This window comes from Pinus tabuliformis, chromosome 6 (genome assembly GCF_031772625.1).
Source record: "Pinus tabuliformis cultivar Carrire ecotype Pingquan chromosome 6, CPIR1, whole genome shotgun sequence".
Taxonomy (NCBI): domain Eukaryota; kingdom Viridiplantae; phylum Streptophyta; class Pinopsida; order Pinales; family Pinaceae; genus Pinus; species Pinus tabuliformis.
Genome location: NC_142292.1, coordinates 1,239,461,673 through 1,239,533,761, shown reverse-complemented (window position 1 = coordinate 1,239,533,761; position 72,089 = coordinate 1,239,461,673). Strand labels below are relative to the sequence as shown.

The window sequence follows — 72,089 nt, the reverse complement described above, 5'->3', positions numbered from 1 at the left end:
ATTAGCCCTGCATATGAATCGTATGAATCTGAGACCACACGTGGCCATATAAAGACCAAATTTTTAACCCAAGAATTTAAATTTTGACCAAATTAATCAAGAATTTGCATACACCTGAGAGTCTTCCAAGAAACAAATTAGAAAATTTAAAAAAAAAAATGTAGCATTTCTTGACAAGAATATGTTACAAGTCGCACACAAAAACATGTGAAAACATATTGATTTATATTTCATTTGATTATTTAAACTCAACCCTAATATTTTGCACAAATTAATTGGTTCTTAGGTTGATTCATTTTTTTGTGTAAGCTTCATGTAGGTATATTGTTGTACAATTATGTTGAATTAATGAAAATTCAGTGGGGAATTTATTCTCTAATACTCTTAATGAAAAATTGTAGTGTATGAATTCATTTCTAGGTTAGCTTCATCAGTTTCTATGCCATAAATTAGTCAATACCTATGTTAAGTTAGACTCATGATAGCATGTACTACCAAGAACTTGAATACTCATTTTTTTCTTATCAGTCTTTTTTTTATTATCTTATAAAATAAAGATTTATTCATACCAAGTTTGGACTCTCTAAATACAATGACCTAGAAATTTGGTTGAGGACATTTTTTCCACCAAAAGTTTGTCTTGAGTGCAATTTGTCTACCTCATGGTGCTTGGGCATCACTACAACTCTACATACAATTCCATGGGATAAGTTTTTGTCAATAGCATTGGTATCTTGTTGAATACCTCTATCTAGTATTTTGGTTCAGGACCAATATTCACAAGGAGATGGTATGGAATCTAATCCCCTCATAGTATATGCATCCTACAATTCTACATGCAACCCCATGGGTTGGATTTCTACCAATGGTGTGGGTAACTCGTCAAATTCCCTAGTCTAGCATTTTAATAAATGAATCATCCAAATGTAGTCATGCATGTTGTAACCCCACATAAAACATTTTACATTGAATCTTTATTAATGACATGGATACCTTACCAAATATTTTGATGTTTTAATTAAAGACCCATATCCACATGTAGATGGTTAATTTCAGCATACTTATCAAAATGTTGATAACAAATTTTATAAAATATGACATATACAAATTGATATTTCTCTCATTGAGAATATGGTTATCACTAGATATGTGTACAAGCACAAGACAACCAACATAAAGACAATAGATTACCTAAGAGTGTTTTGAATTCCAATCAAGGCCACCTATTGCTTACAATGGGTTGGCATAAATATTCCAAGTTTAAATAAACTACTTGGAAATGGTCACTCTACAAAATATTGATACCATTAGAAATATTATCACATCTAAAAGAGAAATTGTGGTGTGATAAAGAATTAGAGGATAATACAAACTTAAGGTACCATTATAATCCTTATAGCTTAAAAATGATAAGAAACCAATAATTACAGTCCTCTTTGAGGAGGAACCTCCTTTTACAATGAACAATGTACAAGACAATATTTGATGATCCTAAGACTAGGCCTCCTTAGTTCAAATATAAGAGATAAATGGTATAATTATAATAAAATGGGACCATGAGGTCTTATAGCTTACATAACTATATAACAATATAAATGTAATCATTCAATATTGAGGGCTTAATAAGGGGTTATGGGGTTAACATGGGGCCTATATAGGGCTTAATATGTCCCTCCCCTTCAAAAAAGTGTTCTCCTAAACACTTGACTATCTATGGGTGTTTCTGCGTAAACAACTCATCTTCCCATGTTGCTTCTGCCACTAGTAGGTTCTTCTTTTTGATGTGGTGCTCAATAATTGCTTGATTTCTCAATTGCTCTGTCTTTTTTTCTATTAAAAAAAATGGTTCTAGTATTATTTTCCCGTCTTCATTAATCTCTAGTATAATAGTTTGGAATGGGATCTTGTCATCGATTATATTCTTAAGCAAGAAACATTGAAAACTCAATGTGCATGTGAAGATGGAGGCAACTACAATTTGCAAGCCATACTTCAAATCTTATGCAACACCTTATAGGGGCAATAATGCCTCGGGGCTAATTTATTGTCCTTTGTTGCTTGAGGGACATTTGTTTATTTTTGTATATGTTAATAGTCTCAATCCCCCACTTCAAATTCCCTTTCACTGCCATTTTGATTTGCTTGTTGTTTCATCCTATTTTGTGCCATAACAAAGTTGTCCTTCAATAGTTTGAGAACCTATTGTTGGTGTTGTATGTGGTCCTCTACTACTTGAGCCTTTATAGTCCCTTTCAAGGGTGATGTGATGGATGGAGGATGATATCCATAAAGTGCCATAAATGGTGACATTTTTTATGAAGTATGGAAGGATGTGTTGTACCACCATTCTGCCAAGGGAAACCATCTGACCCCTTGCATATGTTTATCAAATTCAAAGCAATGTACATATCCTTCTAAAAAATTATTCACAATCTCAGTTTTCCCATCTAATTGAGAATAGTAAGATGAGTTGTGAGCTAATTGAGTACCCAAACAAGAAAATAATCCAATCCAAAAAAAAACTTTGAAAATTGGATCTTTGTCACTTACAATAATCTTTGTTATTCCATGTAGCTTTTGGACTATTTCCATGAATTATTATGGCACAGTGCTTGCTTTAACAGGATGAGGAAGAGAGCAGAAGTGGGCGTATCTTTTCATTCAATCTACCACTACCATAATTACACTTTGTCCTTCAAATTTGGGAAAACCCATAATAAAATCCATTGAGACTAATTTCTAATGTTGTCTTAGTATGGATAATGGTTGAAAGAGCCCTTGGGTCTTAATAGTCTATCCTTTATTTTCTTGGCATACCACACATTCCGCCAAAATCTTTTGCATGTCTGCTTTAAGACCTTTGCAAAAATAGAAAAAAAGAAAAAATCTTGATCCTATGGTATGTCTTTAAGAATCCTAAATTTCCTCCTACGAGAGAAGTATGTAATTCCAAAAAGACCTTCTATTTGAGTTGAGAAATCTTAAAAAGGTATAAGCAATCTTAATATGATAACAAATTATTTTTCCACGTAAATTTTTCTAACCTCATGTAATCGTTCATTGATCTTGCATATCTTATCATGATGTTGCCATTCTATCCTTGCTTCTTCCACCTAGTCATATTGTGGAATGGAAATAGCACATAGTAAACCATTTGTGTCTTCCTCTTTCTCTGAGAGTACATTTGCCACAATATTTTATTTTCCCTTTTGTAAATAATTTCAAAGTCATAACCCAACATCTTTGTGACTCATTTTTGTTGCTCTTTAGTAGATAGTATTTTCTCCAAGAAGTACTTAATACTATCATGATATGTTTTTACTTTGAAGTATCTTCCCATTAAGTATGGAGACCATTTCTTAATGGTGTGTAGTATGGCCAACATTATTTTTCGTAAATGGGTATGAGTATGTTCTTTCCTTTAAGTTTGTTGCTTTCAAATGCAATGGGTCTTCCTTCTTACATCAAATTTACACCAATTCCATGGCATGGGGCATCACTCTCCACAATGACTATTTTTGTGAAGTTAGTGTCACCAAGACGAGAGTTGTACACATAGCCTCCTTAAGTACTTCAAAAAAATTAGTTGTTTCTTTAGTCCAAGAAAATGCTTCCTTCTTCAATAATTTTGTTAGAGTTCTTTCTATTTGACCATAATTCTTGAAAACTTGTGATAATATCTTGTCAATCCTAAGAATCTTTTGAATTTCTTGAAGGTATTTAGGATTGGTCATTCCCTCATTTCTTTGATTTCGTTAGGATCCATCTTGAAACCATCATGTGATACAATATGACCCAAATATTCCATTTCTTGAACCCCAAAGGAACACTTGGAATGATTTGAATATAGTTGTTGCTCTTCCAATAGTTTCAAGACACTGTCAATATGGTGTACATGACCTTCCCAAGATTTGTTGTAGATTAGTATATCATCAAAAAAATTAGCATAAATTTTCTAAGGGTGGGTTTGAAAATAGAATTCATCAAGCTTTAAAATGTTGAAGGTTCATTTTTAATTCCAAATGGCATAACCAAAAACTCATAATGACCTTCATATGTTCTAAAGGTTTTTTTAGAAATGGCGTCTTGCCTCATTTTGATTGATGATATCCAGAACGAAGATCCAACCTAGTAAAGAAAATTTATCTTGGATCCAATTACCAAACAATTCATCAATGATAGGAATAGGAAACTTACCTTTGATTATCATTTTGTTGAGTTGTATGTAGTCTAAACACATTCCACAAACCATCATTTTTTATAATCATCACCACTAGTGAAGATAAAGCACTCTTGCTAGGTTGAATGATGCCTTCCTTTAACATTTCTTGATGCATACGCTCAATCACACTCTTTTATGCATGTGGGTATTCATAATTATGGTACACTTATAGGTGTCAAATGAATAGCATGGTCATGCAATTGGACAAGTGAAATACCCTTAGGTATTTCTTGAAATACCTTAGCATGATTGTTGAGAACATATTGGAGATCCACTGGAGCAGAGGATATAGATGTTTGAACATCTAACGATAAAATTTGTACAACTACACCATCGTGTCTCCTTTTAGCAATTTTGCCATGCTATTAGATCTTATAACTTTATTGTGTTTCCCTTGGATACCTAAGCTCAATTTCCTTTCCTTCTAAAAAAAATTATGAAAATATCTTGGAAATTAATAGCCATTGTTCCCATTGATTGTAACCATTGGTCCCCTAATGCAACATCAACACCACCCATTTGGATTGCAATCATGGGACTAACCAATAAATACTCTCCCATATTTAGCTTAATATTATGGCACTTCCCTAAACAACTTATGGTTCCTCCATCTGCAATCATCACTTGCAATTTTGGTGTTGGGAATATAAAGAAATTAAGAAGTTTTGCCAATTTGTAACTGATGAAGTTATGGCTACTATTTGAATTAAACAATATTCTTGCCTTTTTTATTTTTGATATATCCTTCTATCCTATGGGTTTGTGGAGTACTACTGTTGCTCAATGCATGACAAGATATTGTTGGAGTACTCTCTTCTAGCTCTAGATCTTGTGAAGTTTCCACTTCTTAATCTTCTTCATCTTCACAATCTATGTAGAATAATTTCTTCCCACTGCATTTACTCTCTTTACTATACTTGTTGTCATAGTTGAAAAATGGCCCTTTTCTCTTCTTTCACCTATTTTTTGAGGAGCCAACTTTGACTATTTAGGAAAGAGAGCATGAATTTCTTTATAGCTATTAGTGAGCATTTTCAAGTGGTCATATTTTTACTTTCAACTTTCATTGTCGGACTGAAAGCATGCTCTATAAATTTAGGTTCAAAGAGGCACACCTCATGTTGGATATTTTTCTTTAAAGTTCCCATAATTAGGTCTAACAAGTTATCCTCTTAAATATTCTTCACTTTGAGACTCAACTTTTGGAATTGTTGAATGTGCTTTGTAACTGGACCTTTTGTCAAAGATTTATAAATTAACTAAAGAATGTGTTGTTCTTAATATCCTCACAATGTGCAATTGACTCCTTTGTAAAAATGGACCAAGATATAACAAAATATTTTTTCTTTCACAAAACCATTGATACCATACACGTTGCTCTTGTTCTAAAAACATGGATGCAATATTTACCCTTTGTAAGGATGTCACTTGGTGTAGATAAAAATATTGGTCCATCTAAAATATCCATGTTACAGGATCATTACCATCAAATTTCCTCGTATCAGTCTTCAAAATGTAGTAGTTTCTTTGTGCCAGATTGAAACCCTCATGGCGTGGATCTTGGATTGAAAAATCATGATTATAGTTTTGTGATTCAAAACTTGTGATCTCCAATTGCGATAGCATACTCCTCATATGAGATTGATTCTCAGCATGTTTCTCGTTGTGTTCATGATTTCTTGGATTTCCACATCCCTTTTAGGAAGTCTCTCGAAGAGAAGGTTTTCCATGATGGATTTTTATATTTCTTCCTTATTTTCATTCATCTTATTTTCTATTCCTTCTATCTTCTTTTGTATTCTTTATTTCCATTCATCTTTTTTCTATTCCTTCTATCTTCTTTTATATTATTTATTTCCATTCATCTTATTTTCCATTTCTCATTTAATTTTTTCTTGAGAACCTAGGAAATCCACCTTTTGCAATATACTACCAATAATTTCTTTAACTTTCTTCTATAATCGAGATAAACCTAAATTCTAAGGCTTCACTTTCTTCATGAGTCAAGGATGAGCCTTTAGTAGATTAAATTGATGTAGTAGCTTTCTTTGGAGGCATGTTGGAAAATAATAATACCACCCTCTTTATTACCATTTTCAGTCACAAAAAAAAAACTTCCAATTAACCATTATGTCACTAGTAAGTCACACACCTTAATTTGGAGAATATCAAAATGGTTGAAGCTTTATTGATATAGCTTTAAGATATGAGACCTTTTGGATTTGAAAAATTATTTTATAATACTTTGATATGTAATTTTTTCAATTCCAAAGGTGTGAACTCAATTCGATGTGCCCGCTGAAAGTTATGGTCCAAGATTCATGATCTCATCTTAGTTTTGTCCACGTTTCACAAATTGAAACCTCACAAAAAAATAGCGAAAATGGTGAACTAACCTATTTGAGACTGATTTCAAAAGCATACAGAAACCCTAACTTCCTTGGAGCATATCTCTGAAAATATAGTGAACCAAGATCTACAATTTGAACCCGATATTACCTAAGATGTATTCTCACAATTCTCCAAGTTTCACCATCTAAAACCTCTCCGAAAAATAGTTATATATAAAATGTCATATTGACATGTTTGAAGCAAAAAAACTCTAAGATCATGAGCTCTAATACAAAATTTTATGATCCTTGTGCCTTAAAAATGATAATAAACCAATATTACAGTCCTCGTTGAGGGAGAAACCTCCTTCTACAATCAATACAATGTACAAGACAATGTTTGATGATCATAATACTAGGTTTCCCTAGTATATATATAAGAGACAAATGGTACAATTATAATAAATGCAATCATGGGGGGTTCTAGCCTACATAACAATATAACAATAGAAAACTAATCACTCAATATCTAGGGCTTAATAAGGGGTTTTTGGAATAACATGGGGCTTATATAGGGCTTAAAAATACATGGAGAGGTCATTAACTCTAATATATAATATCAAAAGTATATTTCTATTATAACTCGTGTAATGAAGAGGCGCAACAAGTGTAGAGGGTATGCTCTATAATCCCAGAGAAACAACAGTAGCCACATTCACCTAAGGTATTGGCACAACTTCAAACAACCTAGCAAAATCTTATGCACTTTGAACCTAAACCAATTAGCCAAGGAAGCAAGTGTGGGTCATTAATTATGTTGAGAGACACTTTAAATACTATCAAAACTACAATTGGCGAATCCATCCAATTGAATTCTAAGTTATCTTTGGTCTTAGCCAAGACAAGAGAAGAAGCTAAAATTGTGTACAAAGTACACCTACCATGTGGAAAACAGGGAATTCAACCAAGAAATGACTTACTAGGCCAAAAGGCCCTCCTCCTTAACCTTAGGTCAATACATACAAAATGGAGAGACATCCATCTATATTAGTCCATAATCTTTGAATTATAAGCCACTCAACATTTATTAATCACATAGCTCAATGTTAAATATTACTCAATACTCGATTGGGAATTAGAGCTCAAATGAAAAATCTCATCCCTTCCCACATCTACTTCTCTATTGATTCTCCATACTGAATGCTTGTGTGGCAATACATTGACACTATGGGTTTATGCAATTAGATACAATGTGAATTAGTAGTTGTGGTTGTTTCTATCTATGATTAGGTTTTCAGGGCTCAAGCAAGAAGTGTGGAAATTTGAATATGTTACGCTGGGGGGTAATTGCAAAGATTACTTGGAAAGAGGGTGCCTTAGGGCATAGTGCAGGCTAGCTTTGGTTTATTTGCACTTGAATTATTGGGATCCAATTTATCCCTCTATTTTTCATCCGTCTTTTAGTTTTCCCAAGGTACTAATAGTTGACAATAATACCATCGACTAGGTACTTCCACAGGTCTAACTGTCTAGACGTGTCGAAGACATCCAAAGGACCTTTACCCCTAGAAAATTACTTTAATTAAAGGAATTATTAGAGGAATTGATTTTTATAAGGAAAAATGAGTTAATCTAATGAAATGCAAAATCTTTTGCATTAATGAATTAGATAGAGTTCAACTATTGAGCTCAAGTGAAGTTGAGATCTAATCTCAACCGTTAACCACTTCGAAGATTAGGGTTGTGGATTAGTCAATAACTCAAACTTATAAAAGGCTAGGTTAAGGGAAAAACACGCATTAGTGAGCACAATACATAGTGAGACAACAAGATCTTAATGATTAGGTGGAGAAGAATATTCATGCAAGTGTGTAGCTTTTAGAGAAATATAATAAGGGGTTAGAAACGAGGTAGAAGGATTCAACCGTAAGCAAGATCAAATGACATGTTTTGAGATTTTTATCAATTGGAAAAAAATCCATGATTTGTCGTTTGTAATTTTCCTCGGTGGGAATTTATTTTCCTAGTTGGAAAAGCCCACGTATGTTGTAAAACTAATGTTTAATGGATAGCAAATTTGAAGGGTATAATCTCTATATGCATGTATATGAGATGGATTGTTTTTCTTTCCTTGTTTATATTATATTTACTTTAAAAATTCCATCAATGCTTTTACTCAATAGATATGTAGTAAATTAATTTATAGCAATATAATTTACTAAGGAATAAATTGCGAGTAACTAGGGCTAGTAAAATTTAGCATGGTATTAAATCTTGCACTCTAAAAGAGAGGCCAATTTTTAAGTTTTTCATAGATAAGCTAGCAAATTGGTGAAGGTCATGCTTTGGAGGGAGAGAGGGAGACTGTACCATTCAAGAGTTTGGAAGGTTTAAATTTTTGTGGTTATTTTTTTAAAGGACCAAAACATGGGTGTATCAAATCTACAAGGAGATCTTAGCAAATCTATAAACCAACAACATTATTATTCTTGTGGGTGCTAGAACCTCATCAAAGTTTCCTACAAAGCAAGGTAACTCAAAGGACATCAAAATCAAAGATCACATCATCTTGGAACAGGTTGAAACCATGATGTAGTCTTGATCTACAAAAGAAGGCAAACCATATTGAAGGCAAGAAGGCACTGTCGTCTCCAAGGTTATGAAATCAAGCAAGGATCATCTCCTTGCCCTAGAAAAAGACCATCCGAGGAAGCAGCAAATCATCCTCATCAAAAGGGAGAAACCTTTTCTATTGAGGAAAGGCTCTCACTTGAAAGAAGAGCATCCAAGAAGAAGCCCGCGTACATCTTCTTCAACCATCATCAACATGATCAAGGTGAAGATTTCATCTCCACATGACAAGTAAGTATCTTTTCATTCTATAATCAAGTTTGGTTAAACGACTTCATGATTGCAAGGACATCTATAGGTTGGATGGGTCATCAAGATTCCTGGCATGAAAAAGGAGGATAGTTATAGTCCTCTAAGTAGTTGAAGTAATTAAACATATCAAAAGGTCTCATTTGCATTTATGGAAAGGGATACTTATGAAAGATCTCCTCATATAGCAACATTGGAGACATCAAAGAGATGTATATGATAAACCCATTCCCTGAAGGTGCAATGAAGAAGGTCACATGAAATCTGATCTTCATGAAAGTTGTTAGAGTCTTATAATAATAGGATTCATATTTTGAATTGGCTATGGTTAGTCTAGTAATATTGTACATACTTTGGGTTTCTGCAAAATGTTTTCCAAAATAAAAATTTAAAAATGTAAAGAGGGTATGCCCTAAAAGAATAATCAAAGGAAAAAAACAAAGAAAAAAAAAATCAAAATAGTGAAAAATATGAACCCCAAAAAGAAATATGTGCAAAAATGAAAGTGTGCCCTAAAATGAAAGTGTGCAAATTCAAATGCCACTACCATTGCTTTACTTTGTAAAATAAGATTGTATGCAGCTTGTCAGAAATGCCACAATCCATGATGGTCAAATAGTTTAATCTTGACTCATTCATGCTTTAAATTTCATGTTGATAGATAGAGAATAAAGATCTAGCCAAACTGTTTAACTTTGGCAGATCAGTAGTTAGGTAGAAAATAAAAATGAACTCATTAGTTTAATCTGAGCCATTGGAAGTTATAAGGTTAGAATTAGATAGTTTGCTTATCAAAAGAAAAATAAATTAAGGGTCAGCAAGCTTAAATGCACCCATTGAAATGAAGAGAAAATGTTAGGATAAATAAAGGGTAGGTAGAAGAAGTTTTGCAAAGTGCACAAGGTTGTTAAGTCAAAAGCACATTTTTCATACTTAATCCTATGTCTCATGTGCAAGAGTAATTGTGAGAAAGAAAGGATATGCACCAAGCTTGTTGGCTAATTTCCCCTCATTTTACTACACCACATATTTATTTGCTAATTTCCCCCATTATCCCTTCATTACTTATAAATACCATTTTCCCCTCATTTTGACCTTTACTCCTTGGTTTCACACATTACCCTATAAATTACCCTTCAAAAAATCATCATCCTTCCCAAAAAAAACCCCCTTTCCCTAGTGTGAAACCCATTCCCCATTACAAATATCACTTCCCCCCTTACTAATTTCTTTTTTCCCCCTAAAAACCCACAAAAAAACCCTTTATCCTAAGTTTTTGTTATACCCTTGCATTATCTAATTAACATCCCCCACTTTGTATTTCCCGACAACCCTTTTTAACCCACCAACCCTTGGTGTAATTAAAGAAAACCCCGCCATATAACCCATGGTCCCACCTTTATTAGCCCACATTATATTAAAAATGCCCACATTATTGGTTAATTAATTACAATTTGTTGTAATTAAATCCCGGGTCCCGCCAACCACTTTCCTGATTCCATCCGTGCAACTCAACTGCATGATAGCCCTCCGATTTCCTACCCCCAGATCCGACAGTGTACAACCATATCGAGCGGATTCATCGTCCGACCGATAATAGCCCGAAAGCACGCGAGATTCATGGTTTTGCGTGGGCATTGTTCTGTTATGTGACGGCACCAGGTTACATTGCGTGCTCACGAAAAATACCGCTCGCCCTCCAAAAGCGGTGTGATGGCCCAAAAAACCACCTCCCCGCCTAAACCGAAAACTTCCCACTTTTCATTTAATAATTTACGCGCCAAAGTGTAATTGTTACCCGTTAAAAGGCTAAAAAATCCCCAAAGTGCTCTTTCGATCATTTTTCACTGCAAACTGCTGCTTATCCATTTGCGACACCCTGAACCTCTGCGACCAATTTGACCACCTTCTGCTACCTGAAGACGCTCTGAATACCCAATTGAAGCAGCCAGTTAACAATTGAAGCCTCAATGCCTTTTGCAATTACCACAGAACCCAGTTTGCACACCAAATCGCCAATTTCCAGGTATTCTTGGAAAAAACCAGAACGGCCCTTGAATTTGAAAACGCAGAGTGTAATTGAATGGTTAATTAATTGAATTAACTAAAGAAACCTTCCTGAAATTGAAGAGAAACTTATTTCTACATCCCAAACCCTTTTTACAGACTGTAATTACCCTCCCAACTATACTAGAACTTCTAAACCTCACTCCTGAAACCACTGAAAGCCTAATTCAAATCTGTAAACCCAATCATGGCTTCCCAAACCTCTCTGGACGTGAGACCTCTGCAAACCCCTCACCTGGACATTGACCACCTTGCCTTAGCAAACCGAGACTTTCAAATAAAGGACACTACTTCCCCTGCCTACCTACTAAAGCTCCACTACTGGAGTAAAGACAAATTTTTGAACCAGAATGATGACATTCACCATTGGGAGTCTAATTTGCCCAAGTACTTGTTTCCAGAAGTACATCCATTCCTAGAAATCATCCACTTTTGTCATGCTTAAAACATTCCCAGCCAAAAAGCCATTGTCACCCTTGACCAACAAGTTTTATTTACCATCACTGCAGAATCCATTAACCAAATGCTACAGGTCCAACCAAGCCCAAATGAGACCCCACTTTCTATTGAAGGCTTGCTGGACCTATATACCAAGTTAAACCTTCCCAGAATAGCCCAAATTTTCCAAACATTCATCATAGAGGAGTGTCATACTCCTACAAAAAGTCCTCCATACGCTGCCACCATTTTTTCTGAGGGAGACAGACAAATCATAACCATGCTCTCCTGCATTTTAGGCTACACCTCTAATGAACATGTGGATGGGGTTGTTCTTTCCTTCCTTTCCATATTTTGCCCAGGCAAGCATCATGGCATCATGGAAGCATTAGAAACAAGAGCTCGTGGGATCACCATGGGAATAATGAAGGACAAAATTCATGGCAGACAAACTTGAAGGATATAACTCTTGGGAACTTTAGTGAACAAGGAAAGGAAGAAGCCATCCAAGACAAGGTTCATCATACATCAAAAGGGAAACATCTGCCAGATGGGGATATACAAGATCCTCAAGATTCTCTGATGGAATCCTCATAGAAGGGTTCACCAATCTAGAAAGGAAGCAAGTGTTTCATCAAGAACTCCAACTTGTGGAATACGAAAAGAAGCAGATCAAGGGGTTGAAGACACTTCAATCAAGGAAGCTGTTGAAAGAAGCCTAGATGACCTAAAGGTAAAATAAGTTATGTATCCTTGTGTTCAAAATTATAATACCATGTCATATAGTTGCAGGTAACATAGATCATTACTTCTATCTTGAGAAGCATGATCAAGAGAAAAAAGATCTCCTCCTCTGAAAGGATGCAAGAAAACATAAAAGTCACACTAAATGAAATCAACATAATATGTCATCATATGAAGTGGTTGACTACAAATAAGAAACTTTGATTGTAAGCACCTGGGAATGGAATGTGTGAGGTAGGAAGAGATTGATATGCAACGCTGATGAAGGCAATCAACATCTAAAAGACCAAGAAAACTTGACTAGGAAATCTCCCGGACAGATATGAAGACTTTGATGATGAAGACCCTTGACAATGGATATCTTTGGGAGATGTGTCAACATGTATGTAGGATGTTGATATCTACAAGAAGATGTCATGATGAAGAGTCATCTTGTAAGGTATGATTTAATATTACATTTTGATTTCTTGAATAATATCTAGATGAGTTCATGCAGGGCTACTCGAATAAGAGTTGTAAGTACAAGTACAACTAGTATTCATATGGTGGATGGAAGAAGCTGGATGAGAAAGTAGTCATATGAAGAAGGTTCTAGATATATATCAAGAAGGCCACTTTCCATAAAGAAAGGAATGGCATGACAAACCAAAAATGAAAGTGATCGGTGGTTGAGGCCCTATAAGGAAGAAGCTCAACTGAATTTCATGACATCAAGGAAAGAATTTGATCAAGCAACAGAAGGAACCACGAAGAAGTTGTTGATAAAAAATGAGAGCCTCTTGTTAAGAAGGAGCTCTGATAGGTCCCTGATCAAGAGGGAGCTTGGATTGGGTCTCCCCTGATTAAAAACGAGTGACAATGTTGTTTTTCTATTTCATGTGTCATGCACTAAACGAAGACTAACAGTCATAAATCTTAGTGAAGGCCACGAAGAGAAATGTAGACATGTGATGGATGTATCTTCCCTAGTTGAGAGGGGGAGACAGACACAACATTCTTGTCTTCATTTGGGAAGAAAGAATGGAGGATTGGGTAATCATCTGGCATCTGGTGCTCTTTGAGGATGTGTAGGGAATCCAAGATATGAGTAGGCAAGAGGAATGATATTCTTTGAGGGGTGGGAACCCAAAATAAAAATAGTCCTAGAAAGTCATACTAAATGAACACCCATGTGGGTATGTACCTTGAGAGACAATGATGAAGGTGTTTATAATCATTGGTCTCGCAAGCGTTGTAGCTCATGGTCTCGTGGAGAGATGGAGTTGTTAGTCAAGGCCTTGCACTGTGACAATGTTGATTGATATGATGTTATGCAGATGGGATTACCAATCTGATTCTTCTTATGAGAAATTCTTCAGATTGAGAATGACCCAGTACCATTACGAATACCTCCCTAGTTAAGAGGGGGTGTTTAAGAAAGTGTAACTAGGTTTGGTCTTCATAAATGTAATTTTGATCTTTGTACTTGTAAAAAAAAAATATTATTTTTGTAAAATTATAAAATGAGTTTCTTGCTCATTACATAGGTCAAACACATGTTGAAGAGCTATAAGAAAGTCAAAGAGTCAAAGAGCTCTTCTTGAGCATATATGTAATGTATATGAGTCAACCTAGAGTTTAGAGCATCCCTCCAAGACAAACACAATCCTCTTGAAGAAGGCAGCAAGCTAAACGATGAAGAAGGCAGTCATGTCGGCCTCAAAATATATTTAAATGACAAGTCGGCTCATATGTGGAGACACAACAGTTCACTGTGACATGGCTTATTTATGGAGGCAAAACCACAATAAATACCCCGCTGGGGTCACCACAAGAAACCAAGAATCTCGGACAATCTGAATTTTGGATGGGTGCAGGAGGTCTAGGATCTCAAATGGAAAAGTGAGTACACCACTCTAAAATCTCAAACAAGTAGAATACAAGAACTCGATCAAGTATAATAGTACAGGAATCTCAGAGTAGTAAAATGATACAGAGTTACAGTGTTTCGAATAGAGGGGTCTAGAGTTTAGGATGAATATTACAGGGGTACATACTCTCACAGTGTCGACATAATAAGATGAAATACAATAATGTATTCTCAACATGACAGTAACAAGCATGATCTCGGTGAAATGGAACACAATTACATTCTTGTTGAAGATCTCAATAGTCTTGGTAACAAGGATGTCCACACTCTCAGCATAATTATGATGAAAGGATCTCATAAGTGACACACTCTATCACGACATACATCAGGGTGTTGTCATGGTCCTATCATAGTTATGATCTCGTTCTCGATGGAGACATAGTCACAAAGGTTATGATCTCGGTGAAGGATAGCAAAGATGTTACAGCAGTAACGAAGTGGTGCAATAATGGTGCAACAATGATGATGAGCTCAGTGTTGACAAAGAAAGAGGATTGGTGTCTTGGTCTTGGAGTGGCCTAATAGGTCAAGGGTCATGGTCTTGGTATTCATCAATTGGAAACTCTATAAGAAGAATTTTGTGCAAGTTTTCCTCTCCAAGAGGGAGAGGTTTTGGCCCTAGAAGAAAGCCAACATCTTGTGTTCTTTTCTCTTATCTTTTGGTAATTGCTTAATGAAGTAAGAAATACACACACTCATGATACCAAAAAGGAGATTGTGCTAATAAGAAAGAAAAAAAGTTAAAATACCTCACAAATAGTTATCATGCTAAAAAGAATCACATTAACTCTAATTGCCCTAGATTCTTCAACAAAATGTAGCACTCATAGGCAATTCGTGAGATGATGGATGTCGTAGAAAAAATCATTTGGTCTCACACTTGGCAAAGAAGCAATTGGCCAAAGATATGTTTAAGGCTTTCGTAGACCTGTTCTAGAGTGATAACATGAACAAGATCTTGAAAACCAAGCTCAAATTCATCTAGATGTCACGGTCTGATAATGTTAACAGTAATTTTGTGAAGATCTAGATATGATATCAAATTGCATCCATTGGAGAGAGTAGATGAGACAACTCCTAAATGTGTTCACCAAGCCATGGGAATTATTTGTCAAGGGAAAGGGGAAGGGTTCCAAGCGTAACAATGAAGGATCATAGCCAGGGAAGAATGACTTGAGCAAGCTCAAGTGTTTCATTTGCTACAAAGATAGGCACCGTGCATCATAGTTTCCAGAGAGGAAGAAGGGAAGGGGATGTTATAGCATTAGCGAAGGTTCAGATAATGGACTTCTCGTTGGTCTCATATCTATCCACCAGCACCATCACTAGGAGTGCTTGGCACTTAAATAGCAATGCATCACACCACATGGCAAAAGCAAAGGACTTATTTAGCAGTGTGACAAAGAAAGACTCAAAAGTGCATGTGGAGCTCGGAAATGATACCAAGTATGCAATGAAGGTAGAGATAACCATTAAGTTCCATCCCCAATCAAGAGGAACATTGAAAGCCAAGGACACACTATTTGTACTAAGATTGAAAAAGAACTTACTCTCAGTCATAGTGATGGAGGATAGAGGATCTGAGGTCATGTTTAAAAATGGAAAGTTGTTCATTCACCCAAAGGATACTAGCCCAGACACGGTGCTAGACATCGAGGTTAAAGAGTACAACTTACACATGTTGAAGGGCAAACATATTCAAGTCTTGGTACATGACTGTGACAACTTGTGTGAATTGGGGGATAGGAGGATGGGACACTTTCACTACAAGGCATCACAGATTATGAGGGAGAATGTCACTAGTCCCCCAAAACATTGGAAAGAATTCCAAGGCTACCAAGTAGCGAGGGCAAGTCCAAGGGGATCTTGGATCACATTCATTCATATGTGTGGACAGAGATGTCAATGGCATTTGTGCAATGAGCACTATATTATGCCACATTCATTAATTACTCCAAGAAAACCTTGGATCTTCTTAATGAACACCAAGGATGAGGACTCCATTCAATTCGAAAAGTTCAAGGCCCAGGTGGAGAACCAAAGAGAGAAAAGGATAAAGGTCTTGGGGTCAAATAATGGGATTAATGAATCAAAACATTTCTACAAGGAGATAGGGATCAAGTCGGAGATGACAATCTCGTATAACCCTTAGCAAAACGAGGTTGTGAAGAGAGAACTAGTCTCATAAGAACTGCTAAAGCAATGATACATAACCAAGATCTCCCCAAGTTTATTTGGGTAGAAACATGCAACACAACAATGTATGTTTAAAACAGGAGTCCTCACATGATCTTAGGGAGAAGACTCTTGAGGAAGCATTTACATGCATAAAGCTAGAGATAAGACACCTAAGGATCTTTGGTTGTACAATGCACATCCGCATTCTTATGGAGAAGAGGATGAAGTTGCAACCCTCTAGAGAGGAGCATATTTGTGGGGTGCAACAAAACTTAAGGCATACATTATCTTCATTCCAACACAAAGGAAGACAATTGTTGGCAGGGGATGTGAAGTTCCAAGAGGGGCTAGCACTAGGAAGTCTTAAGAACCACTTTAGTAACAAAGTAGGAGGATAAAGAGGCTCTGAGCAACATTCATCAACTACTTATAGTTCAAGGAGTCTTCAAGTGGGGAGGAGGGGCCACTAACACTTCCTACCAATTATGTTAAGAAACCTCGATGGTTTGAGCAAAACACTAAGGGATGTTGAGGAGTATATGGAGGCTCATAAGAGCACATTCAAGGAAAGCAAGCCTCCAAAGAAGTTTCTAAAATTCTTGGCATTGATGAGTCACGTCACTGAAGAGGCAGTAGACCAGGATGTTTGGAGGAAACCCATGGTGAAGGATGATGTGTGGGACATTGTACTAAGCCTAGAGGGAAAGCTAGTTCCAAGTGGCTCTTCAAGAAATACCTTCCTCACTAAGAGGGAATTGATAATAGTACATTGAACAAGCACTTCCGCACGAATCAGAGTGTCTAGATGTTTGGAAGTCATCCAAAGGACTCTTAACATTGCAAATTACTTTAATTAAAGGAATAATTAAAGCAATTGACTTTTATAAAGACATATTAGTGAGCACAAAACACAATGAGATAGTGAGATCTTAGTGATTGGGTGGAGAAACTTCCAATGGCCAACAAGATCAAAAAGGGGGTCTTGAGAGTTTTATCAGCTAGAAAAAAAATCAGATTTTGTATTTGTAATTTTCTTCAATGGACATTTATTTTCCCAATTGAAAAAACCCTTGTACATTGTAAAGCTAATGTTAATTAAACCCTTGTACATTGTACAGCTAATGTTAATTAATAGTAGATTTGAAAGGTATAATTTTCTATTTGGGTGTGAGATTAGTTGTTTTCCTTCCGCTATTTATTTTTTATTTGCCTATTAAAAATTCCAACAATGCATTCATTCAATAGATTTGCAATAAATTAATTTAAAAAAAGAAAACTTACTAGGTAATAAATTTCTAGACATTGGGGATAATAAACTTTAACACTAGTGAGAACCACATCGTGGATTGAGCTATAGCCAGTGGTCTTGTACCCGGGTTGACTGTGTTTTCTGGTCTTAATTTTAGCCTTTGGATGGTCTCTTAACCATTTTGAGCTTAACAAACTTCGGCATCTCTAAACTGGTAGACTACCTTTTAAGAGGTTCAATGGCCACCCCTTCCAATCCTCAAGGTCATAAATCCAATGCAAATAGTGTTTGCTAGAACCAGATTTAGATTGAAGGTCTGAGACCCCTCATTGCAATAATGGACAACATAAAAGGAAACAAAGCTTCGTTAACCTTTATCACCTCTAAGGTGCAAGAGAAATAGCATTGTCACCCAAGAAGTAAACACAATGAACTTGCTCGTGCAACAAACGAAAAGATTGGATATTTTAGCAGTTGAATGTAGTATGCTCTAAAACTTAGCTCTGAATGCGACAAGGACCTTGGAAAGCAAAGCTAAAAGAAGATGACACAATGCACCAATTCAGAGAGACAATAGACATGGACTAGTAGCACCCCCCCATCAGAACTCTGATAGGAAGAGGTCAAAATTATCTGAGGTCAAAAATTTTCACGCTTTTGGTTGAGTCTCTAGTTTATGAATATTTGTAAAGCCACAAGAATTCTAGAGCTTTTTATGAAGGTAGGATCATCTGAGAAAATATTGAATACACTTTTTGTAGACTTCAGTAAATTGTCCCATGTAAAATCAGAGCTTATTGACTCAGGGCTCAGATTCACTAAAGCATATTTATGTACTACGATGTATGCATTATCTACAGAGTTCTAAATTATATAACAACTAGTGAAACATGGTATTCGAAAATTCAAAAAATGTCATAGGATGAAAGAATTTATCATCTTTGTGATACTAAGAAAGTGGAGGATGAAAAACACTCTTAGAATGCATTACCTATACAAACATCAAATTTCAATGTCAAAATACTTGTGACAATACACACCTTCCTAACCTTTTAACTCGTAAAAAACTATAGAAATTCAGGAAAGCTTTTTAATAATACTTTCAAGCATAGAAATAAAATTATAAGGCTAACCAATTAATTCCAAACCATTTTTTCTCAAGGTCCAATAGACCAAAGTTGGCCTCAATGAATGTTAACAATCATCATCATTTTTGTAAACGTTTTTCCATGTCTTTAATTTATTCAATTTATTTCATATTCACATCATACACCAATAATTATCTTCTTCTCTACTCACCAACATTTCAAGAAATTGTATTATTATTTCTATATACTTTTATGGTAATATTAATTTGAATTGCATTGAAAGGGAACCACTGCTACGGTATTTAATGTGTATTACAATGCAATTCTTAAATAGAGCAACCCATATTAGCATATTCCTTGTCATAATACCGACTGAACATATCGATGGTTCAGTGACACTTAAGCCAAAGGAAAATGAGTTAATATGAATATTAGCTCCTACACTGAATATTAGCTTCATAATTAAAGTTTCAGCAATAACTTTAACCAGCTTTATCCCAAAAATTTTGCATAGGGCAGCCTGGAGCCTGAAATATTAATGCCTCTCCAGAACGCTGCACATTGGAAACAATTAATCTCTCGCTTTAAATAACATTAACAAGTGCTAGTTCTTTCTTCACTCTGTCAAAATAGCCCTCATCTGGCTGCCAAAATAGAAACTTCATATTGTCAACATTTTGTTTTTGGTATGAAAAAATCACATATCATTGAATCAAACTATATAAATAAACTGGTTACAATTCTCAATACAGAGAGAACAGAGATTAGACTACATAGTAGACATTAAGATTAAAATTTTGCTAATAAGAAATATAAGAAAACAACACTTACATAACCAAAATTACTGGAACCTCCATATTTTTGGGTTTTATGGTGGATCCCTGCCCAGCTAAAGATACCAAAACATGAGTTAGATTAAGGAACCAAGATGAAAATTTAGCTGAACACATCGACCCACAATCAACAAAATCAAAACAACATACAATTTGAAGAAAAGCTGGAGTTGATATCCGGTCCTGTCTTTTGTTCTTTTATTAGGGTGAACATATTAAAGGCAACCAAATATTTCAATGCAAGTTGAAAGAATAACGTTATAAGGCGGCTTCAATCAAACTATCAAACAATAAACTTGTGTTAAAAAGTATCTAAACTCAAACTAACAAACAATCAATTCCATATTAAGAGGTGAGTCACATAAATGAACATTTCATACGGTTATATCCAGTAGATAGCAGGTTCAAAAATCAAATGCTGAATCGGGTTGCCTTAAAGCTGCCTGAATTAGTTTGCAGAAACTTAAAAGAGCTATGCACTTGAGTATTTGACTAGCATTTAAGCTTTGACTTGTGTCAGACAGTTAACTTTGATTTGACTTGTGTCAGACAGTTAACTTTGATTGTGTCAGACAATTAATTTTGATTCCTTTAATCTTCAATTTGTTATAGAATCCACAGGCTGGTATTACCAAGAGTGCCAGCTTTACATCCTGGAAATGAATAAGTTTGTGTGTCTTTCATTTTACCCAACAGATCATATCTGAAGGTTGTGCAAAAATGTTTGCAAGGATACCGTCAAATACTGATTGTGGTATAGGCATCTATGGTGAATGAGGATACCATGAGATAGTGGTAAGCAAGATGTCACTGGGAAAGCAAGAAAATGTGAATAGCAAACTAACAGGAAAGATTGGAACCTTTAACAACAAGAAAGGAAGCACAATGTAGCAAAAGAGTGCATAGGGTGTACATGATTGCATCACATTGGCTATTTGAGTGTGATTTTCTTTTGATGTGCAACCCACTGATGCATCCAAGTGAAAATTTGCTTGACCTCTACCATGAAAAAAGTTCAACGAAAATCAAGCCAGCTACAAAAAACGCACATGGCATAATGACTACCCCACATGTGGAATGCAGATTTTCTCCAACACAACCAATATACAAGAGCTGCTTAGTATTTTCAAGGTTCAACCGCTTGATAAAACTTTAAATCAAAACCCAAAAGATAATTTGTAGCAAAGAAGCACATGGGACCATAAACATGTCAGATTAAATTTTGTGAAAAATTTAGCATCCAGTTTGACGCATGATTGTAGTTAAAATTCAAAGATAACCAAAGTGTAATGAATAATTGAACGACAGTCCAAAGTTTTGTACAAATTACGTTTCCTAGTAGGCACATAATAATTTATGAATGACAATTGATCAAAAGCAAAAAAAAAAAACAGAAACTGCATAGGTTTAAGACATGAAACTTACACGACAGTGTTACTTCTTCCAGTTGTCACAGATGTTCCCACAGTGAAGATTAGACGACGATTCCAAGCAGTCTTCAAGAGTTCAAGAACTTCTTCTCCTTCTTTGTTCTTCGGCAAATAAGCAACCCGTCTTGTACCAGTGTATCGGTTTCCAGGACTTGGATGCTCTGCAGTCTAGTCAAAATTTACAATTTAATAAAAAAAATTAGAAAATGGCCCGAGTGGAATAAATGGACTAATGTTATTTATGAAATGAACCATTGTATGATTTAAGAAATTTTGACGTAGGTAGGCTTAACAAATATTATTCTTGGCATAATTGCCACTAATTATTTTCAACAGTTCAACGTGGCTAGGAATTTCTGATGGTTTAGGGCATTTAAACAGGTCAACTTTAAAATAAAGGTTAGCACATGTTGATTAATATTACATAGCCTAGTACAGAAACACTAACTTAGGGTCCGCTATAAGTAACTCATTCTATTTGTATGTTTCATTTCCATAAATTCCTATACGTTTTGGTTCATCTATTGCTGCATCCTATAATGATGACAACAGGAATGCTACACTTGTAATTTTGAGAAACTTCCATAACAGATTGATCAAAAATACAAACAGTTACCATCGACTAAAGCAGAATTCACCCCTAGAGAATGGTATTTGCCACTGGAAAGAAACAATATTGATGTGCTGTGTAGAAGATCATCTATTAAAAAAACATGGATAAACCATCATTTTGTTCTGGCACATTTTTGGAGCTCCTACAAACATGGATAGAATCATATATTGCCATATTGGACACCTTTGCATGTGGAATGCCCCAGCTAAAAGGACAAGTGGCATACAAAAAACCTAAGACATGCCCAAGTATTCATTATTTAAAAGAGCGCTCCACTTATAGAAGTATCCAATGCCCATTGCAAGACAAAGAAGATGTAGTCAAAGGTGAAATGCTTGCTTTCAGTACCCTAGCTGACAGGAGGACACATGGCAACAATGTGTGATCTTAAGGAAGAATTAAAGAAGCGAAAATGACTCATGCTAAGGGTTGGGTGGAACTTGATTATAGTTATGTCTTTACAGCCCCACAAAAGGGGCGAGCCCCGCAAGGGATAGCAAGCTCTTACAAGAAGGATTCATAGCACGAGTGATTGGCCTTTCGGTTCAGTTACTCGTTCTATGAAGGGATACATCATAAATCTTTCCTACCAATAAGAATAAATCTCTATCTTCTAGTGAATGTGGCCATGGGATTCAGGCCCACGTGCAGGTGCGAATGCAAGGTTGGGTTTGTTCCGATGGATGACATGTTTTTCATCGCTTGGTATAAAAGTTGGGGTTTAATCTAGTTTTTTTGTGTGTAATATGTTTGCCTTTGCATGTCACATACCTACAAGTGTATGTCCTCACCGAATCGATGGCTCATGGAGGACGAAATAGCCTATCCAACCTCGTAGCCTATAGCCTTGTTACAGGGGTAAAACCCCAAATTTCCCTATGTTGGGGTAACATTGGGCAAAAATTGGGTTTGCTAGGGCTAAATTTTGGAGCCCATGGAAAATCTATAAATAGAAGAGGGTTGAGATCAAATGAGGCATCATCAAATTGTGGATCAAATCATCTGTTCTCTTAAGCTATAGCTCTGTGGGTTTTAAGACCTCATTTCACCTACTAATTTAGGTGGTGAAAAATTCTACCCGAGTCAGTCCTATTTTCTATTTTTTTACTTTGTTCTGGCACAAGAAATTTTCTATCTAAGAAACAGCAAGTCAAGACAAGTCTCTTGGGATTAAACCAGGTTTTTTTCTGAGGCAAGTTCATGATCAGATTTAAGACTCTGAGGCAGCAAATTAGTCTTGTAAGGTAGCGATGTCATTGAGACTGGCTAAGGCATCCAGAGGCAAACTCCTGATCAGACTGGAAATTTCTGAGGCCTTTAAAACAAGTGAAGTTATCCTGTGGCAGAGGAGAAGAACGTCTGAAGTGGGCCGCAACTCTTCTGGACAGTTCTAAGGCCGGGATAGTGGACAATTCTGTTGATAGCCATTCTGTGATCCAACACACTTGTATTAGCGTGAAGATAAGAGCTTTCAAGCCAGACCGCACCCTCATCGGGGTTGGACAAAGGGCTGGAGCAGGCCGCAATTCCTAAAGAAGGTTCGGAAGACCTGCTGACAAATATTTTAAAGAATTCTAAGCAAAATCTGAGCTCAATTATCCTTCTAGTTACTTTACTGTCCACCAGAAGCAGCTTGCAAATCCTTCCTGAGTTAAAACAACATTGTGGTTACTCTTTGTAACAGGTCAAGGGTTTTGTCCTGAAGCTCCCTAGTCAGAATCGCATAAACAATATAGAGTAGTTGGGGTAAATCAATAGAGTGGTTAGTTAGTAAGCTCTGTCAAGTTCAGAAATAAAATTATTTAGAATTGCAATGGAACTTGTTAACCAGGATCATTGTTATCTAAATTGCTTTGTTGGAATACTTGTTTCATTTTCTGAGCGGAAGAAGAATTTGGGAGAAAACCCTAGCTGCTTAGGGAAAAAATTAGGGCACATATTTCCTTTAATTGTTACACTGGTATCAAAGCACAAGCATCCCACCAACTTGCAAGTTCATGAGCCTTGTATGCTTCCAACAGATACCAGCAACGTCACAGTAAGGAAAAAAAAAGAAACATCCATCGTTCAGCCATGGGGGATAGAGCAGGGCAAGGAGAACAAGATCCTAGCATCTTACTAAATGCAATATTCCAAGGGCAGCAGCAAATGACTGGCATATTACAGCAAGGACAACAGGATATAGCTCAGGTATTAGATCAAGGACAGCAACAAATCAATCAGCCAATGGCTCAACTCCTAAGAAACCCAAACGTTCCTGGAAACAAAAAGACCACCACAAAAGATAGCAGTAACCATGACCCAAGAATATTCCAAGAATAAATTCGCTTATGCTCTAATGGACAAACACATCCATAATGACAAGTATAAGATAGTTAATGACAAGTATAAGATAGTTAACGACATTATTTACTATAAGGACAGGATATACTTACTTAAGAAGAAAATTTTGAAGGTTGCACCTGACATATCATCAGCTAGGCACCAGGAATTCTTCAAAACTTACCGACAGATCAAGGGAATGATTCTCATGGAAAGGTCACAAAGATGACATATTAAAATGCATTAAGGAATGATGACATGCCAACAAAAAATGTTTGAGCACTCGTATCCTGCAAATTCACCCCAACCTTTACCAAACAACTTGGGATAGCATCTTAATGGACTTCATTACAAGCCTACCCAAAGCACAAGGCAAAGATTACATCTATATAGTGGTTGACAGGTTGACAAAATTCGCACATTTCTATGTGATTCCCACTGATTATTTGACCAAACAAGTAGCAAAACTTTTCTTGAAGGAAGTTTTTAGCTTCACAGACTGCCTAAAAATATAGTCAATGATCAAGATAGCAAATTTATGGAGCCATTTTGGCAAGAACTCTTCAGGTTAGTCAAGACAGACCTAACCACAAGCACCAACTATCATCCGCAAATAAATGGTCAGACAGAGATCATGAACAAATGGATTGAGGGATACTTACATAACTACGTGAATGGTCAGCAGCACACATGGATCAAATGGCTATACCTGGGGGAGCATTGTTACAATACTACTTATCATATGTCTATTGGGATGACACCTTTCAGAACACTGTTTCAGAACACTGTATGGTTATGATGCCCCATTCTTTCTTGACATGACTTTGGAGACAGCAGAGCCCCATTAGCTAAAGATTGGATACAAGAAAGCCAGGATATTCTCAAAACAAAAACATGCAGGCTGCACGAAATTGGCAAAAGATGTACAAAAACCAGCACCAAACAAAACACAGTTTTGAGGTAGGAGACCTTGTATTTCTGAGATTGCAACCATATAGGAAATCTACACTCAAGAAGAATGGTGCAGATATGCTGAAGTAGAGCTTTTATGGACCCTACAAAGTTCTCAAAACAATAGGAGAGGTGGTGTATTAGTTATAATTTCCAAAGGAAAGCAAAATTCATAATGTCTTCCATGTTTCCTGTATCAAGAAGGTTGTCCGGAAGCAGGTCACTACTATTGAACTGCCCCCTTTGGATGAAGGACAACTTGAGTTAATTCTAGAGACAATCATGGCAGTACGAGAAAAGAAACTAAGAGGCAACATAATTTCAAAATATCTTATTAGATTGAAGATTCTTCCAAAAGAAGATGCCACATGGGAAGGAGAACGAGTTGTATAGCATCCCGATCTGCAATTGCTCGAGGACAAGCAATTTCAAGAAGGGGGGACAGTAATTTCCTCACAGAATTGATGGCTAATTGAGGACGAATTAGCTTGTCCGACACCATAGGCTATAATTTTTTTAAAGGGGTAAAACCCCAATTCTTCTTATGTTGTGGCAACATTGAGCAAAAATTGAGTCGGCTGGGGCTAAATTAGGAGTTGCACACACAACCTCTCATATTTTGGAGCCCATGGAAAACCTATAAATAGAATAGGGTTGAGATCAAATGAGGCATCATAAAATTGTGGATCAAATCATCTGTTCTCTTGAGCTATAGCTCTGAGGGCGGTGAAAGATTCCACCCTAGTTAGTCATATTTTCTATTTTTTTTACTTTGTTCTGGCACAGGGAATTCTCTATCTAAGAAGCAGCAAGTCAAGTCTCTTGGGATTAAACGGAATTTTCTGAGGCTAGCTCATGATCAGATTTAAGACTCTGAAGCAGCAAAGTAGCTTTGTAAGGTAGCGATGTCATTTTCAGACAGGCTGAGACTTCCTAAGGCAAACTCCTGATCAGACCAGAAATTTCTGAGACCTTGAAACCATGTGAAGTTATCCTGTGGCAAACGAGAAGCACATCTGAAGTGGGCTGCAACTCTTTTGGACAGTTCAGAGGCTGGGATAGTGGACGAATCTGTTCAAAGCCATTCTGTGAGCCAGCGCAGTTGTATTAGCATGAAGAGAAGAGCTTTCAAGCCAGACCGCAATCTCACTGAGGCTGGATGTAGGGCTAGAGCAGGCCGCAATTCCTAAAGAAGGTTCAGGAGTTCCTGATTACAAATCTTTCGAAGAATTCTAAGCAAAATCAGAGCTCAATTATCCTTCTAGTTACTTTACTATCCACCTGAAGCAGCTCACAAACCCTTCTTGAGTTAAAACAATATTGCAGTTACTCTCTGTAACAGGTCGAGGGTTTCATCCTGATGCCTCCTAGCAAGAATCGCATAAACAGTATAGAGTAGATGGGAATCTGGGATCAATCAGTACAGTGGTTAGCTATTAAGCTCTGTCAAATGCATAATTACAAATTTTTAGGATTGTAATTAAACTGGTTAACCAGGATAATTGAATTCAGTTTGTGTTAGCACTATTGGATTATTGAATGTATAAACCTGCACTATGTGATTTGTTATATCTGAACTGCTTTGCTGGAATATTTGTTTCATTTTCTGACCAGAAGAAGAATTTCAGTGAAAACCCTAGCTGCCTAGGGAAAAAATTAGGGCACAAATTTCCTTCAACTGTTACAGTGGTATCAGAGCACAGGCATACTGCCAGCTTCTGAGTTCATAAGCCTTTTATGCTCCTAGCAGATACCAGCAACATCACAGTACAACAACAACAAAAAAACCATCGTTCAGCCATGGGAGGATAGAGCAGGTCAAGGAAAACAACAGGATCCTGACATCTCATCAAACAACTCATCCCTGTCAGTAATAACATTATATTAGAATATCATAAATCAATAGCTTACCTACCATACCCTAGCATTCTGTTCAAACCAATAAATATATCAGTAAGGAAAGTAACAATGATGACCAAGTAATACTTTTAGACCTAAAATACATCAACCGGTTTCATATGTCCTATTCCAACCCTAGAAGCAACCATAAACCAGAACAGGCAAAGCTCAAAGAACACTAGACTTATGCATTATTTGTAACCTCAAGTCACCATAAAATTTAAATCATAAATACCTGAATTCCATTTGGAAATGTATATGTGATTTCAATGATATCAACGCCTGGATATCCCTCAAGGCCATCCCAACCCTTTCGCCTTTTAACTGGAATGTATCGGATGTTCATGTCACCTGGAGGCTGTGTACCCGTAATCACACCATAGATTGTCAAACATTCTGGACAAGAAGGACGAGTTTTAAACCATCGTGTGATGCATTCTCTATGAAAAAAATGGTGACATTTAGCCAACTCTACAGCTTCATCTTCTTGCAAACTGCTAAGACACACTGAACAATTTTCCCCGTCATTAGGGTTTGGACATGCAATCAGGTAAGAATGTTCATCCTTTGAAATGTTGGGCTGCTCTGATTTATTACTCCTCGCCTGGTCCAGTGAAACTGTACTTGCATTCAAAGAATGGCATTGTTCCATAGCTGGGGACTCTGATGATGATGGCTGTTGATTTGGAAGATATATGCATCTTCGAACACTCCTATAACACGAATCATTTACACTGTATTGCATTCCATCTGCTTCAAATGACAGAGAATAATCTTGACCGTTTACTTTAAATAATACGCCGGCTGGGCAATCTAGCTTATTACTTCGTTGGCTGGCTCTAGACTCAAGCCATGCTGTCTCAAATTTTGAAGCCAGTTGATGATCATATCTATGCCAACAGTTACTCTCTGCTTCCCACCATTGCCAAATGGCAGTTGAGCCTTGCCCTATGGCATGCCTACTTACCACCCGCTGCCACTGAGTTGTGAGATTGACCTACAAGAGTGATTATTTACAGTTAGTATCTTTTGCAGTGTATTATTTCCAAACAAAGATGAGAAATTACTCTACATCTCTTTGTATATTGTTATCTCTTCAAGATGAGAGTATTCTCAAAAGTTGCCATCAGTAAAGATATTAAAATTTAATACTCGTGTTTGAGTTCAGTTGCTGTTTTTTAAGTTTATTCACTGATTTCGGGTGTAGAACTTCAGAGATGCAAAGGGTCAAAAGTTGCAGACTGCAAAGTAGTTTTACTGTTTTCAATGTGTTTCTGTTGCAGACCTGCGAAGTCCAATTGCACATCATTAAGTTTTACCACATTTTAAGGAGTTCTTATTGTATATTTGGATTTATTTCTCACTGAATTGAAGTGTACACATGCAGGTTCAATGAATTTATTGTTAAATTTTGTAGCAATGGTCAGTTTTCATAATTAATATTTTAGCCCTTGATGTATACATAAATACTAAATATAAAGCATGTTATTCATGCTATTGTCAAAAGAGAAAATATAAGGCGTGTTCTTCATGCCCATTTCAAAAAGAAAAAATTTAATTTTAATATTTGAATTTTTGGCTCCCAAACAAGCCAAGTCAGCCCTCCTAGTCAAGTGGCACCCATTCCGCCAGCCAGAAGTGAACTGCTCCTAAGAAGCACAATTTCAGATCTCTCCTCTTCAAGTAAATGGGACCTTCTGAGGCAGAGAACAAGACGAATCCGAGGCTGCACCTTGGACAAATCTAAGGCAGAGAAAGGACAAATCAGAGGTCAAACTTCTGGGCATCTCAGGGCAACAGATCCAAATTCCTACTTCTCCAGAAGAGGGCTGAAATTCTTTTTTTGAGACATAACAAGGCAGCAGGACTGAGTCTCTTGGGTGCAGAAGCAGGTCGAATTTCTGCCCTTGAAGATCAAATCAGGACGAGATTCTTGAGCAGCTGTTTGACTTGACTAGGAGGCTGTTGGAACAGGTTTGACCAAGTTTATTTCGCTGGTCTGTTTGACCTTGTGTTTGACTAGAAGATCTAGGTGTGTCTCTTGTTGAACTGAAGAAATTCTCTAAGGAAAAGATTGTTGGATTTTCCCCCATGTGGGTTCTCCAAGGATAAATGTTTGTCTTCTTGTTTGGCTGTCTCTTTATGATCCTACTGGCATTTAGTTGCTACTGTTGAGATCTTCTATGTAATTGTTTTATGATAAATATGAATGCAAGAAACGAAGTAACTAAAGGTATCATAAGAAGTAATTATCAGTTTAAAAGATCTTTTGAAAAATCAACATTTATTGCAGGTCAGAGAGAATCTTTTGCTGGAGTTAATGCCCCTTATTTGCCATCTTTTGAAGGATACCCACTTTAATTCAGTGCCCTCAGAGGTTTGTGTCAACTTCTTGGGAGGACAACTGTGTGATAAAATGTCAAATGGCATGAACTTACTATCTTGGACTTCTTAAGTCCTAGGCCTTTAATCATCTGCCAGCTGCGCCATCTTGAATACGTTGAGACTCGAGCATTAACTTTTTTGTTGCCCCATTTATTATAAGATCTAAAGTTGGTTCCATTCTCTGTTTAGGGAGTCTCAAAACCTTTCCAATTCTTATGATTCTCCAACCAGCGTTGCCTGGTTCTATATATATTCAAGAAGCCCTCAGAATTCAGTCCCAGATTCTCTGGCCACCCCCTAGACCAGACTCCAATGAGTTGATCACTTCCTTCTTCCAGGTACTCCCTTCTAGGAGAGGTACCAAGAGACAAACTGTTGTTAATGTGGCTCTCGGTTCTAGATCAATGCTGGCTCAGGGGAGCTATTCATACTTGCAAGTTCCAAGAGACCACAAAGTCATTGTTGTTCCATATCCCATAATAGAAATTTGACAAGGCCATACAGGCCCTAGCAATTGGCACCCTGTGCAGGCAACAACACAGTGCACAATCCAGAATCCAGATTATCTTATTTTATCTACTCATTCTATTTGAATGAGGTGAAGCTTCGTGCATAATTATGAGGTGTATGCACAGATCAACTGCCAAATGTTAAACAAGACATCTCCTATATCTATGACATAAGAGAATCCTTTCAAGGTAGAGTCTACAACTTTGAATCAGCATCTTATACTACTTGAAATCGTATGTATCTATATCTATGACATAAGAGAATCCTTTCAAGGTATAGTCTACAACTTTGAATCAGCATCTTATACTACTTGAAATCGTATGTATCTATGCCCTGGCATACTAATTGAGAACTTCCCATTTGTATCAAAAAAAAGTAATATTTAACATGTTTCTTATCTAAAATGCACAGGGTCATGTATAGATCAAACTTTATAAGCACCCAAATTTATTAAGGGGCCTTAAAAGCATCCAACCTTCCTCATGTTGTCATAGTGACAAAAGAGACTTGCAGCACCCTTGGATCGACTTCCCCTAATTCCAAATACTTTTTGCATGACTTCTCCAGTTTTTCACATGGATTATCATGAGGACAAGAGGGTTTGGGTTTTTTTCCGTTAGGGTTAGGAAGTAGTACTCTACTCTCAATATCAACAATTTTCTCTCAACATGATTATCATTATTCACATTAGTAGTCCTCAATGGGTTTAAAAATTATATTATTACTTTCCAACCATCTTGAACCCCGTCTGAATGTTTGTCAACTGTTGGAAATATCTCTAATTTTCGATTTTTTCAGAGTTTTTTGAGTTATTTGCCAAGTTTGTTCTAGTTTTCCAGGTCCAAGCTTATGCTTGTCAATATTTTCCCTGAAATATATAGTAAGTTTATTCTGGACCTTCAATAATATATTCCTCAAAATGATATTTGATCCTTCCATGTCTTTTAGTGTTATTTGCACTCTTTTGTGACCATTTGCTACATTATTGTGACCAAGGATTACCTTAAGCTAACTAAACCATTCAAGTGGCTCAATTACTTTATTGAAGTTGAAGTGGGGAATCTTTATTTATAAGTTATGCATAATTGGCTCTGTGTCCTTCATTCTTTGGATTGGCTTCAACCTTTCTAGCTTCCTAATTAAGTGATTCTAGCCTTCTTGGCAGCAAATCATTCTAGATTTTAGCAATTATACTTGTATATGATTTTATGTAGTGATTGGAAATATCTTGTAAAACAAACATAAGAGCTGGTAAAATTAACCAAAGGTTAAGATAATATGATATAGCATAGGGCAAGCAGTCAAGGATGGAGATCCAAGAAGAACTCACTAGTTCACTGTCCTTGTTCAAGCCAGTTGTCAAGAGACGCAGGGACAATAACGGATTTTCAAAATGTAAGGAAGAAGGTCTCAGTGGCAGCATGCTTAAGACAATGGTTATCTGAAAAAGAACTTAAGGATTCTAGAGCACTGCCTTGTCTTCTTATATGGGGGATATAGTTATCCAGAAATGCCTAGATATTTGAGGACAAGCTTATCCCTTCCTTTCAGATCCTAGCTCAGGCACAATCTATTGTGTCTGGTATCAGGGACACAGCTCCTCAAAGTGTCCCTAGGGTAGTGGAAGAACTGACAATTGACAAGTCATGAGCTTAGGGTTTTCTCAGTGGGGTTCCCCAGTCCCATTGAGACTCTGGTAGTGCTGGAGGCATTTTAAACTTTTCAGATTCACACCATATAAAGTTTAATGCTGGTCTGGGTTCTGGCATAAAAGCTATGTGGAGCTGACAGCACCAAAGTTATTATTGTCTAGAAGAAGTGCCATCAAAATGAGGGGAAGTGTTCAGAGTTTTTCACCAGGATATGTTACCTAGAAACAAAAAAGGACTGCTAAAGATTCCTATGAATTGCATGAATTCAAGAATAGATTCTCATCAACTTTTAGATTCTAGTTAGTAATGTCTTGTTAGTCCAGTTCTTAAAATGTTTGCAATCATTTTGCACGATTGGGCAGCTTTGAAAGCTCTGTTGCTCCCATATTTCAACATAATAATGTGGACTGTAAGGGTTGTAACTTGTATGGAATAGTGGACAGTATAAGAACGCTGTTTGTTGTTTGCTGGCATCTTCTTTTCACTGGGAAAAAGAAAGAAAGTTTACTAGCCTTTTGACTTTTCTGGATTTTGGTTCCAGTAGCGTGGTAGCACAAAAAAATATATCTTGCTTTCATGCTTTGAATAGAGGTTACAACTTTTTCAGGGTTAAAAGATATGATATAACATTGACCAAATATTTAGAAAGTCTTCAAAAATTGACTTCAATTCATAATATTGTGGGTCAAGGATGATCTTGATAAATTAACCTCGTAGTTGGTGTAAGATCATAGCCATCATTGTAATCTAACCCAGAGTCCAAAGTCGTACATAAAATGAGACAAACATAGGGAATCCATTGTGAAATCAACCTAAGATATGGTAAAGTTAAACTGAAATGTAGTGATCATGGTTGTCTAATGAATTATACAAGCAACTCTTGTATGATTCACGTCAATTCCAGTAACCCTCTCCAAATCCTTCATCAATCAACATATTGAGAAATTGTCTAAACCAATGTAAATTTGATGCAATGTAAGGTTATCAGGATCATCCAACAAATGCACACATTAATTTTAGTATTAGAATGTGTTAGACAAAATCCTCCGATATTAACAAAAAATAACAAGGAAAAATCAATCCACCTATGTAAGGGTTTAGACTTGGAAGTAAACAAGGTGCTTAGAAGTCAAACCTCGATTGCTGCCTATCTCGACAGAGAATTCAAGCCCAAAGTTGCCCAAAAATGATGGCCTAGATGGCTACACTGCCTGAAGCAGTATACGAACACCAGCATAGCTCATTAATTCACCATTGCCAATACAACATCAAGTTCCCCATAGCAGAAGACACGCTTGCAGTTGCATTTTAGCATGATGCAATGACTATTGAGGGTGTTCTCTTCTTGTTCATTAAACCTTATCCCATTGTAATTACTTATGCCATGACTTGTTTTTCATCCATATATATATAATTTACATGCTACTTTATATATATATATATATATATATATATATATACATATATATATATACATATATACATATATATACATATATATATCACATTATGATCATTTGGAAGGTGGAGAGCACCAGAGAAAACACAGATCTAGTGAAAGTAACCACAAATCTAGAGATAGTGTGGATCCATGAAAAGCATGGGATCAATAGCTATGCTCAAATCCAAAAGCATCCTTTGCAAATTTATGCATCTATGCCCATAAGAGAACCTTTTTGTCATGGATTATGGAATACTGGAAACCAAAACATAAGTTCAATCTGTCTCTCCTAGGTAGGGTTTCTTCCAGTTTACTCTCGATTCAACCCAAGAACTATGTTACCAGATCCTCAGGGTCTTGATGTTGGATCCATGGATGTACATTTCAGATACCGATACAAATCCATCCAGATCTTGTAGGATCTGCGATGTAAATGGATCCTTCGAACCCGGAAACAGATTATAACATGTTCTCAAACAGTGTACCACATTCATTTACCAACATAACTACCTGGGAATTTTTAGATTTTAAGACAAATTTCAAGGAAGATGACAAGTTGATCATGATGTAAAGTTGAACTATTCAAATGATGAGAATGTAGACCCATTTGTGCATATGTAGTTAGACCTAATCTAGATCATCATATCTATTGAGTGATCATTGATGAGACACTTACAGCTATCCTTTTTGTATAAGGCATGATGCATCTAGATTTCAGTCTGCAACATTTTCCCACCATATCTGGATCCTGGCTTTTCAAAAATATGGATCCAGATCCTTATCCATATTCCTTTCCTAATAACTTAGACCGAGAAAGCAAAAACCACCAGAAAAAGACCTAGAGCATCCATGGCGATCAGGGTTAACGGCGACCAGGACAACACAATCTCTGCGCATGTAGGACTCGGCAATCCCCAGGTCGGCGCTGCGGATACACACGAGAAGACGCAAACAACAAGGAAGGAATTTGGAGGCCGAGGGGCTCCAGTAAGGGTCCCGAATACGCACAAGTTGTTGCGACCCAATCTCCCTTTCGCTCATCCCCCATTGATATGCCATGGCTGTTGCAGAGAATGGGGCTCCTCGCAGAAAGGCCACCATGATGCATGGACTCCCACGTTGAAAACAGAAACAGAAGGATGGACGGGGGAGGTAAGGGTTTCAGGAGCAGCAACTTATGCCGCCGATTTACTGCAAACCAGAGCTCAACCAAGTTTATACCCTAGCTATTGATCTGCCGCCCACAAGCAAGCCAACGCTGTATGGCCGGATCAATCTGTGCGAGAATGGAACTGGACCGCATGGCCTGCCGCACCCCTGTACCCACAAAGGAAGACAACCCTAGCAAAAGCAACCATGAGCCTAGAGACTCGGACCCTCCTGCTAAACACAAATACTTTTGAAAGAGTGGATGGATCCCTGACAAACGATTCCAATCAGTCAGATCCGGAGAGACCAAGGCGTAGACAGGATCCAAAGCTAATTGATGCTTTTGGGTTCATAGAGGAACTATCCGATCCAACAGAACGAGGCCCCAAAAAGACCGATCCACTCTGCATGGATGCAGATCTGATACAGATCTTCATCAAATCGATAGGGGGCAAACATTTCTGCATGCGGCTCAGCAAGGGGATGAGCATCCATGCTTTAAAAAAGGAAATCCAGGGTCAACTTGGAACCCCAGTAAAACATCAAAACCTTATATATACAGGACATAGTCTGCAGGACAACCAAACTCTTCAGCACTACGGCATCATCAAAGATTCAACAATTATTCTAAATCTACAACTGCGCGGCGGATGCAATGGAGCCAGCTCAAAAAATGCAGGTTCCTTTCGGGATGCAGTCAAAGGAAAGGAAGAAATGAAAAATAAACTAGCACCACCACCAGAGCTACCAGGCCCCTACATTGTTGAACAAAAGCCGGAATCACCAACGCTACAAGTATCTTTGCCGGAGGTAACTAATCTACACACATATCTATCCAAAAATGCAATTATTTGTAGATTTAATGGGTTCTGGCCAAAATCAGATGCTCTGCACCAATGGATCTTTTCAACATGGACATCTAACTGTGAAATTTATCTATGCCCAAAAGAGTTTTTCATAGTTAGATTTAACACAAAACAAGAACGAGATAGCATTATAAATCAGGGGCCTTGGTTCTAGGGCAGTGTTGGCCTCTTCACCACCCCCTGGTTTCCTGATTTTGATGTCAATACAATGAAAGTCTCAACAATGCCTGCATGGGTAAGGCTACATGGTCTCCCTCTACATTTTTGGCATCACAAAGTTTTAATCGCCATTGGGAACTCCTTGGGGAAATTCCTAAAAATGGATGAAGACAAAGCTATCAGGGGAATATTCACATTTGCCAGAATATGTGTAGAAGTGGACCTGAGTCAGGGACTACCTGATCACATCACTTTGAACTTCAATAATTCTCAGTGGATACAACCGCTTGACTACGAGAACACAGCGTTCCAATGCCGGGGTTGCAAGCAAACAGGGCACCTTCAATATCACTGCCCATTTGTTCGAAAGGACCCCAAGAGAACCAAGAAACAACAAAAAAAGCCCAAAGTATGGCAGCACATCGACCCGTTGGAAGAATAGGACATGAACGCGGAAACTACAGAGAACAGACAAAAGCTGATACTCAAATGAGACAGAAATACACTCAGGAAGAGAATGCCCCAGTTACTCATGGATCCGAACTCATGGATCCGAGGGCTCGAAATCTGACAAAGAGCTTCCATTGATCACAATGGAAAACCAGCTAGCTATTATTGCACCCACTCCCGACCCTGGAGGTTGGAGACGAGTGGAGAAGAAGAAGGGAAAGAAAGTATAGGCTAGCTGGAACTTATTTTTTCTTTTTTCTCTTTTCTTTTGATTCCTGTCATTACAGGAACAGCCATCTGCATATGCTTCATGCATCTACAAAATGTAATTTTTTCATATGAATAAAATTACGACTTCTTCTACGGGAAAAAAAACTTAGACCGAGAAAGAGAGGATTTTTTATTTAGGATCATGATTCCTTGATAGCTCTAGATTATTTAGCAAAAAAAAATAGGGTTTGATCCTTTAGTGGAAACCCTTGCAATTATGCCTGCATGGATCAGAATTCATTTTCTACTCATCAATCTACTATTCTAGAACAAATATTGTTTTGATGAAAAGGAATCTTGCAACCTATGCTGACATTTGTGTAAATATGTACCTAGGCACACTAATCCATGATTTAATCTCACTAAGACTTGAAGAAGAGTTGCACAAGCAAAGCTTAAATTATGAACATGGTCACTTGGAAAACAAATGCCAGTTCAGAAGATTAGAGGCAAAAAGGGGAGAAGAGACCTAAGTTTCTAAATCCAAAGTAAACAAAGAAAATTGGAAACCTACTGGAGTGATACAAACACAGAATCATTTTGCAGCTTCAGAGGTAGAGGCTAAACCAAAATATGAAAACTCCCAATCTAGCATTAGATGGAACAAGGAATCCATTGGACACACAATCCTTCAGGATTTTGTGTTTGTAAATAAATTGTAAATAAGTCAAAAATGAAGAGTTGTAGGTGGATAGGAAGAGTCTCTCAAACCTTGGAAGATGGAACCAAAGGTCATTTCCAATATACCATATACCAATCTATGTTAATGCAATAGATATCAAGATTGGAGTTATCCATGCAGCGTGACAATGGTATCAAAGTTAGAATAATTTGAAACTCCGTGATTCCAGCATGCAGAAACACCTTTGCAGTTCATTCCTTCTGAGGTCTATCTCCCTCTAGGTACTATGGTAGTTGTGCATTTATAAGCCTGAGTTCCTCCATTCTTTGCGTTTGACGTTACTCATATTGTGTGTTTCCAAGAAATCCACTAATCTACTCATCTCCATAATTTCTTCTCCTTGTGTAGTCCATCTCTCTCCCAACAGTTTCACACCTCTAGCAATAAACAGTCCAGAAACCCTACTCAGCTCTGGTTCTTCCAGTCCTGCAGCTCAGCTTCCTTTTGTGCTAAATCATATCAATGTGCACACTCTTACCCTTTGTCTGAAGTTTGAACCCTCAAACTCCATAACTCCTCTCCACAATCATGTTTTTACCCTCAACTTGGTTCCCTAATGTTGGTTCTCTCTCGTCAACTTCATCCTGACTCCTATCTCAATGCCACATCTCCCATAGTACTTTCGACCCTAGGTGACATTGTGTCTGAACTTTGAAGTGGCAAGCCCGGCTTTATAACGTCAACACTTGAAGTTGGCCAAACCAACAAACTCATAGGAGATAGATTACTCAACAAACCTAGTTGGGTTGGCAATCTCATAGGAGAAAGATCAGTGAACAAAAAATTTTGAAAGACTCAACTTGGCCTGTAAATCTACTGAGGAGCTCGTGCTGGTGCTAGACCCAAACCTAGTGAAGCAATTGAGGATTTGATGGGAACACTCGCATTTGCTTTACATTGGTTGAGGGGCTCTCTAGTTGGGAAGACACAATCATTGACATGACCAATGCTACTTCCCAGAGCATCTAATGGTTGTAATACTACCTTATCCATTTCATTTCTTTCCTGTGTCACTACTAATACTGAACAATATCGAAAATTGAAGGTTCTATAGACCATTGATGCAGGACTTCCACATCTTTAATAAATTCAAGTACCAGTTGCAGCAAAAATGCATTTCCCACATCTCAAGAAACCTCTTTTAAGAGAGAAAAGGAGACTCAATGTTGGAGATGATGTGCAGGGGAAGAACTCCTTTTCCATAAATGGAATGGAGGTAAAGGGAATAAGGTAGTTTCCATGAATGGAATGGAGGTGAAGGGAATAGGGTGGAAAGTGTTATGTATGAATTGGGATATGAAGCACTAGCTTAGTAAGTCAGCTAGTAGCACACCTTAAACATGAGAGATGACACACTTCTAAAAGTAAACTATGTCCAATCACAATAAAATGAGGCAAACAATAAATTATACATTATGAAATGCTGGTAAGTCCTATTTTAGTAAACACCAATGTCACCACCCACTAAAAGTCACAACAACATCCAATTCAAATGTGTACATCATCAATAATTTGCATGGGAATACAACTGCATTTGCCACCTGAAAGTGAGGTAAACATTTGTTGTGTCATACATGTAGGTGAATGAGAAGTTGAATGAGTAATCTGGATGAATGGGCAACAATTGTGGGCATGGAGCTCTTGCAACCAGCAACATCACCCCCATAGGAGTATGTCTCTAGGGGTGTTACCCTAAAAGGGCAACAACTCTTATCCCAAAATAATAAACCTGAGTCATTTGATAAGTTCATATCCCAAGAACAATTTGGGTTTCTAGAACAAAGACAAAGACATGAAGAGGGCCTTCAACTAAGGCTAGGGTTTCAAGGATTCTCAAGCATAGAATGGACTTCCCCCCTAACCCAACAGTCAAACATTCAAGAAGCATTGATGCCATAGTTGGAAGACTCCAATCCATGTGGAAGACATTCCCATTCCCTCTCTTTCCAATCCCAGGTGTAGTGTAGCTTCACCCACATGGAATCATTGCAGCTTAACCCATGGTTATCCTAGCCATATTATTGCACTACACAAAGAGATAAATTTAAAATGGTCATGGGTGAAGACATTATATTGGAGAAAATTCTGGCACTGCTGGGTAAAGCTGTTGTCAGTAGATTCTACGAAAAGTCAGTGTGCTTGGAGTCCTTGAAAAATTGGTTGGAAGAAAATTGGCTTCCTAATTTAGGCTACTGCCCAAATTCCATGTCTTGGCTAGAGGCAAGCCATGCTTCAAATTTACGTCAAAAGAGGGCATGAATTCTATAATGAAGCATAATTGGAGCTCAGGACCATCAAGTTTGGTATTAAAAGTATGGAGGGTCAACTTCAACCTCAAGGGGGGGGGGGGGGGGAACTGATTTCTTCAATGTAGATATGGTCAATTCTTTTGGGCCTCCCTCAAACTTTTTTGGCACATTGAGAGTCTAGAATTTATAGGGAATTAAATAATGCAGTTTATTAGTTGGGCCTGGGTGTAAGTAGAAGTCAATGTAAAGGAAGGCCTACTAGAAGAAATCGAGTAAGTGGTAGCTTCTCCTGGACTTAGAAGACAAATTATTGGAGAATTCCATTCAAATGTTATGGCTACCACAAAATTGGCCATATTTAGGCATAGTGAAATAAACTTTCACTCCAAAGGTTCCCCTTTAGAAAAATATGCGAGATTACGGATTCACAAAAGATTATAGTGGATGAGAAGCTGATGGGTGAGAAGATGATTTCTAGGGTGGCCAACTTATAGGACAAAGAAACAATCCTTGCAATCAAAGAAATGTCGGATCATGTCCTGGCTTCTAATGGTTTGGCAATCAATATCTCCATTAAGTCAAATTTTCCTCTTAATTTTACTCTTACAAAAAAAGGAAAAGAAGAGTCTCAACCCCCAAAAGCCTCACCATTAGAAATCTCTCCCCCTATGCATGGTGAGCTTCTCAGTTGTGTACAATACCTCTATTCCCTAAACCCTATTGTCCCCTTTCAAGAAAAAGTTGTCCCAATGGGAGCAAGTGTTTCCTCGCTTGCTTTCTCTATTTCATTCAATGTGTCGCCCAGGAAGGTGGGTTCGGACGAGGATGGTAGCTCCTCTCCTCCTTCAAGTTTCATGCCTGACACTTCAAAAGGAAGCATGGTGAATCCCTCTCTAAAGTTTGATTACAACATTCCTCCTCACTAGAAGCCTAAGGAGGATGAGGCAATCGTAAGAGATTTGGTTGTTGAGATGACCCAGGGGTCACAAGGAGGACATAAGTTCCACCTCTCCTTAGCTCAAATTCAGGCAAAAAAAAGGACATTCGATGTGGTAAATAGTCAACGATTATTTAGGCCCTTGGAGCAAGGAAAGCCCGCAACAAGTTACACCATGATTTGCTTCTAGTTTAACGCACATGGGGTTGGGGGTGCCCCACCCTCAAAAGGCTTGTCAAAGCTTGTGCTCCAAATGTAATCATGATTTAAGAAACAATGTCCTCAGGTTCCAAGGCCATGGAATTCTTCTCACCTTGGCTAAACAACTAGTCCTTTAGCTCCATAAACTCTAATGAGATGCCATGAGGGGTTCCCACTACATGGATTCCAAATCTTAAGGTTATCTCGTCATCATCCTTCGAGATAAAGGCAAAGGTCAACACAGACCTTTTTGGAAAGATTTTCCACGAGCCTTTCATGTGCCCTATCAAAGAAATACTAAAAGTGATTAACCTTTTCCCAAGGGCATTTACAAAGGATATGAACAAGTCTTTGAATGCTAAAGTCACAAAAGAAGACATTTTTGCCGTTCTTTCTTCCCTCAAAAAAGGGAAAAGCCAAGGTCCTGATAAACTCACCATAGAGTTTTATTTAGGATTTAATAAGTTTCTAAAACAAGACCTCTTCAGATTAGTGCAGAAGTCCAAATGATCTAAAAAACCCTGGGGTCTCTTAACACACTGCATTTTGCTCTTATCCCAAAAAGCAGGTTGCTTCCTCTTATGAAGACTATAGACTGATTTCTTGTTGTAATGTCATCTACAAGATCATCTCAAGAAAGAGAGAGACGGCTCATATGGAGGTGCACACCCTCAAGGAAGACAAATACACAGTGTGCAGGCTGGTTTTGGATGCCAACTGTCTCAAGATCTTAATTTGCTGATCTTTAATAACGAAATTAGAAATTCAGCTAATTAACAGCAACAGCTATTGATCTCAAATTCAACATTGAATGAACAGATATTATTGCATAACTGTTGTATTCACAGAGAAAAATGGAGAACAGAGACTCTGAGCGAAACTAACGGGAATTCATTGAGGAACTCATTTTAACCTTGACGATAACCATAGGCAGCATTTTCAATGCAAAGAAGAGCCTCCTTAACCCACATACAGAACTTAACACCAAATTTAACACAGCACATAGGGAAATATCAAAACCATTCAAGATACAATAGACAAGATATTTAACCTGGAAACCCAGATGGGAAAGCAAGCATTCTATTGGCTTCAGTCAGTCTTTTATTTCTTGGAAAATGTGCAAGTTACAATATCCTCTAGCTCCCTGGTACATTCTGCTTCACAAGGAAATTTGGCCAGCAATAACTCTCAATTTCAGCCAAAGAATCCCTTTCCCATTGTGCTGCACATGAATAAATAGGAAAATGGCTCTGCTACGGGTTAACTAAAAGGCTAAGCATCCCCTCCCCAACTCCTCAGCTTCCCCAAGGCCAGCTTTGGTCTCTCCTTTATCATTTCTCAACTGGCACTTTCGGGTATGGTTCTCACGGAGAAGAATGCATGTTATCCTCCCTACCCAGGTTTAATACTCACAAGTGCTTATCCAGAATATTTTTGTAATGAGTGTCGTTGTTGTACAACCTTTGAGCCCTGAAGAATATCCTACCTTTGCCTATGGGGGCTGGAGGGTGAGGTGCTTGGTTACATGGGAAAAGAAACGCTTGGTTACATGGAAAAAAAACACTCATGTTTTATATTTTGTTAATATAGTTTTTTTCTTCTCTTTGGTTCTTTTCTACTCTATTTTTTTCTGTTTTAATTTTTCCATACATACATGACGAGTACAACGTTAAATGAAGTTGTGAATACAGCCATTATGGCATAGGGCGCTTCAAACCATCAACCCTGTCTCCTACCTCATCCATAGTCACAAACTTTGATTGTCGATCCCCATAAAACTAAAGCACATAGCCAATTTTGTTATTTCACCGATCCAATTCAGATCAATGAGCTGATAACGTTAATTTAAATTCTAGTCATTACATCTACAATGATTTATACCGGGGTTTGGAACATTTCTTGTATAATTACCTCGAGGCCGCTTAAAAACCTAAGGTCCCAATGCCAGTACTTCTCGAGTGTAATTAATCAAAGATTAAAATTTTCTTGTAAATATATTGTGATTAAAATTGGCAACTATGGTTGCGGCTAAGATTAACTAAAGTTGGAAATATCTTGTAAAACAGACATAAGAACTGGTAAAATCTTTCGGGAAAAAAAGAACTGGTGAAGTCAGTCATAATATATAAGTTACCAAAGATCTTCTAAAACTGGCTTCAATTTTTTCTATCGCAGTCTCAAAGAATGACTTTCTTTATTGCACAATTAAGCTCATAGTCGGTGAAAGTCCATAACCGTCCTTGTAATCTAAGTCTATAACCGTAACGTAAAACGAACGAAAGATTAGGGTATCCGTTGAAAAATTAACCTACAGATTGGTAAAGTGAACCTGAAATCCAGTGATCATGCTTGGAACATGAATGCGACCAAAGATTAAGAAACTAATAGTACAAATTCACCTAAATTACAGAAACCCTCACCGAAAAAACTCATCAACCCACGTATTACAAACACAGGAAAGAACGACTAAACTTAGGTAAATTCCACGTGGAGGAGCGTTTTTCAGGCCCATTCAACAAATATGCACATTAATTTGAACCTTACCATTACAATGTGTTGAAAATTCTTCTAGAACAGTGAAAATTATTGACGAAAAAGCATCCTACCTGTCTGAGGGCTTGGCTCTGGAAGTAAATAACGCAAGTGGAAGTCGAAGCCTGATCGACGCTTATCTCAACCGAGGACTCACCCCGGGCATGCGCGGCCTCGATGGCTGCACTACATGAAGCATCGTATGAACGCCAACGCAGGTCGTCAGTTTGCCATTGCCATTCCACCAGTTGATTCCCTGACACGGAAGAAACTCCTGTCGCTGCTGGACTGAAATTTGAGGAAGTCGCCATGACTGTGAAATTTGAGGAAGCCGCCATGACTGTGAAATTCGACTTTGAGGAAGACGCCATGACTGAGAATCTCTTTAGCTTCAGCTTACTTGAAATCACGCCCATTGTCTTTTATTTATAATCATGCAGTAGCATGAATTGCTTTCTTAAATTTAATATGTACAACTACTGTCTTTTCTGGTTTTTTTCCATGGAATTAGATTAATATATTTATTTATTTTTGTTAAAATAAAAAATTTAAAATTTGGCATGGTGCACGGCAAAATTTTTGGCTTGGGACCGAAGTAAAGGTTATTTTCCACAAGTTTTACTAAAAATATTATTTTTTATTCAAAATCTCGAGTTCTTCCTTAATTTTAGCCCATTGTACTCCATTCTTGTTCACCAGAATTTTTTTTTTATTTTGTTCCCTAGATTTTTCGAATTTATGGGGATTGGACTAGGTGAATTTACACCATGCATGGACAAGGGGCAACCGAGAATTTACATCATCTATGAATAATGGGCACCTCAAGTGTATGCCATAGGTGATATGAGGGGCACATTGATGGCTTCCATGGTGTTAATCAATTCCAGGCTTGTGGGAAACTATTCCCAATTTTGTGAATGCGAGGGGTTAGGGTTTTGATTTTGGAACCATGTTGGTTAATATTATTGTTATTTTATTATGGGTTTAATCGATGTTTTGTTATGTGTTTTTTTTTTAAAATGATGTATTTATGAATTATTTTTTAATGGAATAATATAGTAATTTTTAATATTATTTATTTATCTTTACGGTTAATTTGGATGAAGTTTTTGTGTTATTGTTTGAATTTTTTTTAGTTAGTGTATAAATTAATGACATGATTTTAAATATTGCAAAAGTAATAAAGTGAATTTGTATTGTTAATTTGGATGACTTATATGTGTTATTATTTGAATTTTCTTTTGTGGTTAGTGTATAAAATCAATGACATGACTTTAAATGTTGCGAAACTAAGAGTAATGCAGTGAACTTAGATTGTTGATGAATTAATTTGTGGTTGGTTTATTTGAATTTTCTTTTGTGGTTAGTGTATAAATCAATGACATGACTTTAAATGTTGCGAAACTAAGAGTAATGCAGTGAACTTAGATTGTTGATGAATTAATTTGTGGTTGGTTGCATTGACGTCAATCTAGGACACTGTCCACCTGTAACAAGTGTTGGCAATGTACCAAGGGTGAGACCTTATATGTTACTAACTTATTCCGTTTTAAATACTAATTAACCTATAATTTTTAATTATCATTCAATACCTTGTTAACTAACCATTAACACCATTTAAATTATTTTATATATTTTTATATTTTTATTGGTCACCTAATATAACTAATTGCCATTAAATTATAATAATTTTGACTCTCGTCCTAAAGTCAAAAGTAGATGTTAGACCAGATAGCCGAGGGAGGCTCTGCTCAGACTATTTAACATGCTAAGCTAGATCTGTCTCTTCAACTTGTCCTGACGATGAACCACACTAGTTGGTTCGAAACGCGTCGACAAATGATTTATCTTGTGATTTTCGCCGAAGATTTTCTCTTAAACTTGATATGGATCACAGAAGCCCCAATTCAACAAAGGATTGACAATGTTGACACTAGACTACATTGATTTTTGTTGGACTCCTACTTGGATTCTAGTCTATCAATTAGTGCCGACAAATAATTTTGTTGATAGGACTTAATCATGAGTGTAGAGTTTCCACAAGTTGAGGTAGAGATTCTCTAAGTCAAAGCTGCAAGATTGGTTTGAAGCATAGATTACGAAGTTTATTTACATGGAGCTACATTACAAGGATGGAATGTAGAGATGGTGTTGTATGGAGATGCTACAAGGAATGAATAAGATAGTTTATGGGTTGAGTTCCTAATAAGCTTGTATGAGTGAATGTAGCGACTTGAGGAGATGCAAGGTTATAGATTGAAAAAAAAAAAAAAATGAGTGGAACCTTCCAAATCTAGTAGCATTACGGCAGTTTGAACACCCAATTAGTTGATCTATATATTTTTGGATGAAGACAATGATGGAAGCATACATTGTTGAGTTTGTGGTAGAAGGATACCATTGTTATTGAAGAGATAAGGAGGAATTCAAATGAGAATCACGAGGAAAGTTGTTAAACAAGATTCCTTTCACATAAAATGTTATTAGTGGAAGAGGGTCTTTTACCCTTTAACCCAACCAACATGGTAGTTTAGAAGCCTTATGTTGTGGGTTTGTCAAGATAATTGATGATGGTTTCAATGAATAAGTATCAGAGAGAACAAAAAGAATAATGGGAGAACTAAACAAGACTTAAAGAGAGCGAAGATACTAAATGGTAGTCGTTTAACTAGATGCATGCAATCCTGGAACATAGCAAGAAGTTATGGAAGAAGATTAATGAGAAGGTAAGCAATAAGGTGAGGTTGCAAGGGTTGAAGAAGTTGAAGAACAAGGATGAGTTAGCTAGCCAATGGTTGCAAGAAAGAGGGTTGATGTTGGATGTGAGTCCAACGAGGAGTAATAGTTGTGAAGGTATATCTATGAGGTTTGAAAGACAAACTTGAAGTATATTTCTCATTGATGTTGGATACAAACATATTGCTTAGATCCTCTACAAAATAAGGTTACACTCAAGTAGTCCTTCGAAGAACCCATGGATGCAGATACTAACGACAATGCACAACCTAATGATGTGTTGATGGTTGTATTCCAACTATTTAAGAAGAATAATGGACATGATGTATTAAATTAATAGTGGATCCATCCCGACACCAACAATACCCCTTGCGCATCTTAAATATCACTAGGTACCATCATAGCATTATGTTAGTAATAATATGATGTTAAACAATAGCCAGCCTCTTTTTGGAGGGAATAGTGGTGGCATTGGTAATAGTCATAATCATAGTACAAGTATAAGGAGTGGTTGGATTGAAAACACTAGTTTATTTAGTAATCCATATATATAACATCCATATCTTAACCCCTCGAGTTAAATTGTAAATAATTATGTTAATGATATTTATCGCATGTATTGACATTTAAATGTTGTCATTGCAAAATACCATATTGAACGCTTAAAAATAACATGTATGTAAATATTCCTTTGATAATTAAAAAAATGAGCAACTGACTAGGAACATATGAGCACTAATAAGAGTTATAATACCACAAGTGGGAAAACAATGAGGGTGTTGAGAGGAATTGTCTTGCCAAATCCTTGTAATGAAATTAAAATTTTAAAATGAGCTTTTTCCCTCTTGCCCATGAACCAATTGATTGTGAATAACTAGGTAATTGGAATAATCACCTTCATAAATATGGAAGTTGTGGTTGCAGCTGCATTAGTGCTTTGGAATTTAATGGAAGAAATGGGTTGAGTACATTCCTAGATTTTGAAGTTGAGCCACAAATTGCTTGGGGGATTGATGTAAATGTTGGACAATAACAAACTACATTTATGGGAAAATATGGAAGAGAGTAGAGATCCATGAATGGAAAAGGGTGTGAAACAATCATTCATGAATAGAGAGAGACACCTACAGAGTGAAGAGACACACGAGTTCTTGAGTCGTGATAATTATGAGTTGAAGGTTGTCAATCCCGATTATAATGATGGTTGAAGCATTATGGTTTGTTAAACTATGTTTTGGGTGCCCAATATGCTTGAAAAAGTACCAATCGTGGATTTCAATGATGTTGGTGTGTTTTGGGCTCCCTAAAAATGAATTTTTCTTATCAAACATTTTCAAAGAGCTTTGAACTATAGTTGGGTAGAGTGGGTCATGATTTGATATGTGCTTATTGAGAATGACAATTAAGAGGCGGGAAATCATCAAGGGACTATAGAGTAGTGAAGGGATTCCCTTTGATCCATGTGGCTCCAAAAAGGCTCAAAATTCTAAGTCTTCGGATTTCGTCGAAACTAGGACCAAAATGTAGAGCTCCTCGTCCTGATACTAACAATGTGAACGAAAATCAAATCCAAGTTCGTATGCTCACAATATTCACAGTCAAAGTTTTGGTAAACTTAGCCCCACTCGCTAAATTTAGTAGGTTGCTAACTAAATTTGGAGGTCCACTAAAATTGGAGGTTTGGCTAAATTTGGCTTTTGTTAACTAAGCGACAAATTAGCACTGTGTGGTGGTCGAAACTAGCAAAATTGTCACCTACTTAATTTTGTCGGTGACCCTAAAAATCCATCAACGAGTTTTTGAATGATTTATTTAAAAAAAAAAAAAGGTGGTTAGCCACCCGATTGGCAGACCCACCAACCCTCTCACCAAATATATATTAATATATATAAATATATTATGGGTCAATGGCCCAACGACCATGCCATGTTGTGCGAGGTCGGTGGGAGTTGAACCCACACCGGCCAGGGTCAACCCACCAATCGACAGCCCCAAATATAATACCAAACTTTGTAATAAAACCACAGAACCGCGATATAAACAATCGCCACAACAAATGTAATAGAACCAACATACGCCATAAGCCTTGTTTAATCCGCTCGCGAATTTTATATTTAAACCGTGTTCTTTACCATTAGAATGGGAGGATCACATAGGAGCCATGAGCGGGAGACACGTGCATAGGAAGAGAGGCCGAGATGTGGAACCATGACCTCAATGGTGGAACCATGAACTAGAGAATTTTGGAGGAATCTTTTAGATTCCCTTGGCATTGATTTTTGGCAGTGGCAGAAATATGCCAACTTTATACTCAGATTAACCGAAATTTCACCAAGAATCTGATGGTGCGGGCGGTTTTCTGTTACGAGCAGCCATTTTTCTAGAGATTGACATTCAATAATGGAACCACAAAGGTGGAACCTTGACACAGGAATCTGTAGGGAATCTTTTAGATTCCATGAGGCCCAAAATTGACAGTTTCAAAATCAAGCCAACTTTATGTTAATCCGACTCATTTTTTCACGAGGAACGTGATGGCACAATCAATTTCTTCATTTGAGCCACGAATTTTTAGTCAACCTTCAGGAGAGAATCTTTGAGGAACCTTTGAGATACCCTAGGAGCCCAAATTTGACCGAGGCAGAAAGGGGTCATGTTTATACTCATATTTCATGATTTGTTGCTAGGAACGCGATGGTGCATGTTGTTTCTTCATCTGATTAGTCGATTTTCAGGTCATCCCCAGACTTGGAAGTATAAGGTGCATTGTTGCCATGTGTTCATTTAATTTTTGTTGAGATGGTAGTTTAGTATGAGATCCATGTATGCCACTTTGTGAGAGCATCATTGTATGCCACTTTATGTTAGAGATTGTTATTTAGTCATATTGAAGGAGAAATTTTATGAGTGAGAGTTCTTATAGAAAAACGTCTCCTGGGAGAGACCATGCCACTACAGATAAGGGGGTTCATCTTTGTATTGACAAATATTGCATCATGTACTCATCATCTTCTTGCAGCAACTAAGCAAGTGGCCTTCCCACTCTTGACACCGAGCCTGAAGACGTAAGCCACACTGCGTGAACTTCGTTATCATATTGTGTTTATGGTTGTTCATGATTATTTGTTTCTTGTTTCATGATGATGGTTTGTTGAAGTTGTTTAGAACATGCATTGCTCATGATTTCACAAGCAAATGTAAGTGTCAGTAAAAGGTCCTATATAATGGGGATTTTTGTTTGAACGCATTCACAAAAAATTCTCGATTCAAGTGGTATTAGAGCAGTCTAAACCTTTTGCCAGGGATTGTGAATTGAGCGTGCAACAAGAAGGGAAATGGAGGATAACAAAGATCTCTACGAGGCCTTCTACAGGATGGAAAACATGGTAGATATATCGTTTGTTGATTATGAGGAGAAAATGGAAAAAGAGGAAAAAGAGAGCAGAGGACAATGCTCCATCTCCATCTTTGGGTGAATATTCTTCTTCTTCTTCTTCTTCTCATTTTTCAAATGAAGATATCAACGAGAGCAATCAAGCAGAGAATGTTGAATTGAGGAGACTTCTACAAGAAGCAGAAGAGGAGAAAAAGAGTTTGCAACTTCAATTACGAGCCACAAAAGAGGCTTTGGAAAATATGAAGTGCAACGAAGGCTTACAAAGCCATCATCGCCTGCTTCATAATCAACCACTAAGGTAAACATTGTTGATAGTTCTTCAGTTTCATTTTCACATGATTTCATTTTTGTTGGAAGCATTGAGTTACCCATTTCAAGAACCGGCATGAGACTCTTTACCAAGTTGGGGTATAAAGGAGGAGGACATAGTGTTAATGGCCAAGGAATGACTCAACCATTAGAGATTTTACAAAGGCCTCGATTTGCAGGATTGGGGTACATTGAAGGAGAGCGTTTAAAGGCAACAAAAGTAAGGGGTTATTCATATAAAGAATCCAAGCCATTGTCGAAACCATTGAGAAAAAAGGACGATGTAAGCACATTACAATCTTCCCATGAAAATGATCATTGTAGAAGAAGAGCTAACGGAATTTCTTCTCTCCAAATTCGTACCAGAGGCAACCATGCAAAGTATAAAAGGTCTAGGTATTCTAATGTGCGTTTTTATTACAAGAAGATTAATGATGAACAGAACTTGTGGCATAGAAAACCATGTACTTGTTGTGGATTTTATAACCATGTTGTTTCCAAGTGCTGAAAAAGAATGGCAGCAAGGAAGAAGACAAGACATGAAAACCCTTCTCCACATCAAGGTAGGGGGAAGCTTAGGCAGATCTGCAGGATGAAGAATTTTTGTAGTCATTGCAACAAGAGTTGACATCAAAGAGCCACATGTTGGGAGCTCCATCCAGAGTAGTGACTGAAGGAAAACCAGAAGGAACCTGAAAATGAATCTATTAGTGAAGCAAATCAACAAGAAATCTATATATAGGAAGAGAACCCATCAACCTGGTTTGGTAAGAGATGGGTAGTATTTTTGAGTAGTTGAGTTTGGCCACATTTATAAATCATATATTGTGAAATGATTGTAAAAGTGATGAAGTGTTTGTCATCACTTATGAATGCAACATGATGATGTTTTTGGTATTTTTTTATAGCTGGAGTATTGGTTTTTGTATGATTTTGATGTAAACTTGACCAAAGAGTGTGTTATAAAATCTTGGCAAGCATGGGGTTTGTTTGGGTCATGAAAGGTCATGTAATTGAACATGTATTTTGCAAGATGTACTATAGGTTTGCATAAAGTACAGGTGTCGGCTCATCACATATGGCTCCAAAGTACAAAGGTGAAGCAGAATGAAGTGTGGCTTGTTAGGGAACTTGTTCTATAGACGAGGGGAGTACAACATATTGCAGATAGTGTTCATGCTTTGGGAGGACCAAAGGGTCCTCAGTGGGGAGGAATGATCCAAGTGGCTCCAGAAATGATCAAAATTCATATTCTTCGATTTTGTCGAAACAAGGGCCAGAATGTAGAGCTCATCTTCCTGATACCAACAACGTGAACAACATTCAAATTTAAGTTCGTATTCTCAAGATATTTGTAGTCAAAGTTTTGGTCAACTTGGCCCCACCGTTAAATTTAGTGGGTTGCTAACTAAATTTGGAGGTCTGCTAAAATTAGAGGTTTCAATATATTTCGCGGTTGTTAACTTAGAGACAAATTGGCACTGCGCAGTGACTGAAACTGGCAAAATTGTCGCGTAATTAATTTTTTCGATGACCCTAAAAATTCGTCGACTGGTTTTTGAATGATTTGTTTGAAAAAAAAAGATGGGGTGGCAAGCCACCTAACTGGCAGATCTGCCAACCCTATCACCAAATATATATTAATATATATAATTATATTATGGGTCAATGGCCCAATGACCATGCCGCATTGTGCAAGGCTGACGGGAGTTGAACCCACATCGACTAGGGTCGGCCCACCAACCGACATCCCCAAATATAATGCCAAACCTTGTAATAAAACAATGAAACCGCAATATAAACAATTGCCACAACAAATGTAACGAAACCACCATATGCCATGTGTTAAAAATAGAGCGGTGGGGGTCCACCCAGGGACCTTTGCCCACCCAACGGTCTACTAACCATGGGCCTGTCGGTGCACCCCACGTGGGCCTTGTTTAATTCGCTGGCGAATTTTATATTTAAACCATATTCTATACCATTCAACCAGGAGGGTCGCAGAGGAGCCACAAGTGGGAGGCATAACACAAGCACAGAGGCTGAGATGTGGAACCATGACCTCAATGGTGGAACCATGAATTATAAAATATTGGAGGAATCTTTTAGATTCCCTTGGAGCTGATTTTTTGCAGTGGCAAAAATATGCCAACTTTATACTCAGATTAACCGAAACTTTGCCCAGAATTTGATGGTGCAAATAGTTTTCTAATCTAAGTAGTAATTTTTCTAGATACAAACATTCAACAGTAGAACCACGAAGGTGGAACCTTGACGCAGGAATCTGTAGGGAATATTTTAGATTCCATGACACCCAAAATTGACATTTTCAAAACAAGGCCTTCTTTGTACTCATATTACTCAATTTTTCACAAGAAATGCGAAGGTGCAATCAGTTTCTTCATTTGAGCCACGAATTTTCATTCAACCCTCAAAAGAGAATACTTGAGGAATCTTTGAGATTCCAGGGGAGCGTAGATTTGACCGAGGCAAAAAGGGGTCGTGTTTATACGCATATTTCACAAATTTTCTCCAAGAACACAATGACACGTGTCATTTCTTCATCCGAGTAGTCGATTTTTAGGCCATCCCCAGACTTGGAGGTATAAGGTGCATTGTTGTTGTTATCACTCAGAATTTTCTCAAGGTTAAAGAAAGAAATTTCCGAGGTAACCACAAACCTAATCTTTTAGACTCGGGTTCTAGCCAACCTAAGTCTAGAGAGGGCTCTCCCTTTATAATTTAACTTTGTTTTGGGTAGATTTCAGGCTAGTTATTAGTGCTCAAGGTGTTTTGTTTTGATTGCGTGGTGGAATTAAGAAAACAAATGGGTAGAACAAGTATTCAGGCCATTGGGCTATGGAGTCGATCAAAGAGTGGTTGAACTGGATGTGATCAATCACTAAGGTAAGAGTTCACAGGGCAAGCTAGCACAACAAAAGCAAATCTGTAGGTTCAAATGGATGAAGTAGTCCTAACCAGGGCAAAGGGCAATGAAGAATCCTTAACTGGGATTAAGATGAAGAAAGGAAGGATGATCAGTAGTAAAGGGCAATGAAGAATCCTTTACTGTGGACCAAAGGGGGGGTAAACTATGGAAGTAAGGGAGCAATTAAGAATTCCCAGACCAAGATAGTTTAGTAGAAAACAATGTGAAGTAAACAGTTAAAACAGAGAGCATTTAAGCTGATTCTGAGATATGATTCCTTGTTTACTATTCAGATTTCATAAGAGACACGTGAATATTTATAACATGAAGAGAAAACAATATTTAAACATGAAGAGATAATACTTATTTGTTCCAACTGTGCACAAGAATCCAGTGAAATGTCCTCAGCTTTATTTCATATCCAGCAAAACCAGTCCAGTCTTGAATACAAAAGCTCCTTGGCTCAATATAAAATGTCTACAGAAATGTATTTTAATCCACCCAAAATACTTCAAATGAAGAAGTATTTATACTAATTCTAAACTGAAATATCTTGAAGAAATATCAAGATTGGTTTTACAAATATCTCAAATTGTTTTACATTAATAGAACTTAAATAAAGGACACTCAAAACTAATGAATCTATTTGGCACTATTTTTATGGATTTATGGTGACAAAGAAGAGAAATTTGAATTTGATAGCAACTCTTAAGTGATAATGAGGCATCCCAATCACTAACTGCATCCCTTCTTTGTGCATTCTGCCCCAGAAATTCTGCAAACTTAGGGTCCAATGATATGCTTGTATATCTCAATCCAAGATAGATATGTAAAAAGTGAAAGAGGTTATTTTAGATAAGAATGTTTTTGAGATAACCTCTCTCAATTTCCCAAAATTCAGCTCCATATGTTCACAATATTCTCTGCAAAAATATGTCTAAAACAAGACTTTACACAGTCCAAAAAATAGGCTATGAAGACATGCACTTATCTCCCTTTTGGTAATACCTGTGTAAAAAGTGAGATAGGTTTTTGTAGATTGGCCTTTTAGGAACAAAAACCTCCTCCATTTTCTCAAAATACTTCTTGGATTGGCCACAATAGTTTCTGCAAAACTATGACTTAAACAAGAAATTTCTGAAGAATGTACCATTTATGCTCTGATTTCATCTTTTAACCTTAAATTTCTTTCAACTGTTTTTCACTTTTACTTTGGATAAACTTCATTGTTGCTGGTGAAAGTGTTTTAATCTCTGTTTAACCCTTACTGCCTCCATGTTTACTTTTACTGCTCTATTTTTTCATCTATCTTCACTTTGACATGAATCTGTATGCTTTGTAACTGTCTTCCCTATTGTTTGTCTTCATGCTAGCTGCTTTACTTAACTTGGTCTTCAATTTGATACTCTTTAACCCTGATACACTTTGATTGTTCTTTACTGTGTCCTTTTACCTTCACTGTATATTTTAGGTTTTTACTGTCTATTTCAACAATAAATTCTTTTATTTTTGTGTATATCAGCATCAGGTAATGGATATAGGTTAAGTACATGCATATTTTGTTCACTTGTCTTGTAATTGTATTATTTGTCTGGTTGCTCTGTTTTTACTGTCAATGCTCTGTGGAGTTGTCTTCTTCTTTGTTTCCTTGTATAATTGTGTTCATCCTCTGAGCACAAGTTCTGAATGAGGTTTTCTGTTGATTCTTGGAATAAACCAGTTCTGTGACTAGTATCATAACTGTTTATCCAAGATCTGATCTTAGTTCGATAACCTGAAAAAATTCAATATTATTTAAGAGAACACAAGTCTTCATGAAGGGTGCTTGATGGCTCTCTGGCATAGGGATGACTAGGAAATGGGTTGCAATAGAGTTTTGGATGGAAAAGAGATGGTGAAATCATGTTGCAGAGGTTCAGGGAGGCATTGGAGGGTTTCATAGGTTTACATAGTCGAACGGGCGAAAACCATCAAAACACAGGTTTTCACGTTATAAGGTTTAACGGGCAAAATTTCGAAAGATGGCGCGAAAGTCAATTAAATGAACGGACGAGCGGTTTATCGAAATGGCATGGAAGCGGTATTGAAGGGCCATCACACCACTTATGAGGCGTGGGCAATTTTGAGGGAAGGTCGCCCAATTCCACTCATTGGGCACCACGTAGCATTGGGGCCCAACAGGAAACCACCCATATCGTGCGGGTAAAGGTTGGTCTTCGAAGGCCTTGCAAAATCAATGAGGATCGTTATATTTGATGGGGGAAGATCAAGAGGTGGTCAATTCATGAAGATACACGAACGGTAGTGGGGGGGGGGGGGGGGGGCAACGAGGGTTTAAAAGCGGCGGGTTTTACTTAATCACGGATTATGTTGGATTAAGGGCATCGGGGTGATTTTATTGGCGGATGGTTTGACTTGTAATTAACCATGAATTGATTAATTATGTCAGGTTTTATTCATAAAGTTTATATTTCAAACTTTCGGGGCGGGGTATTAATATAAGGGTTTTATTGATATATATACGAGAAGGGTTTATATTTCTTTTTGGGATTTAATACATATATAAGTGTTAGAAATTAATATGAAGATGGCGGAGAATGGGTTTTAGCGCTAAGTGTAATGTATCTAATTCATTTGCTTTTCATAAACACATTGTAACTTAGGCTAAAAAGGTAATTTTTGAGGGTTTTTTAGGAAAAAGGGTTTACATGGGAGTAATTGCTTTCCCTTGGGAAAATAGAGTTTAAACCTTAGAAAAGGGGTTTTATGAGGGGAATGAGGGGGAGTGAAGAGGGGTAAATGTTTATGAGGGGATTTTTTGTACTTAAGGTCTATAAGTCATTAGGCCGAGGGTCTGGTCCCTCCAGAAGTCAGAGAAATGCTCTGAGCCCCTTTGACTTAAGATTTTAGGTACTTAAGACTTTTTCTTGGAAATTAGTTAAGTGAAAAGGTAATGAGTGAGGGAAGTTAATCATTTCGACTTTGTGAACTTTGATGCATGCTTGATTTTCACCCATACTTAGAACTTTTGATGATGAAAGTGAATATTATGCTCTTATCTGACAATCATCATAACTCTGCAACAATTCTTCTACTTACCCACCTACTCATCCTACCATTTTCACTTCTCTTTATTAGGGTGCACTTAAATTGGAAAACCCTTATCAAAACCTTTTATTTTCTTTTATAATAGTAATCTATCCAAGTCTATCTTTATTATATCCAAGGGCTCAAATTAAACAATTGAGCTCCTTTTATTCACTCTACCCAATCTAATTATCTGCTAAGGTTAAACAGTTTAGTCGGATTTTCATTCTCTATCTATAAACATGGAATAACCAAGATTAAATTTTTTGATTACCACGGATTGTGGCATGAATAAAAAGTTGCACACAATCATTATTATGCAGAAAAATAAATAGTAGTGGCATTTGGACTTGCACACTTTCCTGGTCTTTTCTTTCTTTGGGGTTCATATTTTCATCTTTTTTTGACCTTTTAATTGTTTTTGTCCTTTGATTTTTCTTTTAGGACATACCCTCTTTACATTTTTTAATCTTTATAATATGGAAAACATTTGCAGAAAGCAAAGGTATGTACATATTACAGATTTAATCTCAGTCATTCAAAAATTATGACTCCTATTGGTATAGGAACCTAGCAGTTGCCATGTGTTCATTTGATTTTTGTTGAGATGATGACTTGATTCTGAGATCCATGTATGCCACTTTGTGAGAGGATCATTGTATGCCACTTTATGTGAGAGATTGTTATTTTGTCATGTTGAAGGAGAGAATTTATGAGTGAGATTTCTTATAGAAGAACAACTCCAAGGAGAGACATGCCACTCTAGATAAGGGGGTTCATCCTTGTATTGACAAATATTGCATCATGTACTCATCATCTTCTTACAGCAACTAAGGAAGCAACCCCCCCCACTCTTGACACCGAGCCTAGAGATGTAGTTTACAATGGGTGAACTCTATTATCATATCGTGTGTTTTTGGTTATTCATGATTATTTGTTTCTTGTTTCATGATGGTGGTTTGCTAAAGTTGTTTAGAATATGCATTGCTCATGATTTCACAAGCAAATGTAAGTGTCAGTAAAAGGTCTTTTATAATGGGGATTTTTCTTTGAAAGCACTCATGAAAAATTCTTGAATCAAGTGGTATCAGAGCAGTCAGACATTTTTTCCAGGGATTGTGAATTGAGCGTGCAACAAGAAGGGAAATGGAGAATAACAAATATCTCTACGAGGCCTTCCACTGGATGGAAAACATGGTGGATATACTTTTGCAGATTATCTTTGGGTCAATATTCTTATTCTTCATCTTCTTCTCATCATTCAAATGAAGAGATCAACGAGAGCCTTCAATGGAGAATGTTGAATTGAGGAGACGTCTACAAGAAGCAAAAGAGGAGAAGAAGAGATTGTAGCTTCAATTATGAGCCACAAAGGAGGCCTTGGAAAAGATGAAGTGCAATGAAGGCTTAGCAAAGCCATCATCACCTGCTTCAAAATCAATCGTTGAGGTAAATAATGTTGATAGTTCTTCAATTTCATTTTCTCATGATGTTATTTCTGTTGGAAGCACTGAGGTACCCATTTCAGGAACTGGCAAGAGGCTCCTTACCAAGGTGGGGTATAAAGGATAAAAACTTGGTGTTAATGGCCAAGGGATGACTCAATCATTGGAGGTTGTACAAAGGCCTCGATTTGCAGGATTGGGGTACATTGAAGGAGAGTGTTCAAAGGCAACAAAAGAAAGAGGTTATTTAGATAAAGAATCCAAACCATTGCCAAAACCATCGAGAAAAGAGGATGATGTAAGCACTTCACAATATTCCCATGACAGCGAGCATTGCAAAAGAAGAACTAAGGAAAGTTGTAACAAGCCTCATGAAAATTCCATGTAATAAAAGTTAATAAAGGAAACATAATAACCACGGTTGATGGGACACTTATTCCAAGCTGAATATTGGGCAAGACATCCTAGCGTGGGTGTTCATTTGGTTATTAATCGCTAAGGAAATTGGAAAAGGAAATGGCTAAGGCTTTGGAAATGCAAATGGCATTTTTGGCACATTTATTTATGAAAATAATGAATATTAGGAGAAAAGGGAGGTGAAAGGTCACAAGTTGCATGTGAGGAGGAAATTAAAGGAAAATAATGGAAAATGAAGAAAATAGAGGCCTAATTGATCAAAAGGCTTCCGAGGATCAGTTGGTAACCTTTTGTCAGTTTAGTTTTGGAGCTCTCTCATTATTCTCTATCTCACTCAATCTTGGACACTTAGAGTTTTCTTGGAGCACTCTTGGAGGGTGTGGCATACTTGGATTTTTTGAGCAAGAAGGCAAAGTAAGAGCATGAAAGTGCAAGAGGACATCGGGACCAGCAGATACAATGAGTTTTTTCTTGAAAGTACCAAGTTGCAAGTATGTTTTCCTCACTAGTTTTGGCATGCATGGCATATGCATGTGGTTTATTAGTCCCGATCTATCACTAGTGTGGAGGATTGCCTAGATTGACAATGGATTTGCCTATCCTTGCCATTTCTTGGATAGCCATGATGTTGTGGGTTCATTTTTCTTTGCTTTCTGGTTGGTTCTCATGTTTCCTTGGCTTGGGTTGAGTTACTAGTTCCTAGAGCCTTGGTTGGACAAAGGCCCTGTAACAACTTCGGTTGAGTTATTAGTCCTGGAGCTTTGGTTGGAAAAACACTTTGGAGCCCTTGGTGGGTTGAGTTACTAGTCCTGGAGCCTTGGTTGGACAAACGCTCTAGAGCCCAACAACTACTGTGGGTTAAGTTACTAGTCTTGGAGCCTTGGTTGGAACAAACGCTCTAGAGCCCTAGAAGGCTTGGATAGAGACCAATTTAGTGATGGTTTGGTGATGTCCAACCGTGAGGTGGAATCACTGTTTGATGGGTTGAGGTAGTTGGACTCTGGAAGCCCTGGATGTTTTTGGATTGATGTGTTTTATGAGATCCCACATTCATGCTTGGAATATGCCACGAGGGTGACTAGTTGGAGATATTTTTGGCTCATCCATGTCGACGGTCGGGTGGTTCGTAGAATTCCCACAACTAGTTGGCCATTGCATCAATAATATGATGTTATTTCTCTTTATTATTTTATGAGTATTATACTAGTTTGTATGTGAATCATATGGTTGTGATTTCCTTGGCATTTATGTTGCTATTATGTTGGTTATGTATGTGTTTTATGATAATCATTATGTATGGTTCTCATCATGTTTTTACTTGTAAATGAATGAACAATGTATCTATGACCTAATGGATGAAATGGAAGCTAATGTGTTGAGGCATCAATGCTTATTAGAAATTCTCATATGAGTATGATACCCCTATGCTTAGATCTTTCAGTTACACCTATAGATTACATATGCATAATATGTTTGACGAAATGCCTTTCATGGCTAGTAGAGGTCTAGTTAAGGTCTTATTCAAGTAATTTCATTTGTATTTCCATTTCCCTATTATCTTGTTGTTCTAAGAGTTTCATTCAATTCTGGATAGTGACCTGGGCTCTAGGCCTGAAAAAGTGGCTCAAATCCTAGGGACATTGGCACAACACTGTGAAATTTAGTCCCTAGACACTGGCATGCCTTGTCATGAGAGCATCTAAAGCCTCCTAGACATTGTCATGCCCATATCATGGGAACGTCTGAGGGTCAAGTGGTCTAAAATATCAGTGGGACCCAGGGGCTGATTGGCATAAAGGTTGGGATGGTTCCTGAGGGTCCTAATGTTGATGTTGAAGGTCTGTACGTTGTGTTTCTATCGGTTCCACTTCCTTAACGTGACTTAGGAAGTTGAATCATATCATAGTGGCTTCTCGTTGCATGTTTACCCCGATTGGCTAGTTACTTGACTAGATGTGGGAGGACGGTGTTACAGAGTGGTATCAAGAGCATGGTTCACCCTTCAGACTGGATGGGTTGGGTGTGTTGGTCGTGAATTAGGTCATTTGCATATTTGTTTCTTGTGTTGTGAGACCATGTGCTTGTTGCATTTGCATGGTGTTGATATTGGTTGTAGTGATGTTGCCATGTGGAAGTTGATGGTGTTGTTGTGGAGTGCATTGTCATGAGTATATGACTGGTTACATGTTGTTATATGTCGCTTACATGTATCGTTCTTGTATGATTGGTTACATGTTACTACCTATTTTTACAAGTATTGCTCGTTTATGCTTGGTTATATGTGTTTATGCATGTGTGTGGTCCATGTTTAGTGTTGTGTATTATTCGCATATGTGTTGGTGTATTGTCTACGTTTATGGTTGTGTGTTGTCTACATACATTAGTATGCTTGATGTAGTCATGCATGGGGTCATGGTATGTGTGATTGACATGGTCATGCATCGGTGACTGGATTCTAACTAGAATGATGGATATAAGGTTACATGCTTATGAGTTATATTTCTATATGTTTTTGTGACTATGTTATACATGCATTACATTGATTTGTTGATCTTGCAGATGAGATATCCTCCTTGAATTATGCTAAGGTACGTTGGTTTATTGTGATTTAGTTTTAGCTGACATGATATACCTTGCAGGAAGAATATCAAAGATGACTAGCAAGATGGTAGACTACATCTCTTGAGACACTACATATGGATCAGATGAGCAACGTGGTGTTGGGCACTCTTCTGATCTAGCAGACACACTAAGAATATTAAAGGTATAAATAAGGAATTGTGAGGTAGACAATGAAAGAATCATACATGCACGGGAGAAACAAGCATATGTAAATGCAATAATACTTCAGAGCTTTTCAAATTTGCAGCGACATGGACGACATCGGATCAGCCATGAACAAGAGGACATAACTTATGGGGAATATGGTAGTAGGTCTCGTGGTGGTCACATGTCAAATAGAGACAACAAAATGAGAGATGGAAGATTGTTGGACACTGCGGATAGGAGAGGTGATGGACACAGGGACTATTCTAGTTCTGGTTCAGATAGGCACTATGATCGTCATCATTATCATCCTTATAGGAGGAGTGATAAGGGATACTTGTCATATGAGTTTAAGAAAGAAAAGCCTCCTACTTTTGATGGAGATATGAAGAAATTGCAGGATGCAGAGGCATGGTTGATTTCTATGAGGAAGTTCTTTAGGTTGCATGACTATTCAAAGAACATGATAGCCAGAGTAGCTACATTCAGTCTCAAAGTAAAGTAAATATTTGGTGGGAAGATGTGAAGAATGTCAGATGTATTCATGAGGAGGACTTGACTTAGAATGAGTTTGAGAGGCTATTCAAGAAGAAGTATCTATCAGAGAGATACTTTGACGACAGGGCAAATAATTCTATGAGCTAAAGATGGGGTCTATGACATATGATGAGTACACTAGCAAGTTCTTGGAGCTACTGAGGTATGTGCCTTGCCTCACAGAGGAGAAGGACAAGGCTCAAAGGTTCATTAGTGGATTACTAGTTACATTCAAAGACAAGATTGAGTTTGATGAGCCTATATCATTTGAGGAGACCATCCAAAAGCTAAGGCATTGCTATGGGCAATCGAATCACAGATCTGAGGTTGAGCTAGATTAGAAAGGTAATGCAAAGAACAAAGGAAAATGGGACAAGAAGTGAGAAAGACCTCAGGGTACAAGCAATAAAGAGGATGTAGCATCATCTAAGATGTTTAGTGGATCTGATAGAGGATAGGGACATCAATCTGAGGTACAAAATAAGGAGCTCATGTGGTGTTGGACATGTGGAGGGGATCATCGCAGGATAGATTGTCCACAGTATCAGGGTGGTAGGCCTTAGATATATAGTGCACAGGAGGCGTAGATTGTTGGGGATGTTTCTCAGAGTGTTCCTCGTATTTATGCAGCATTGGATAACAAACAGACGGACCAGCAGGCATCTATCATTGAGATGAACGATAAGCTCTGTGATCATGTTATTTCTATTTTGATTGATCGTGGATCTAATTATAACTATGTTAATCCTGACTTGGTGGATACATGTTGTAGATTTTCTTGTAGATTCACAACTCATGTAATGTACTAAAACACAAGACAAGAATCTACTCTACTCTTTAAATAGCGGAAACCAATGACCGATGAAAAAAATAATCGACAAGAGGAAGATAATCAAAGACACATAACACAATTGTTTCTCTGGGGAAGGCGACTGCTCAAAACCTCGACTATCTATTGCATTAATAAGGAATCTGAGTGATAATACAAAGCTTGTTCTCACAAGAACAATTCCGCACAAGTATGATCAACTCTCTGCCTCACAAGCCCACACTAACTAACACTTAGCCAATTTTTGCTACCTATTGAGCCCCTATTTCCCTGTGCAATTCTTGTGAGGAATATTCCATATTTAATTGGGAATTCCTTATTCCATAATTTCACAATCCAAATCTAGGTCCTCTTCTGATTGCATGCATGATATGTACATCTCGTATCATTCTACAACTGATAGTACAATGTCCCTGCACTCTAGTCTCAACTAGGTCTTTCTCTGAACTGACATGCATGAGCTTCTAATGTGGGATTCTTCAGTTAATTAGAGTAGCACTGAGGATGCACCAACTCACTACTAATCCTCTACTAGTTCCACAAACATTTAGAATTGGTTTAATTGTTTATAACTCAGTCAAATAGAGTTATCTAATTACAACTCAAATAAACTCATCCTAGACCCCTAAAATTTAGGGAGAACATATACATGACTACACAAATACTTCCAACTTGAAATTACTAAGATAATTAAGTCAATCAAACTTAATTAACTATTTACAAGTTGCTATGAGAATAGAATTCAATTTTAATTCTCAGTTTAATTCAAGGATAATTTAAATTGGAATTTCTTGTTTCCATTTATCAACACTCCCTCTCAACAAGAAAGGGATTATCATCTACCCCAATCCTGTCTCTGTGAAACTCGATTTACATCTTGACAATGCCTTTGTCAAAATGTCATCATCTTTCTCCTCCGTGGGAATGTACTCCAACAACATAATCCACCTCAATACACAATCTCTGAGAGGATGAGATATCGGATATCAATATGCTTGGACCGATCATGAAAAACTAGATTTTCATAAAGTTTGATACAACTCTGATTATCACAGTAAATCACAGTTGGATCCATTTTATAACCAAACAAACCAACCAGAATCTTCCTCATCCAGATGGCCTCACATGTTTCCCGACTTGCAACGATGTACTCTGCCTCTGTCGAACTGTGTAACTGATCTCTATTTCCTGCTATACCAAGAAATTGTTGTTGACCCAATACTAAATATCCCTCCTGATGTGCTCTCCCTGTCGGATGGACTCCCTGCCCGATCTATATCGGTGAAGCCTTGAAGCTTCACTCCCTCTGTCTGTCTGTACCACAATCCATACTAAAGAGTGCCCTTGAGGTATCTCAACACATGCTGTGACGCCTTCTAATAAAACTTGGTAGGCCTAACCATCACTTGAATAAGTTGGTTAACTGCATAGCACATATCTGGTCATGTGTTCACCAAATACATGAGTGAACCCACAAGCTTCCTATAAACAGTAGCTTCTACTACATCCCTTGAAGTGGCATCCTCCTTCCTCCAGTTACCTATTAGAGGAGTTTCCATGGGTTTGTTGCTCTCCATGTGGAACCTCCTGAGTATCTCATTGGCATACTTGCCCTCAGACACAAACAATTCCCCATCACCCTGCCATACTTCCAGGCCTAGAAAGTAATCCATGAGCTCCATCTCCTTCATCTCAAACTCTCTTGCAAGGTCCTCCTTACAAAACTTGATCAACTGATCATCACCTGTCAAAAACAAATCGTCGACATATAACACAATGATCAACAATTTACCTTCCACCACTATGTGGTACAGGTTCGCATCCGCTTCACTCTTGGTGAAGCCCAACCCAGTGAAGTAGTTATTGATCTTGTTGTACCAAGCACAGGGTGCTTGCTTTAGCCCATACAAAGCCCTCTTGAGCCGACACACATGCGACTCACGGTTGAAGGACTCAAAACCTTCAGGTTGCTCTTTGTACACCTCTTCCTCAATTGTGCCATTAAGAAAGGATGTCTTTACATCCATTTGATGTATCTTCCAACTCATCTACGCTAATAGTGATAATATGGATCTGATCGATGAGTACCTTGCAACAGGATCAAAGGTCTCATCATAGTCTATCCCCTTTACTTGTGAAAAGCCACGGGCCACAAATCTGGCCTTATGTTTCTCTACAATAGCATATGCAGCTTGATTTACCTTGTAAAGCCATCGGGAGCTCACCACTGACTTGTCCTCTGGTCTAGTAACCACATCAAAAACATTGTTATGAACTATGAAGTCATACTCGTCCACCATGGCATCAACAAAAACTGGCTGTTGCACTACTTCCTCAAAGGAAGATGGCTTTGTCTCAACACATCCGCTCAAAAGAGCCATGTATCCAGTGTACCTCTCAGGTGAGCTTCTCTACACACGTTGAGATGTGGGTGCTCCCACATTCTCCCGTGCATCATGCAATAACCTATCAACCTCTCTAGTGCACTTTCTCCCATATCCAGAAGACTCTGCTTGAGTGGATGCCTCCACTCCCGGATCCTCTGCATGTGGCTACTCCACATCAATTTGAGGCTCCTCAACCTTAGGATCTAAAATATCCGCAACCACATGTAGCTCAAGCTCCCTCTCAAGAGAAACTCGCATAGCCTTCTCCTCATCAAATCTGACATCCCTACGAACCAATGTCATCCTAATGGTCAACAAGTACACCTGATAGTTATGAGGTGTATCAGTGTACCCCACAAATATCCCCAACTCTATTTTTGGCTCAAGCTTTTTCTGTGCATCTTTGGTCACATGGAAATATATCGATGGCCCAAAAATCCTGAAGTGACCAACATCTAGCCTCTTATCGGAAGCCTCCTTTGGTGTCTTCATTCCAAGAATACGATGTGGGCTAGGGTTCTACACATAAACCATTGTGTTGCATGCCTCAGTCCACAAGTGTAATGGTAGGCCCTGATCATGCAACATCGCCTATGATGACCCTACAATGCTTTTGTTCTTCCTCTCAACCACCCCATTTTGTTGTGGGTTATGGGGTGTTGTCAACTCCTGTTTAATCCCTTTTGCTGCACAAAAGTTATTAAACTCATTTGAGGCATACTCACTGTTAGCCTCCTGCTGCAGCAGGTATTCATCTTTCATGATTGACATTTTTACATGCCAAATATGTCATACTTTGCAAGCTGCAGTCTTCCATATTTCCACAAGAAGCAATGAAAGTGTGCTGGTCCAAATGCCACTGCTGTATTCCATTTTTGATGAGTTTTTTCAGTTAAGGGAAGGCCAAACAGCTAAATCCTGGCCTCCCTAGGTTCCAATTTCCTGTTTTAGAATATAGAGAATGATATTTGTCCAAACAGTTTAATCTTGGCAGATTTGTAGATAGGTAGAGAATCGAAGGGACCCAACTGTTTAATATGGGCCCTGGCAGAAATAAGTGTAGATTTAGATAGGAAATGTTCAAAAGAAAATTGTAAATCTGGGTTTGCAAGCCTAAGTGCACCCAATTAAAAAGAAGAAAAAATGTTAGAAAAATAGTCTGGGTAGGTAGCTGTGTAGTTGCAGAATGATAAATTGTGATCAATTTTGTGGTACAAAGTGTTTTATCTTTTCAGATCACAGTGCAGGCAGTTTTCATGCAAAGGAGCTCAAAGGCAGATATAACTAACTCCCCCTTCTTCTAAAAAATCACTTATTAACTCCCCAAAGAGGTCAAGATCTGCTTGAGCCTCTTAGTCTCATCATACTCCATATCAATTGCCTTGGTGAAGATCTGCTTCACTCAAGGATCTCAGTTCTTTACAAAGTTCTTTTCCCAAAATATAGCCTAAGGTCCCTGACCTTGGCGCCTGCTTATCACCTTCATATTAACTACTAACAGTATTATATAACTCCATATCAGTTTTCCCATCCCCCTATTAAACTATGTATATAAAACTCCCCTATGAAAATATTCCCTCCCTGGCAATATAGCCATATTTTTATAAGTCCGGGAAAAAATGGTCCATCTGGGGCTGTTTTTAGCCCATCCGAGTCATAACAGGGATTAATTTGACACCTGGCCAGATTAATAACCTCCCCCTAGCCCAAAAACCCCCAAAAAATCCTCTAAAACCATGTTTTACCCCTTTTTCCCTAAGTCCTAAATGTAAATATCATACTCCGCGCGCAAATAACCCCCTTTTCCGCCCCTAACCCAAAGTTTTTCGCATAAAACATCAACGCCGCTGCTTATTAAACCTATAACCCACTTTTTCCTAAGTCGTAACCCACCCGCGCTATATTTAAATGGGAATATTCCCGCGAATATCCCCGCCCACTAACCCTCCGCCGCCTCGCGTCTACCGCCAACCGTTGGATCGCCCGCCCCACAGATCAACGGTGGGCGGGCCGCCCCATCCCCGAACTGCCCGAGCTTTAGCGTCCGGGAGATGGGCGGTATTGCCGCCGTACTCCCGCCACACGTCAGCTCCTGGGCTGTGGCGGAGGCCCCTCTCACGAAACCGCTCTCCCCCAAAGGTGGTGCAGCACAATACCGCTTACCGCCTCTCGCCCGGTGACGTCATCGGCACAGTCACTGCTTACGTCACCCCCTCTGCCCAGTCACATGTCAAGTCATCTGCCTGCGTGGCCCCTTGCCACGTGTCATGCCACGTCACCGTCCGTACATGATGACGTCATGTTGACGTCATCCCGCCACGTCATCACTGACGTCACCTGTCGTACAACGTCACGTCATGCTGACGTCATCAGCACTTTTTTGGCGCGAAAGGCAAAAATCGCACTTCGGAGCCCCGGAATCCAATTCTGAGGCAGTTTTTGATGAGCGATTTGCGCCTGAATCCAATTCTGAGGCAGTTTTTGATGAGCGATTTGCGCAAATCGCTCATCGCTATATTTTTTGGGCCTGAATGGGGAATCTTCAGGGAATCTTTTCATTCTACGGCCCCCAACAAGCCCGAAAGGCGCCGAATGACCCATTTTTCTTCGCGAAACTTGCCGGAAGGAGCAGAAAACAGTTTTGAAAGAAACAGAGGCCGAACAGCGGCCATTAATGTGTGAATGAGACCCACATCACGCCAGAACAACATCAAGTTATTGCCAAAGAGTATCAAAGGAAGGAGGAGAGCCAAAGAGTATCAGCCGAAGAGTTTTTAGGGCTCGAAGCACATGAACATTGATGAGCCCCCCAGAAAGTCAAAAACAAAAAGAGTAAGCCCATCCTAGCTCTCAAACCACAGTCAGAAGCATTCAATGCCGCCGAACAGCAAGGGTGCAAAGGCCAATGCACAGTTATGAAAGATGAACAACACACAGCCACCAGGACAGACATTAACTCATCTTGTTACAGCTGCCCCCAGCATAGCTCAAAGATATTTTCTGGCATTTATTTCTAGATAAGATTAGGTTAAAAGTAATTGGTTTTCTGTCAGACCTATTAGGTCTGCTGTAAAAGATAAATTTTGGAAAAATCTTCCCTATATATGCCACCCTTTGTATTGTTTAAAGGGTCGGTTGGTTGATAGTCTTCAGTGGAGACTCGCACTGTATACCTGATATGTTTTCTGTAATCAAAGACTGCTGAAAGGCTTGGAGGAAAGACTGTCTGCTCTGTGTCTGATGGTTTTGAAGAAGTGAATTTGGAATTCTTGTGCTGCAACATGACTCAATAAGTTTTCCTACCTCTGTTTTTCCATTTGATATACCGTCTAAAATAGTAGAAAGAAAGAATAGTCTAGAATTGGTTTAAACACCCTCTGTGCTCATTTTCTACTATTTCTTTATGTTTTCATCTGGGTTAGTAATGAATATGAATTCCATATGGCTCATGTTTCCCTTAATCCCTTCATCTTTGACAGTTGTCTAGGAATTCTTAATTGCTCCTAGACAGAGCTCATTCACCTTCCCCCTTTTAAGCCGAGTGAGAGATTCTTTATTGCCTCTCATTCCTTATCCCTCATTCCATCCTTTTAAGCCTTAAGTGTTGTTTCATGAGCAGCTACCTTGCTCCTTATTTCTCTTGTGACCAAGAAAATGCACCAGCAGTCCCACTCCTTGACTCCACGCCCAATGGTTTGAAACTTACCAGACTATGTTTTGCCTCTCTACTTGAGACATCTTCCTTCCCACCAAAAACAAAACAAAAACCCATGAACTCAATAACTAGCCTAAAATCATTTTAAACAAAGCTAAACCTAAAAGAGAGAGCCCTCTCTGATTGCAGGTTGGCTAGAACCTGCAGTCCAAAGTTGGTCTGTGGTTACCTCGGCCGTATCCTTTTCCGGAGCTTAAGGACAACCTGAGTGATAACATAATGGCGACTCCGCTGGGGACCTTCCTCAGATAGTTTCACAAAGAAAGTTGGAAAGCTCCACTGGGAAGACCCAAACCTTCACAACCTTTTTTCAAGTCTAGCTCTGATCTTTGATGGTGGACAGAGATCAGGCACTCAAAGTTAATGTATCCACCTGGTGACTCCACATCATCCTCATAATAAAGACTCCACTAGAGAAATGAACCCAAAAGAAATTTATGAGCAGATCAGGCTTTTGACCTGGATTATCACCCAAGAGGTCATGTTCTTTCTCTTCCATAAAATTTTGTTGTACATATTGTTTGAATTTGACTTTTATGTTTTTCCCGTAGAAAATGTTGAAGAAAGCCCTCCTTGCACACCCGAACAACATCCTTTAAATGTTGCTAATGCTCGCCTTGTAGTCAAGGAGGACACTAATGTCAAAACAAATCATCCTATCCCTGTTCATACCAAACCCAGTCATTCAGTCCCTGTACACAATCCCGTGCCTCGTAAAGCTCCTGATAGATATAAACCACTCATTCTGCCTCCTGTGCTTAATCCTTTGCCCAAAAATCATCCCATGTATCTCCCAAGATTTGATGGAGAGAGTGGAGTTACTGCTCAAAAGCATATTCAGGATTTTGAAGATTATTTGAACAATTTTGAAGTGGAGGATGAGGATGTTAGTGTTAGGCTGTTTGCCCTTTCTTTGAAAAGTGAAGTTAGAACTTGGTTTAAAGCATTGCCTGAGGCAAGCATCTCAAATCTCCAGCAGTTATTCAAACTCTTCCTTGATAGATGGATGATCAAAGTCAATTTCCTCGTGCTCATAGAAGAATATAATCAGTTAAAAAGGATTCCAAATGAATCTGTTCAACAATTTTCTGACCAATTCAATCAAGTTTATCATTCAATACCATTAAATATAAGACCTCCACCTGATTTGGCCCTATTACATTATCCAGCAGCATTTGATCCAGAAATAGAATTTCATTTGAGAGAAAGGAGCCCCTCTACTATGCAGCAGATGCAGAACATGGTAGTAGATGTAGAGGCTAATCTGAAAGTTAGGCAGGGGAAGTTAAAAGCAGAAAGAGGGGATGAACTCGATATCTTTGTAAAGAAAGCAGAGGAATTAAAGCACATGTGCACAATAGAATTTGAATGTTTAGAGCACCTGAACAGATCTGTTTTGCAAAAGGAGAGTAATGATATTCATGAACAAACCTGCCACAAAACAGATGACATATTCATACCGCCACACATGATGGAGCAGTCTCCTGATATAATATATGAATATAATAGCTTCTCTTCTTTCAACTGTCTGCCCAAATATGATCAGTATGTTGATGATTATGAGCCTGACGACCAAATCAGCCTTACAGAGGAGTCAGACATTATTTTGGCAGAAAGCTCAGTTCAGGTTCAGCTGCCTGAACCCAATGATCAGCATGCCCATTTCAGCTATGAAGAAAAGGAGGAAAAGGCAGAAAATTTCAATTTCAGTGAAGGAACTTTACCATTTTGTTTCAAGTCTTTTCAGTTTATTAGGGAAAATTATCATGCTATTAATAATCAAGTGTCACCATGTTCTGTTACTGATCAGCTAGAGGAAAGTCCAGGCCCTGCTCCTAAAGCATCAACACTAGATTTGCAGCCCCAAAGTGCCAGTGAATGTCAGATTGAGGAAGACTCAGAAGCGGCAGCATGTGACCAGATAATCCAACTGGATTCCCTGCCTGTTGATTTTCAGCTATCTCGAATATTTGAAACAGAAAAAGAACAGTCAACACAAATCTGTCAAGTGCCATCTGAGCCATATTTCAAAGAATTATAGGTACCATCCCATGTTTTGTATGATTCATCTGATGGTAAGCTGTGTGATGAGGTAAATGTTGGAAATAATACTGAGAGGGGGGGTGAATCAGTATTATCAGATCAATCAAACTTTTCTATTTCATACTCAGAAACATATACGCTACTTCAATTAAGTGAACCCGCGTGTACACGCTACTGTGTCTAATGAAACCCGCGTATATCCAGAGATCTTATAATTCAGTTATCTTAATCTTCAGTAAATGCATCAGATCATTATTAAGCATATTAACAGTAAACAGGTGCAGAATAACAGAACAGAACATCACACAAGAGCCACACACATGAACACCATGATATAAGGTGGAAACCCAATGTGGGTGAAAACACCTGCTGCAATTCGTCTCTTTCTTCTTTAATAAGAAACTTCTTTTACAATGCACTGGTGCAGTCATTTACCAGCACGCAGGCTGCAACCTGCAGAGGGCTACAACCCTCATAGCTTTTGTACTAGCCGATCCATTTACTAGTACGTAGGTGCCAACCCTACAGAAGGCTACAACCTTCACTCGTTTTCCAGCTGCTCCTGGAAGGGAGCTACAACCCCCCTGGCTCTTGTACTGGCTGATATGTTTACCAATACGTAGGTGCCGGCCTACGATCTACCCGGGACCATGTTTCATACATTTTCATACTAGATCCATAAGACAATCATCATTGTAGCACAACCTGCATCATCAATCACTGAAACACCCAATTCTGAATCACTGTAACCCTGTAGACAATCATAGCAACAACCAGATCCAGCTCCATATTCAAATATCATACTTCACATTGTATACGCTACTTGGATGACCCCAACCTGCGTGTATACGCTCTTTTACCAAAACCAACTTGCGTACAGATCTATAAATTCAACCTTAAAACTCTGCAGCTATATCAGACATCAAAGCATACCCAGATCATAATAATAAACATGCGTCAGTAGATCTAGTCTATCCAGAGTCAAACCATATGAAGATAATCATTCCAAGCCTTGAGATCTCGTTCCATCATTCATCATCCTCCACATGGGTGAAACCTTGGTTCAGATCACCAACCCATAACCAGCACTTGGATCACACACTTTCTCAGATCTTCATCACTCACACTTGCTCACACTTGCTCTCTTGGCCTAGTGATCTTTTCCTTATATAGCCTTAGGTCTTGCTCAATGCCAAGAGCCAAAACCATAGTAACACAATACCATCAACTTCAATACTAGGGATCGACACGCCCGTCGAGACACAATGGTCCGAAACCATAGGCACAACTTCCAAGGACTAACCGCCATGGACCAAAGGTACGTTTCCACATACACGCGCTTTTGCTGAAGCCAACCTGCGTGTACACGCTGTTTCGCCTTGCTGAACCTGCGTATATCTCTTTCTTGTCCTGCTGTACTGAGATTTGTCCACTAGATAAGTTGTCATCACCTGTACCAGTCTCTGAGCACCTGTACCAACCTCTGAGTGAGTTGCCATCAAGGACAACACTTGAATCATAATGCCAACAGTAAAACACTGCTCTTCTCCGCTAGCAGGCTGCGAACCACAGTATCAAGTGGTTGATGATCCCCCAATTCAAAAGCATGATAGCTATCCCAAACTTTTGTACAGTTCGTTAGTTCAGTCCAACAATAATGTATATATGCTACAGGACCCTTTTGTACAGTTTCTTGTTTTAGCAAAGAAGGTCAGCAGTTACCTGACCTTCTCAAAGATCAACAAAGCCATATCAGATTGCAAGATCTTCATTTCAGGTAACAGCAAGCACGAGCAGCAGAAGCCATTCATGTTCATAATGCTTAAGTGGCTGCATTGGCTGTTTCATTACACCTAACAGCAAAGTAAGTGCTGGTTAGGGTAGGTAGGTAGGATAAATAAGGCAGCCGGCCAAGCAAATTTTGCAGAATACAATAGCAATTGAATACATGGCAGTCTGACTTGCTGTTCTTGGCTTTTCACAAGGAAAATCCATCCCCAAGTGGAGCCACTGTTAGCCTCCTGCTGCAGCAGGTATTCATCTTTCATGATTGACATTTTTACATGCCAAATATGTCATACTTTGCAAGCTGCAGTGTTCCATATTTCCACAAGAAGCAATGAAAGTGTGCTGGTCCAAATGCCACTGCTGTATTCCATTTTTTATGAGTTTTTTCAGTTAAGGGAAGGCCAAACAGCTAAATCCTGGCCTCCCTAGGTTTCAATTTCCTGTTTTAGAATATAGAGAATGATATCTGTCCAAATAGTTTAATCTTGGCAGATTTGTAGATAGGTAGAGAATCGAAGGGACCGAACTGTTTAATCTGGGCCCTGGCAGAAATAAGTGTAGATTTAGATAGGAAATGTTCAAAAGAAAATTGTAAATCTGGGTTTGCAAGCCTAAGTGCACCCAATTAAAAAGAAGAAAAAATGTTAGAAAAATAGTTTGGGTAGGTAGTTATGTAGTTGCAGAATGATAAATTGTGATCAATTTTGTGGTACAAAGTGTTTTATCTTTTCAGATCACAGTGCAGGTAGTTTTCATGCAAAGGGGCTCAAAGGCAGATATAACTAACTCTCCCTTCTTCTAAAAAATCACTTATTAACTCCCCAAAGAGGTCAAGATCTGCTTGAGCCTCTTAGTCTCATCATACTCCATATCAGTTGCCTTGGTGAAGATCTGCTTCACTCAAGGATCTCAGTTCTTTACAAAGTTCTTTTCCCCAAATATAGCCTAAGGTCCCTGACCTTGGCGCCTGCTTATCACCTTCATATTAACTACTAACAGTATTATATAACTCCCTATCAGTTTTCCCATCCCCCTATTAAACTATGTATATAAAACTCCTCTATGTAA

At 38.0% G+C, this 72,089-nt stretch overlaps 1 protein-coding gene across 2 annotated transcripts; it reads right to left on the bottom strand.

Moving 5' to 3' along the window:
• Window positions 1-19,361: 19,361 nt before the first annotated feature.
• Window positions 19,362-43,122, bottom strand: LOC149263172 (uncharacterized). Of its 2 annotated transcripts, none has more exons than XM_089425890.1 (5): window positions 42,711-43,122; window positions 27,389-28,150; window positions 21,364-21,536; window positions 19,937-19,994; window positions 19,362-19,659 (listed from the first exon to the last, which is right to left on the bottom strand). In XM_089425890.1, the coding sequence occupies exons 1-5, from the start codon at window positions 43,050-43,052 to the stop codon at window positions 19,588-19,590; spliced, it is 1,407 nt and encodes a 468-aa protein (XP_089282016.1). In that variant the 5' UTR covers window positions 43,053-43,122; the 3' UTR covers window positions 19,362-19,587. The 2 variants fall into 2 exon arrangements, with proteins under 2 accessions (XP_089282016.1, XP_089282020.1); XM_089425894.1 differs by having other exon boundaries at window positions 19,362-19,749; window positions 42,711-43,120.
• Between the last annotated feature and the right edge of the window lie 28,967 nt (window positions 43,123-72,089).

What these genes read in the sequence shown, in the direction of transcription:
- LOC149263172 (XM_089425890.1), bottom strand. Translation starts at nt 43,052, where the DNA reads ATGGGCGTGATTTCAAGTAAGCTGAAGCTAAAGAGATTCTCAGTCATG. An exon ending in CATTTCCAAATGGAATTCAG is followed by an intron (nt 21,537 to 27,388) that starts GTATTTATGATT and finishes AATTTTGACTAG; the next exon opens with ACTGCAGAGCATCCAAGTCC. An exon ending in GGAAGAAGTAACACTGTCGT is followed by an intron (nt 19,995 to 21,363) that starts GTAAGTTTCATG and finishes TGGTATCTTTAG; the next exon opens with CTGGGCAGGGATCCACCATA.